Source organism: Prosopis cineraria, unplaced genomic scaffold, assembly GCF_029017545.1.
Source record: "Prosopis cineraria cultivar Desert tree isolate PC_DT_omini unplaced genomic scaffold, ASM2901754v1 PC8, whole genome shotgun sequence".
NCBI lineage: Eukaryota > Viridiplantae > Streptophyta > Magnoliopsida > Fabales > Fabaceae > Prosopis > Prosopis cineraria.
The window spans coordinates 26,273,897-26,345,985 of record NW_026555339.1 but is presented as its reverse complement, the minus strand read 5'-3'; the positions used below and the strand labels follow the sequence as shown (position 1 = coordinate 26,345,985).

The window sequence follows — 72,089 nt, the reverse complement described above, 5'->3', positions numbered from 1 at the left end:
AACACATGAAAACAGGGGAGAGAATGTTATTTTAGTGCATTCTGGCACATATGCCATGGCATGTGGTCCATGTGCACTGGCATGTGGTATAAAGAGGTTAATTTGGGCAACATGCCATGATGCACGTGGCACTATCATGATAGTAAAATGTTGCCATAATAGTTTTTCAAGGCAGACTTTAGACGTCCATCATTTTCACATTTGATATTGGATTGGAGTGATTTAAGTGTCCACACATAGCTTATTCAATAATCTAATTGGTATAAGTTTCATTATGATCTAACACCATATATGAGATTTGGACACATGAATGCAAAAGTCATATTTTGGTTATCAACTAGAATTCATAAGTGTGTATGTATTGTTTGATGACTTGCTTGTATATACTGTATTGCATCTCATCGAGTATATCACATTAGTGAATATGTGGATAGGCTTAAATGCTATTCAGGCAAGTATATGATATGATGTATAACTTTTTCAATTGATAATATATGTGAATGTGTTGTGTGATGTTTGGCGAGGCTTGGTTTCATTTGTATAAGTCAAGTATATTTATGATTTCTAACTATATGGTGAGTGTTGGCCCCATATGTGAAAGTTAGATGTATGAAAGAGGAACAAGTATGGATGTGTATGTGTGTATGTGTGTGGTATCTCATATAAGACCACAATCGTGTAATGTGACATTGAGAGATCAAAATGTTATGGAGATGTGTCGTATGCAATATAATGTGCCAATAAAGTGTATTTGGTCCTTTTAAACTTAGTTTAAGGTCCAAAGTGCTCTAATGAGACAAGCTATAGAAATTAAACATTTAGGGAGCCCATTTTTGAAAGAAAAATAACTTTTTACACCCGAATGTCTAATTATGATTAGACTATTGGATCATATCCAAACTTTTCTCATTAGATAGATTATATTATAAGCTTCGTGTGGGTACTTGAATTACTCTAATCAAACATTGGATGTAAAAATGGTATGCAGCGGAAGTTTATATCAAAAGTCTGTCATGACAGCAAATTCTGATACATATGCTGCGATGCATAATGGCAATGCCACGGCACATCACATAAAGTAAGAACTCGTAGCTCTGTACTACATGCTATGGTGCATATGGTACAAGCCATAACGCCTAGCACATTTTCCAAAAATGTATTTGTCTAATTTTTCTTATGGTTAGGTATGCATTTTTGCTTCTGTAAGCCTTATTTATTAAATTTTGAACTTATGATAAATGTGTTTTCAAACGAAGTCAGAATCTCACATTTTAAAAACAATTTAAGGGCTTATATCCATTTGTTGTATTGTAATTATGTTGTGATGTGTGATTAGTATAAGTAAAGTCCAGGGGTGAAAAGTAGGACTTTACAAAAAACACTCATCATATAAAGTTTAAATTTTTTTTTGTTTATTTAAATTGTAGAAGCTAAAACATTATATGACGGGTTTTTAAAAAATCATTATATATTATCTTAAAATAAATTATGGGTGTTTTATACACCTACCATTTATTGTTTAACCATCACCTACCTCTCCTATATATGACGTATTTTTTCAACCATTATTTTTATTGGCATCTTATATCTTAGATTTTTGTATTTATAAACAATTATATCTACAATTAACTTGTAAATAACTTTTACAAGCTAATAAATATTGTAAATTATCTAATTATCTCAACTTTTTTATTGCTAAAAGGGTTACCTATGGTATTAAAATTACAGCAATCATCACTTGGATTACCACAAAGTCTCAAACCTCAATCTACAACAATATTATATGTTAATTTCCTATTAACATAACTACTATTTAATACATAAATCACCCTAAATTCCTCACTTTTCACTTATATTCTTAATAAAGAGCTATTCAAGATTATAACAAGATCACACCTTCCCTTTCAAACCTCCTTCTAACTATATCACAACATATCACTTCATATCTCAACACGCAACACTTCAAAACTCTAATTTAGCTAGGGCTCCTTTTTCTCTTGCCTCTTCTACCAAAACCACTTAGCTTAATCTAAAGAACATAGATCAAGCTATTGGAATCACATACAACCCTTAGAGCATGGATTCCTAGCTTATGCAAAACAAATTACCTTTCTCTCTCTCTCTCTCTGTAAACTCTTGAAATTTTGGATGTAGAAGTGGAAATGAGAGAAAAAAGACTTATCAAAATGTGCGATATTTCAAAACAGCTTCTGGTATCTCAACTTGGATCAACCCTAGCTGACTCTTTCTTTTCCTCCTTATGTGCTCCCCAAATTCCCAAATTTCCCTTTGCATTAAAATGTTTATTCAAGACTTATATTATAACTTAATGTTTCATGCGTCATGACACAGCATGCACATGACATAGCATATGGCATAGAATGTGCCATTACCTATTTTCCTCTAAATTTGACACTAATTTGAGCCCAACTCTTTCTTAATCTGACCTCAAAGCTATCTAATCATCCAAAACATCTATTAGTATTTCAAAAACATGATTTATCAATTAAATCCATATATTAACTAATTACATCCTTAATTAACAATTAAATCCCTAATTAAAACTTAGGATGTTATAAGGACGATCTTGAGGACTGGATATAAATCCATTAGTATTCCTAATCTTTTGTGTCTTGCTTCTTTTCTCTCATTTCTCTAGATTTCAAGTGTCTCTTACATTAAGCTTGCGTCTTGTGCTTATAATCTTTTAGGTTAGCAAACAATCTTTGCAAAAAAAAAATAAATAAATAAATAAACACCTAATTCACCCCTTCTTTAGTACTGACCTTATCTAATATTTGGTATCAAAGCAAGGCCTCTTGATCAAAGACTTAATAGACTAAGTGGATCTTATGGCTAGTTATGGTGATAGTGTTTATCCTAAAGGAGCCAATATTAACAAGCCTTTAGGATTCAATAGTAAAAACAATACATTCCAAAGGAGCAAGATGAGATTGTTCTTTAAGGCATTTGACTTATATTTGTAGGGTATTATCAATAGAGGTTCCTACATTCCACTCAAAGATATTGATAGAGAGTAAGTAAGGAAGAGTATAAGTGAATTCATTAATAAAAAAGAAGCTGTTACTATTGAACTCTAAGGCCAAACTCATTATTGTAAGTGCCTTGAGCCAAAAAGAATATTTCCATATAAGTGATCTTGATACTGCTATAGAAATGTCGGATGCTCTTAGAATTGCTCATGAAGGCATAAAAGGTGTGAAGAAGAACAAGATAAGCGCATCTACGCAAGACTATAAGCTCTTTTAAGATGAGCAAGGTGAAAATGTAATGTCCACCTTGACATTACCAAAATTCACCACACAATCACAACAAACAATCATAATTAGGAGCAAGGATTTTCTCCTAATCACACATTATCCATATAAGGGTTTAAATTAATAATCTTTTAAAAATAATTGTGGAATAATTGGATCCTATGAAAACCCTTTAAATTGATAGTTTGAGCTCAAACCTAATGATTTAAATAGGTATTGGAAGTATGGAAAGGTTTTGGGAATCAAACTACTTCAAAACAGGGCCAAAAATGTCATTTTTGAGTGTTTTGGTCTGTACGCCGTGGCTCGTGGTCCGTGCGCTGTGGCTTGTGGCACAAGAATGCCAAGTTTCCTTGCTGTACTATGCATCGCGGCTTGCATAAAATGCGTTGCGGCGCACGTGTCCATGACAGCAATGCTGTCATGACAGCTTTTCTGAACGAACTTCAAACGCGCGCCATTTTCACATACGATGTCCGATTGGAGTGATTCAAGTGCCCACATGAAGCTTATTCAATAAGCTAACTAATCGTATAAGGTTTCGTTACGATCTGACACCATATAAGAATTTTAAACACTTAAATGCAAAAGTTAGTTTTTCAAAGAAGTTTTCAACCATCCAAGTATCCAAAACTCATAACTTATACCATTAATCCTTTGTAAGGCTTGAACCAAGTCCAATGGACCAAAATACACTTGAGTGACCAAACACACAAAAACATACCAAACACAAAATTTGGCCCCTAAATGGCCATTTTGCCCAATATGGCCAAAATGCAAAATTAACACTGCAAGCACTATTTGGCCTCTATTGCCACATAATATACTACAATTACATTGTCACCACATAGATAAAACATGCCTTGCACTTGTATTAGCATTTTAGCCCATCACCACAAAATTACCATATATTCACCTCATATACAATATTGGGCTAAAATACACAATAACATAATATGAAACAAGTGCAACCAATCAAAATGATATGTATTCCTAGTTGGAAACATATAATATCATATAACAAGTTTATGTACACTACTCAAACTAAAATCGGGATTTACAAAGAGTAGCAGATATACTAGCCCCTGCCCGATTCTCTCCCTGGCTTAGTCTCACTGGTAGCACCTGTAAAATGATAATCCACGGGGTGAGATAAAAATCTTAGTAACTAACATAATCTACATTATTGATTAACAAGCGAAGTTATAAACAAGTATTAAAATGAGTAACTTAATCACATCATATAATATCACCACAAATTTGCATGCATAATCCCTAACCATCCGATCCTCCAATACTCCCGACCGAACCAGTAGGCTATTTCACAGAACCAAACTACATGTATGGTCCCCAAGCTCACCATCCATGGTAGGACTACCCGGCCAAGGTGTCCTAAACCACTTCCGGACTATTGTTTCCCCCTATTACAAGTAATTGGGGTGTCGTTACTCTAACACCGCATCCTACGGATGCTAAGGAGCATAGTCTCCAACTCCACACCCTTTTGGGTACTAAGGAGAGTAAGTCTCTAACACCGTACCCATTTTCGAGCACTAAGGAGAGTAAATGCTGCACCTGGCGTCCTGAGGTACTAGCAATGCCATGTGGACTTAATCTTCACTATCTCCACTAGGGTGACCTCCCACCCACTAATATGCCACATTTCACTACATATCTCCACTTCACCATGCATAAACAACTTTTCAAGCAAGTATAACAAAATCTTTCTATTAACTTCAAAAATATAGAATTTTACAAAACCAATAATCCACTTTTTCTAAAATAGATAACCTTTAAAGAATTTATGCATATATACTCAACAAATCATAGAAAAGCACTTTAGAATAACTTATACAAGATAATAAATAATGTAAATTATCTAGTTACCTCAACCCTTTTGTTACTAAAAGAGTTACCCGTGGTACTAATTCTCTTCTTGTGTTAATATAAGTCTTCCCACACCACAATCTACATCAAGTACTATATGTTAATTTTCAATTAACACAAGCACAATTAGCTAATAATAACCTCCCAATTCTCCTACTTCTCACTTAAATTCTCAACAAATAGACTTGTCAAGATTAAAATTTGTTCACATCATCCCTTCAAGTCTCTTTCTAACTTTATCACAACATAAAACTCAATACCTCAACTTATCACACTTCAACACCCCATGATCAAGATAAAGCTTGATCCAACTTCCACTAAACAACAAAGTAGCTTCATATTACCGCATATCCAAGATAAATAAACCTAAATTAAAGCTTTAGAGTCAATAAAAACCTTTAAAACATTGACCTATGGCTTAATCCCATCAGACCAAAATCTCACTCTTCCAAATCCCATGAAAAATGAGATGAAAAGGTAGAGGAGAAGGGTAGGAATCTTACCCAAGAGTTTGAAGGCTCAAATGATCTTTAAAATCCTTTCAAATTAATGCCCTAACAGTGCCCAAAGTTTCCTCCTTCGTGCTCTAGGTTTTCCACCATAAAATCTGAGTTTTTCTATTGATTCCCGAAAATATAAGTTGCCTGCTGTGCCATGTGCCGCAGCGCATGCCACGTAAGCTGCGGCTTATGGTACAGTGAGCAACAACTTGATTTTGCTCTCCCTGATGCCTCCCGACTTGATCCGACTTTCATCCTATCTTAATTTAGAGCCAAATATGACCTAAAAATCCAATTAGCTACCCAAAAACATAATGAAATAAATTAACCATATTTTTAACTAATTTATCCCTTAATTAATCCATTTTTTCTAGATTTAAAGTTTTAGGATATTACAGAAAACATCAAGGATGAAAATTAGATACACCTACTTGATAAATGAGTCTTACTACTCTTAGCAAGACTTATCCATAGAAGGAACAATCAAAAAAATTACAAGAGCCCTTCTTACTGAGTAGCAACCAAAGATTACTGCTATTAAAAAAGCTAAGAGTGAGTCCATGAGATTAGTTGTTGTTCTATTTACAAGCTTGGCTAAACATGAAGGCAAGCTTGTCATGTTGAAGGAGGATATTGATAAGAAAAAAACCTCAAGCATTCAAAGCCTTAAGAGTGATTCTAATTCTAAAATCAGTGAGAGTGAAGACTCGGATGATGAGATGGCTATATTTATCAAGAAGTTTGGAAAGTTCTTTAGAAAGAAGAAGTTCAACAAGAAATTCCTAAAGAATGAGTATAGAAAAGAAAAAGAAGGATAAGGAGATCACCTACTTGAAATTCAAGAAGACTGGCCCCATTAAAGCTGACTATCCACCTGCTCAAGAGAGTAAAAACTACAAATAGAATGAGAAGAAATTTAAAGTCTATCTCTTTTTTATATGTGGTGATAGTGATGAGGAGTTTGATGTAGAAGAAGAAAATATTTGTCTTGTGGCTAGATGAGATGAAAATTAGATATATAACTCTTAACTTTGACTTTAAGTTTAATTTCACTTTTAAGGAATTGAAAGTTGCATTAAAGGAATTGCATAGTGAGTCTCTTCATCTTGCTAAAGCTCCTGTTTCAATTAAGAAGAGACTTGTATCTTCTAAAAAGGAAAATGCATGTTTAAAAGCTAAGAATGAGTTACTAAAAAATAAATTATCTGCTTTAGAAAATGAGATTCAAACTCATTGTATTGATTGTAAATTGCATGTATATGAAAAGGAGTACTTGAGAAATACTCTTGCTAAATTTGTTAAAGATAGAGATAACTTAAACATGATTTTAAGCCAATATAGAAGTATTGTGTATGATAAAGCCGGTTTAGGTTATAAGCCAAAGATGAAGCAAAAGTATTACAAAAATTTCTTAGTGCCTGCTACTATGGCTAATTTACCTAATTCAACTTGTTCTTACTCTAACAAGAAGGGATACATGACTAACTCATATATTCATAAGAAACATAGGTTGAGTGAAAAATATGAAGTGGACTCTAAAGGGGTCCACTAACCCTCTAAGACCTAAATAGATTTAGGTACTTAAGAAAGCTTAACATTGTTGCAAGAATTAAGGAGAGCCATGGGTGGAAAATGGTACTTGGATAGTGGCTACTTTTATAACATCTCTCCATACCAAATAGTACTCCCACCACTAATATGATATAAGGAAGGGTTAAACAAATCACCACACCATAGATCAAAGTAAAATAAAAGAAATTATTTGAAGTGCTTGGGAACCCAAGACTTCTTTGCTAAAATCGTTTGAAATAAATCTCATATTAAATAATGCATAATGAAAGAGTTACTTGCATTTATCACACTCAACACCAGATATGAAATTAAAGAAATATGACTAAAAGAAGGGCCATGTGCCGCGGCATACACCACATGTGCCAAGGCCTATGGCACAAAGCCACAAGCTCCCCTATATGTCATGTGTCACAGCATGTGGCACCATATGCCATGGTGTACAATGATAGAATTTATTGTCATTTGACAATTCACGAAAGTAAACTTTGGGTGTGCACCATTTTCACATACAATGTATGATTAAAGTCATTCAAGCATCTATATAAAGCTTATATCATAAGCTAACTATTAAAATAAGTTTGGATACAATCTAACAATTCATCTAAATTTGAACATTTAGGTTCAAAAAGTTACTTTTCTTTAAAAATTCACATACAAAAGTGTTCAAAATCATACACCTTATCTCATTAGGCCGTTTTAGACCTAGAACCAAGTCTAAAAAGACTATCTATAGTCGATTGACCAATAATCACAACATATATAGACCCATAACAAAATTTGGCCATTTGATTGCCCATTTACACAATAAAGGGATGTTTTTCCCAACTAAACAAATACATACATTTTAACCCATATAGCCACACATTCGCCACAAGATTATCACTGCACTACTACAAAATATAAATTTTACGTCTCTCAATTTACATCACTTTTTGTAAAAGTAATATAAAAAATAGAGGCGTGATAATTTTGTAAATAAGTGTTAAATATGTCAAAATATCCATGTCCCTTTTTAAAAAAAACGATGTGGTAAGTTACCCACGTTGCTTTTTTAAAATAAGGGTTTATGGTTTAAAATAATTTTTAATAATTTATTTTTTACAATCCACATCTCTTTTTGTAAAAAAGGGATGTGGATTCTCTAGAAACCACATCCCTTTTTTACAAAAAGTGACATGGTTTATCCAAAAATCACGTCCCTTATAAATGTGATATGGATAAGTTAACTTTCTATGTCACTTAAATCTATATCCCCCATAATAGAGACGTGAAATGCCCTAAAAAAGTGGTGTAAAAAGCTTTTTTTTGTAGTAGTACTACAACCTTTTTAGCTTGCACAATCCTAACGTTTCACCAAGTTTAAGCTATGATTCTCTAAATCACCACAATTTCATTATATAATTACTACTTACATATTCATAACACATTTACAATCAAATCTTAGCCAATTATCTAATATATTTTTTTCACATTCATTACATTTTTATACACATAGGGCTAAGATGATCAAAATTATCATTTTTCACAACAAAACACATGCATATATATTCTATGGCAACTTTTCATTTACAATATACAAATAAATAGATTCATTACACAAACTCCAATAGCACATAGCTGTAGCACTACTACACTAGTCTAATGTCTTTCCTTTTGCCCGGCTTACCACTCTGACTTGAAAAAATGCAACCACTGAGTGAGATCATAATCTTAGTAATAGAATAACTCGTTACTGTTTACTATCATAAGTAACTGTAGACAAGTATTGCATATATATATATATATATATATCAAATATAATAATTTCACTTCATAAAATCATTTTTACTACTAATTTTCACCACTAATATGATTAACTACCATCCGAACCTCAATACACCTTGACTGAAATCATAAGCTCTTATTAAGATATACACTTATTGAACGTAGTGCACCTTTAGTAGTAGAATCACCCAGTTAAAAGTGTACTGTCCCATATTTGGACTATGGTTTCTTCCTATCACACTGATTGGGGCATTGTTACTCCAACACCACATCACACATATGCTAAGGAGCTCTAATCTCCAACTCCACTCCCCACATGGGCACTAAGAAGATAATCTCCAATATCGTACCTCAATAGGTACTAAGGAGATGAAATTATCTAACACAACACCCTATTGAGCACTAGGGAGAAAATACCATATGGACTTCTCACTACTTCTCCCTGTAGGTGAACTCTCACCCCTTATGATCAAACTCACATACAAACTATTTGTTTGTACTCAAATCCATGTATATAGTTATATAATTGTGTATTCCTAAAAATCTAGTTATATAATTATATATCAATCCATTTGTAATATCCTCAATTTTAAATCCAAATTAATTAAGCTTAAATAGATTAGTAAAGTAAATCATTGAGGTATGTGGCCAGAGAGGCCTAAGGGGCGTGTTTGATCTTGATTTCAATATCAAACATGGGTCTGAAGGAGAATCGGGTCACTCGAGAATAGAAGAGGAAGAATTTTTAAAGGGAGTGGTTCTATGCCACGCGCCACAGGGTTGGTCTGTTGCGGCACATAGGTGACAACATGCTTGGAAAAAGCTCTCTGTGCCATGCACCATAGCGCATGGCTAGAATTTTATAGTATTAAGTCACAAATTTGAAGTGAAAAAAAAGAGGAAATAAAAGAGAACGAGAGAGTGGTGAAAAAAGCTAAGCTAGAGCTTGAAGAAACTGACTATTAGAAGTAATTTGGAGCTCATGAACACCTAAGGTAAGCTTCCTTACTTAAATCTTCCTCTCTTCCATTTTCTTGATGATAGAGGTTATTTTTGGTCCCTAAAAGTTATAGACCTGAACCCATTGACTTAAATAGAGTTAATGAGGGTAGATTGAGCTAGGTAAATTTGATATTTATGGTTTTATGATGATTGGTGGTTGGAGGACATTAAGTGTTAGAAATTTCCATAAATTTAGTGGTTGGGAATAATGTGGCTTCATTAATGCCCATTTAAGAGCTCAATGTCATAAATGAGAGTTATAGGAAGTTAAAAAACCTTATAGGTACTTCTACATGAGTTTAGAGTAAATTTTGAGAATTAAGAAATGATGAAATGCTAGTGAAAAATAGCTCAAAATAGATATTGATGTTTTGCATGGTAAATGCTTGTAGTGTAATTACCATCGACACCATTCAAGCTTCTTGAAAGCTTCGAGAGTGAATAGTTGAGGAATGAAACCTTTGACCTCTCAAAGGTTTGAGGTAACTGGGGGAATTCTATCTTATGTTTGTGTGTGACTATTAGTTTATTGACTTATGAGTTATCATTGGAATATGTAAAATAAAAGAAATGCAAGTGTGGCTTAATTTGTGAAGAAATTCACTAGATCAAATTTGTGCGTTTTATGCCTTATGATGCAAAATTTCCCTTGAGAACAATAGTAGTGGATTTTCATATTAATGTTCATTGGAAGTGCAATGATTTCTATAAATTGAGAAGCAAAATGAATCTTTATTTATAAGGAGTTCAATGATGTTTGAAAATAGGAAAGTTCAATAATTTTAAAGTGTGAGGTATAATGAAAATAGGGAAGTTCAATGATTTTGAAAGTGTGAGGTACAATGATTGTGAATTGGGAGTTCAACAACTGATTTGGTTTTAAAGTTCCATGAAATGTGCAATGATGAAGTTCAATAAAAGGTGATAATGTGAAGTTCTATAAATTATAAATGTAAAGTTCTATGAATTATATATGTGTGAATTATTGCATGAATGTCCATTACATGATCTAGAGAGGCGGGAGTTCGCCTAGGAAGTGGAGTAGATGATAAATCCACATGGTAAGGCCCCATCCGTATGTTGGATTATCTAGATTGATTCTATCCATATCATCCCACTAGTTCAATAAGGGACTCGAACCTAGCTAGCTATCTATCGATTCAATGAGGAAGTTTGTCTAGGATGTATAACACCCCATGGTGAGAGAAATGGGAGAAACTATCATCCATAAGTGAGATGGCTACACCTTGGCCAAGTAATCCCTTCACAAGTGTTTAGGCTAAGGAAGTCAAGAAACATAGACTATCCCATTGAGTTATAGCCCACGGTTTGGTGTCAGAGGAATAAGGAGGATATAAGGAAGGTGTGATCATGCATATAGTGAGAAAAGGCACTTGTTGTCTATATTGAGTCCATAATGTGGATATGTTGAGTTGAGTAATAATTTTTGCCATTAGGCTTGTTAATAAATTGTGTGAGCGATTTTATTTATATGAAAGATGCTAAAAGCATTGTTTTTCCAAGTGAATGACATTATGTGAGCTAAGTTGTGATTCTTATATCAAATGTTTCTCATGGGTTAAAGTAATAATATTTACTACCACTTGCATTTAAACTAATTGTTATGCATTAGTCTAGGCTAGTCGGACCTTAGTTACTGAGTAGTTGTACTCACCCCATTATCTTCAATATTTTAGGGAATAGCTCAAGAAGTAGAGACAGAGAAAAATAGCCCGAGGCTTAGGATCACAATCCATTTGTAATAAGCCTTTTTATTTTGGGTAATTTATGTGTATGACAATTTCGATTGCCAACTAGGATTTCCCTTTTTGTTACTTACTTGCATTAAGTGAAATGTAAATTTGTAATGGTATTTTGGGCCCTAGGGAGAGAGTTGATTATTCTGTGTTATGTTGATAGGGTCAAAATACTAATGCAAGTGAGCGTAGTGAATATTATGTGATGATTTGGGAAATCTTAATGAAAATTATGGTAAACTCTCCCTTTCTATGATTTTGAGTTAAGGGGTTAAGTAGTGGAAATTTGATCAAGAAATATTCCTTGTGTTATGATGCATTGCATGAGTTGGTTTTAATGAGATGTATGTGGTCATATGGATGTTAGTAACTTATGGTCCTTGGTATATGTTTTGAACATTCAAGTCTATGAAATTTTTTGTAATAATGTAAGTTTTGAAAAGGGTGTCCAATTTTTATTTTAAAAAGAATTTAAGCTTGAGACCAATGCCATTAGTTAGAGTCCGGAAAGAGCTTTTTGTAGACTCCTAGTTCATGTCATTCGGATATTGGATGAAGATTTTGGGTGTGTCGGAAGTTGGCCTTAAAGCTGTCAAATTGACAACAGAACTCACTATCAAAATTTTTGCATTTACACATGGCTCATGTCGCAAAGGCGAACACGCCGCGATGCATGTTCAACGAGCTGTGATGCACGCCTTAAAATTTTTCAAAATTTTTCTTTTTCAGATTTCTGCACTAATGTACTCACTTATGTCATAATCCCTTACTTCCACATATTTATGAACTTTGATTTGCCTTTTTGCAAGACTTGATTTGACTTTAGATTTATAATCTTGGGGTCCCCATTTTGTTAACCAATGAGAATTCTGTATTTGATGATTACTAGTCTCATTTTCCTAATTATTTGGGATAATTAGAGGAGGATAATACACCATTCAAAATCCTAATCACTCACTAACTTACTAATTCACCCTCGATTAGAAAAGAACCAAGAAATCAAGATGTTACAGCTTTAATCATATAATGGGTGATAGGTCAATGTTCATTTACATGGTATAAACCAATAAAGGAATTGTTACCTTTAGCAACAATGATAAAGGTAGAATTATTGGTGTAGGTAAAGTTAGTATGAAATCCTTAACCACACCTTGTATTGACAATGTTTATTTAGTTGATGGTTTGGGACATAACCTTTTAAGCATAAGTCAATTATGTGACAAATTTTATGAGGTATTATTTAATGTTGTGCATTGCATTATAAGAGATGAAAAGGTTCATCCTAAACATGGCATTGTAAATGTTCATTCCAAATAAGTTGAACAAGTATATTTTGCAAAATTAATATCCCAAATCAACTCCTATAAAAAGATTGGTTTATTGTGATGAAGACAAAAGCAAAGAATATAGTCAATGTCCCTCATTGTCATGATGATATGCCATTTCAAGATGAAGCTTGTAATCTTCCTTAATTGATTGAGGGTGATGATATGCCATTTGAAGTTAAGGCAAACCTAATATAATATTATCCATGATGAAGAAGTTAGTGGCACAAGTATGAGGGAGATTGCTAGTAAAATTGAAGCAATTTATGAAAGTTTTGATGAGGACTTAATTCATATAGACTCATTTGAAACTAAAGAGGAACCTCTAAGTGATTTTCATTTATCTAATGATTGAGGGATATTGGTAAACCATGTTATTTAACTTAGTATTATTTATATTACTTATTTTTATTGTATTCTTTATTTGTATTAATTTCCTTTAACTTGTGTCTTTCTCATGTTTTAGATGTTAGATTCACTAAAGAATAAGTGCCAAAAGGGAAAAGGTATGCACATAGAGAAACCACCTTGACCCTTAGCTACTAGGCGCCTATCATCGTCATAGGGCGCAAACTCTCCACTTATTTTCCATCATGAGCATATATCATCCCCTTCCTTCTCATCTTAGCGCATTCATATGACTCTTAGTCATTCCCCTCTTTGCAATACATCTTTTGATAGGAAGTCACCAAATGTGATTAGCCATGAGACAAACTCATCTAATAATTTTATACTTATTAATGTTAGGTCAAGAGAAAATGATGGTCATTTAGTTATTAGGCCATATGGTTCTAATGAGTAAGTATTTCTCTAAATAATTTTATTTATATTATTAGTTTTTAGCCCATTACTATTAATTTTGATAATTATTATTTTTCATAAATTGTCCTCATGCTCCAACTGTATTTGGAATTTCTAAAATAATTAAAAGTAAATATGAGCATGGATGGCCTAAGTTCAAAAAACTTCCAGCTAATGTAGTCAAGCAGTTATGGTTCAATGCATTCAAGGTGCGAATTATTGTTAAAGGTATAGTCAATCATAATTTATCAAATTTAATTGACAATCTTTAATCTTTATGAAACTAAGATTTGTTTAGGATCCTACTTTTGAATGGATAATCTATTAAATATGGAAGAAGGAAGTTGGTTTAATCTTTCATTCATCATTACGAGACATTCATAGTAGAAAATCTAAAAGTGGTTGGATGCTAAAAAAGCCAAGAAAGGATTTAGAAATATATTGGAAAAATGAGGAGTTCAAGAAAAAATTCTGCTGTGAACAAGGCGTATCGGGCAAAAGATTTAGGAAGTTGCAAATATTGAGGTGGCTAAGTGTCACTTTCAAATTATAGAAGAAAGATAGTAAACATTTGTTGCAAGCTCTTTATTTGTTATTCTTTTGATGAATTTCTAAATTTTTTTGTTGGAGTTTTGCAAAAAGGTAAATGTGGCCATGAGATCCATTTCCCTAAGGTGTTTAAAAAACTCAATATGTTGAAAATAAAGGGGGCTAGATTTTTTAGAGAGTTAAAGAAACATACATGAGTTATTTTAAGTTTACTTATATATTTTTTTGTTTAAAAATATTGCAAAATTTTGACAATTAATGATTTTATTATTCTTTATTTTAATGCAAAAATGCTTTGAGCAACTCTGTGATAGTCAAGACCCTACATCATTTGAGTCTGATTAGGAGAGTAAGTTAGTCTTCTTAACTCATATGGCTCAACTAAATCCAATTATTATGAACTTACATAGTTAAGGTGCTGCATGAAAGACATATTTCATCAAAATTTAGATGAAAAAATCAAAAATTGTAAAGAAAGTTTGGTCAAATTTGTAGCCAAAATAGAGGCCCAACGGAAGAAATGAGAGAAATGAGAGCCATACATAAAGCTCAAGAAAAACAATTTAGAGATGAGCTAATGCAAAATCAAAAGTTTTTGAAAAAAATGATGACACAATTTAAAGCCTCCACTAGTCATATTGTTCTTGCAATTGATGCCCAAGAAGATAAGGACTCTAGTAATGATGATAGGTTAGATGATGAAACTGATGCTAAGTAGAAGTTTAGGATTTTGACTATTATGTTATACATTATAACTTTTTGTTGACTTGTAAATAGTAATGAAAGTATTTATTCCAATTGGCTATCAAAAAATTGATTCTCTTGCATTGGTGCTGTTATAAATTATTGAATTGTTAATGTCACAGAGAAAGGGGTTAAAAGGGAAAAATATAGATATCAATATATAGTATCAGGTTCTCATAGACTTTTCTCAGAATATTTTGAAAGAAAAATGTTTCTCATGGAATATTCTAAAAAAAATTACCAAAGTTCACTTATGATTCTCTCTCATAAATTATTGAGAGATTGTATTTCTCTTGGAATTTTTGGAGAGAAGTTTCTCTTGAAATAAATACTAAGAGAAATTTTTGTCAAACATTCTGGGAAAAGTATCTCTTACATATATCAAAGAGAAGTTTCTCTTGAATAAAACTGCAAGAAGTTCCCTTAGATTTTTCCAAGAGAATTCTTTTCCCTTGGAAAATTTAGAGAGAACTAATTTCTCTTCAGATATTTTGAGAGAAAATAATTTTTCCTGTGAAATTTTACTCTCTCCTTTTATTTGAGAGAAATTTTGAGAGGAATGATTTTTCTCTCGAATTTCTTCTATTTTCTCTTGAGATTGGTCAAATATTACATAAAATACCCTCAACTTATTGTCACAAAAACAAACCTTACCCTAATAGGAGCTCCCATAAGCCTACAAAAGCTTTTGGAGTTGAAAATTCTAAGAGAATTCTCTTCTCTTGGAAAATTTAGAGAGAACTAATTTCTCTTGGGATATTCCAAGAAAAAATAATTCTTCTTATGAAATTTTACTCTCCCTTTTTATTTGAGAAAAATGATTTTTCTCTCGAATATCTTTTGTTTTCTCTTAGAATAGGTCAAATATTATATAAAACATACTCCACTTACTGTCACAAAAACATACCCTACCCTAAAAGGAGCTCCTATAAGCCTACAGAAGCTTTTGGAGTTGAAAATTATAACATCCTAGTTTTTAATCACTTGATTTGTTAAACCTAATTAAGGTAATTACGTAAGTTGAGGTGGTATGTGGCTAAGAGATTTAATAAGCATATTTGATTATATTTTAGCCCAAATTGTGGGTCCGATACTAAGGCAGACCACCTGGGCATCAAAAGGAGAAGAAAAGGAAAAGTTGATGTTGCTATGCCACACGCCGCAGTGTGGAGATCATCTGTTGCAGTGCACAAACATTTTAGATATGAAGGAAGACCTCTCTATGTCATATGCCATGGCACATTATGCGTCTAGCATGACGCATGGTCATTTTCTACATATATCAATTGTGAAAATGAGACAAAATAGAGAGAAAGAAAAGAGAAACCGAAAGAGATGTGCTAAGCTCTGTTAGGGTTTACTAGTAAATAATATTGGGAGTATTTTGAAGGCTACAAACACTCAAGGTAAGTACCATATTCATTAATCTCCCCACCTCTTTTACATTTATAAGTTATTATTAGGGTTTGATAGTGGAAGTAGATTTTTAGTCTATATAGGTTATGGGTCCAAATTTATTGACTCAAATGGAGTTAATAGGAGTATATTAGAGTATCTAAACCTAAGTATAATTATTTTTAGTGTCTTGGGTTGTTTGATACCATTAATATTTAAAATTTGTATTTAACATGGGTGGTTAGAAAATTTTGATGTCATTAATGGGAATTTAATGGTTTATTAATGTTATTAGGGACTAAAGGTAATTAATAAACCCAAGAGATAGGCCCAAATTCTTATAGAGTGAATGTTGGACAATTTAAAAGTAGAAGATTGAGGGTTTAATGCTTGAGTTGACAATGTTGAAGAAATTCAACTTGATTAATTGTAATTTTTGGCTTTTGGTCACCCATTTAGCTTGGAAATCTAAGCTTGGAGGCTCTTATACTAAGGGATAAACCTTTGACCTCTCAAAAGTTTGAGGTAACTAGAGAAAACTCTACTTTGGGTAGTTATATATTAATTGATTGCAAATTGATTTCTGTTGTAAATATAGAATGCAAGGGTTGATTTTTAATGTGAAAAGCACATGTTAGTTTCGATGAGTATATGAAAAATTGAATGTGCATAAAGTTATTGTGGCTTGAAATGAAAATGCCTAATTAATATGTTTTTGAATATGAATATGCATATGTCTTTAGAAAGATGAATGTGATGATGTGTTGTCAATGAGTGGTGAGTGATTGATTTGATAAAGATGAGCAATTGTGATTGAAAACTAGGTATAAGTGTTATAAGTAAAAGATAAGAAATTTATGTGCACTTAGGTAGCTCACGGTCATGAGCCCAACGTAAATGTAGGGATAATGAGTAAATGAAAATAAAAATATGAAAATGAGTGAGTATTGATTATGGCATGATCAGTGGTAGGAGTTCGCCTAGGGATTGGGAGTAGAGAAAATTCATATGGTAATTAGGCTGCCCTCCGGTGCACAGGGTATAGCCTTGTCCCAAATTTGTTGAGAGACTGTCCCATCATTTGTTAAAAGACTAGAACCTAGCTATCTCTACTGGTTCAATGAGGAGCATAGTCTAGGGTATGAGACACCCCAGAGATTCGAGAATGGGAGAAGCTGTGGTTTGAGAGTAAGTCATGTGATCTTTAACCGGGTCATACCTCATGATTGGTGAGCTTGGATAGTCTAGTCACATAAATAGAGCCCTAATCAGTGTTATAGCCCACGGTTTTAGTTTAAGGAAATAAGGAGGGTATGAGGTGGTTGATCATTGCTTAATAAGTATATGACGTGTCACACATGTAAGTTATGGCAAGTCACGTGAATAATAAGTCATGGTCACATATCCACGAATATGGTGACAATATACCTAATATATGTGAGATTAAGAAGCTATTAAATAAGAAATGATGAGTTATGATATATACGAGTATGTTTTAAGTGCTTGGTTTCATATGTATATGCTTGCCTTAGAATTGATATATAACTGTATAAGGTAGGTTTAACCTTAGTTACTAAGTGGCTAGACTCACCCCTTCTATTTAACACTTTTCAGGCTTTAACTCTGGTGTAGAGAGGGAGAAGGCTCAAGAGACTAGGAATTAGCGTATTCCTTTCTGTATGCCTCTTCCTGAGTTTATTTTGTGTAATAGTATATGTTAGCCAATTTTAGGATGCATGCCATCATACTTGCACTATTTTGTTGTTAGAAATGTTAGATTCGTATTTTGAGCCCTAAGTCTTCATATATGTTGATATATATATATATATATATATATATTAATATATTAATAAGGCAAAATACTAGTGCAATTGTAAAAATAGACATTTGAGCATGTTTTGATTGTTTTGGGTGTAAAGTAATGCCAATTTGCCTCCCCTTCTGTTTTTGGTAAAAAGGAGTTAAGAAGTTAATTTTTGTTATACTGTGGTTTCAATGTGTGTGACGTGTTGTACTGGTAGTCCTGAGTCCAATGGACATGATCCAGGTGTTAAGAAAGGTTTTTGGCACATGTTGAGGGTTTTAGACACCCATTTTGAATGCAAGTTGTGAAAAGTGGTTAAAATACATTTGGGTGTCCAACTTTTCAGTGTGATTTCCTTTAGAAGTGAAACCCATGTTTAGCTAATTCATGTAAAGAGCTTTTAGTAGATACCTAGATCACATCATTCAAACGTTGGATGAAGAATCAGGGCACATCAGAAGTTCCCCAATTCTGCTATCAAATGATAGCAGAATTAGTTGAATTTTCATGCAACATGCCATGGTGCATGGCACCTGAGCTGCGGCGCAACGTGCACGAGCCGTGGCATACTACTCTATCACACATTATAAGAGTCATTTTTCACTTGTTTTCAATTTCTTTCACTCTTCCAAGATATCCCATGCTTCCGTAATTTATTTTTACTCTGATATAAAGGATTTGATTGTTTTAAACTTATTGTTATTTAGAAAACTTGGGATCCTTTGAATTAGAACTAAAGCTTGGTAATCACCTTTTTGAGTTAAGTGTTTGATTACCATGAACTATATTGATTAATTGTGTTTAGTAGAGTAAAAACATTACAAAAATTCTTGAAAATTTGAGTAAAGGATTGAATCCCAATCTTGATGAAGGCTCTTGACATACACACGCCACCTTGACAATCTCATTTCACCACACGAGCCTTGCCATTTAACTCCTTTGGTATGTAAGAGCTAGTGGTGTGTTTACCTTAACCAATGGGTGGCCATACACTACTATAAAAAAGGAAATAAATGATGGTTATTTTAGTCCATAAATGACGGTTAATACGTGCCATTTATTCGACTGACATTTAAAGTCCACCAATAAATGACGGTTATAAAACCATCATTTAAAATAAAATTTTTACAGAAGGCTAAGTGAAATGAGAATATAAATGACGGGTAAATAAGATACCCATCATTTAAAGTTAGTAATAAATGATAGGTATCTTTGTTACCTATCATTTATATTAGTATAAATGATGATTATTTAAATAATTGTCATTTATTATATGGTTTTTTTATATGTGAGCTATTTTTACACTAGCCCCCTGCAAAAAGAAATCAAAATAGCAGCAGCCAACCATTCTAGATTTAAATATCAACGAAATTTATTATATTCAATTTCAAAATTAATCAATAAACAAATGTAATTACATAAAGTAAACTATTGTCAAAAATAAATTACCTATTAAAAAAAACTTCCTAGCTACTTCTTCAAGGTAGTTCTATTGATCTTCTTTATATGAGGTCCACACTTAAAATATGTATTGACACCATTCTTCAATTATCTTATTTATTTCTGCATCCCCGAATTCTTTAACATAAAAATTATCATAGCACTGCAATATATAAATGATCCACCATATATTAATATAATTTTAATACATTAAATATTTTTGTAATTTAAAAGTTAATATTATTGACATACTATCTTGGGAATTATGCTCTCGTTATGGATAATGATGTCCTTCATAAACCTCATGATGTAATAGCTACAATCCAAGCTATTTTTTTTTGGTCTTAGACACTAAAAATTAAAGAATCAATGAATATGTATTAATACATTAAATTTCAATTTAATAAATGATTCTGATTACCTTAATTATATTCTAAGTGTAGGTCACGTCAAAATTTATAAAGAACCTTGGAATTGATTGTTTTATGTTAGTGCAGTATAACACAATCACCCTAATGAAACAATAAAAAATATGTTAATATAGAATTTAAATAATTAAATAAATATGTAAAATACTTTATGTACTTACGTATTAATCAACTCCAATAAAATTTGTCTCTTCCCTAATTCCCCTCCAAGGGAATTGAGATAATATATCTTTGGAGTGTTGTCGAATGGTCGGCGGTAATCAACATCCAATGGTCCCTAATAGTATTAACAAGTGTTGCAAAATTATAATTAATCCATTAAATTAAAAATAAAAAATTATTAAGATAAGTGAGAATTTCATTACCCTTGACAGTATGGTATTATGAATAATGTTCCCTTTCGAGCCCTTACTTTGAAATTTTCGCTTAATGCCTTTTCTTGTTGTAATATTTTGTCGCTTTTAATTAAGGCATGTACACCCATTTCATGAGGACTAACGAAGGCAAACTTCGTTTGTAGATCGAAAGGAACAACAAATTTGTCATACAAGGACCTATTATAAATATAAGAAATGGATTAGTTTATATTTAAAATATTAACTATTCATATATAGAAAAAAATTATCGTATGCAGAAGCTGAGAACAGTGAGACTGGTCATATCATGTTAAAGCACTTCATCAACAACATCAAACGAAAGCATATCATATCGATCTTTGCCATATATACCAGCCTCAAACGAGATTTGCAGGATCGGAGGATTAGACCTATAGACCATTGCATATGCCTAGAGCAAATTTCCGTATTGGCTTGGCAATTGAGGCTCTTGTTCGGACACAGCTTTATGGGAGACTGCCTTTTTAGAGGAGAGCCTAGATCGGGGTATCATCTTTTTTTTTTACTGTGCACCTTTGCTAGTTTTTTTTGGACTTGGCATCCTAACTTGACTAGCTTGCCATCTAATAAAACTACCCATTGTCTCTCCAACAATCCCTACGTCCTCAATAGGAATAGGTAGCGGATAGTTCAAATCCTTCAGCACATCAATATCAACACATACATAGGACGTAGGGAATGGCATATTATGTAATATGTCTCCTGGCAAATTAAACACCCAACTAATAGCAACCACATGACGATTTAGGCTATTTGCCAACAACTCACATAGGTTCACACCCTATATTAATAAGTAATATACTATATTAAAGTTATGGGAAATAGAAATAGTGAAACATAAGTGAAATAACTTAATAATATTTTAATTTTTAATAGGCTGCATGACACTATAACTACCTTTCCTGCTAGGACTAATATGAAACTCTGCCTGCCACCTCTCCTTGTCCTTTAGCAAAGCTTCAATCATGTCCCGTTGCCTAGATAGCTCCTCTTTCAGGGAGGCAATCTCAGCCCTTGCACCCACATCCTCTGTTGATCTTGCTTTCTTCTATGACCCAAATATTTGTTTTCTCGAGACACTAAAGCCATATTCCCTAACTCGATCAGGGTGTTTAGGATTACCTAACGCCTTGCCTAAGACATCATCATCAGGCGTGCCACTTTTCTCGATCTCAACCTATACAATATATAGTAAGAAATTTAAATTAATTGACTGAGTATAAAAAAGTGTTAAGTTAATGTACTTACACACTTGTCAGCAAGCTCCTGAACACGATCATCAACAATGTTTCGTTCTTTATTGGTTCAACCTTCTATGAAGGGTCTGTGACATGAAACTGAGCTTGCCCCTGAACCCTCTCACTCGATCTATGAATTTAAGTAAATTTGAATGTGAGCATAGTATATATATCCATGAAATAAGCTAAAATTATATAGTATAAATATTAACTTACCATTTATTACTCAATTCCTGCATATCCTATGCGCCCTTCTTGTAAGGGTATAGATCTTTCTCATGCAACTCCTTCTTTCTGTGGCTCAATTCCTATGCAAAACACATAGAATCATATCAATAATAAAAAAATTAATTCATCTCATTATTCTTACTTGAAATTGTCCCTCGAGATGTTGACCAACAAATTCATCCCACTGTTCTTGTGAAACTAATAGCCTTATCAAGTCAAGGACCTCAGTATTAATGTTTCCCCCTAATTTTTTAATGTATTTCGCTCCTACAAAATACCAAAATTTCTGTGTTGCCTTTCCAACTTATTGGATGACAAATTTCATCTGACTAGCATTAATTGCAAACGCTGACTATAAACAAATACAATTAATTAGATTTTTGGTCAAGTAATTTCAATTAACTACAACAATATGAGTAAAGTATTTTACCTCTACTTGCTCCTAAATATAATTTTTTGTAGCTGGACTAACATCGTTCCAATGCCTAATTGTAATCAGCACATTTTCTTTTACCACAACCCCTACGCAGCTGATGATTTTATTTTTGTTGGTCTTGATAGGTTGACCTTTAAAATTCCATTTAACTTTATATTTCTGTCTAGCAACCCTTCTTCTATTCACCTCAATTATCAATGTCAATCCTCTTATTATTTAATTTGCTTCTTACTGAATTTACTAGTCATTCATCTCAATGCTAGGATCAGCACTACTAGGTCCACTAAGACCAGCACTCCTTTGAGAAGCCATTTACCTACAAAAGTAGAAAAAGAAAATAAATAATAAATAAAAAAATAAAAAAAATAAAGCACATAATAAGTCATTTACAGGTTTAATGTAAATCACACATTACAAAATAAATATAGCACATAATAAATAATAATAAATTTTTAAATCACACAAAACAAGTAACCTACAGGTTTAAATTGTTCTTTTTCTTGTATGTTCCTTATCTTTGCTCTCTTTCTTTGCTTGAATGCTTCTACCTCTTTTTTTTGAAATCCAAATACCTTCATTGTGATCATTTCTCATATAAAAGGCTTCATCCTGAATGAAGTAACTTTCAAATGATGTCCCCATAAAGGGATCATCTTCAACTGTAGAATCATTTATGTCTTCATTTATTTTACTGCTTAATAAAATGATAGACCAATTTACTTTAGCCAAATCAAGAATAAAGAACACTTGATGAGCTTGTGAAGCCAAAATAAAAGGCTCATCTTTATAACCTTCTTTATTAAGATCCACCATTAAGAACCCCAAGTCATCAATTTTAAGACCATTTTTTTGATCAACCTACTTACACTAAAAATTAAAACTTGAAATTTGATGTAATCTAACTCCCAAATGTGGTCAATTATCCCATAAGTATGACATTTTTGCATGCAAGAGATTTTTGTCTTTAGCACTAAATATATGTATTGCTTGGGCTATAAGAGTTATACTATTATTTTGCATTATGCTCCGATCATCTTGCTTTTTGATATAAAATCTGCACCCATTAATGAGATAGCTAGTGAAGGAAAGAACTTGTTTATCTGGACCTCTTGCTAACTATTTTAATTTTTTAGAAACTGAATCAGGATCAGGCAGTTAACTTCTCAAGAATGTGCTATTTCAACCAAATTGTAAAAATCTTATTATGCTTATTTGCATACTAAATCTCCAATCTATTAGGGTTATCCTGCTTAAGCTCGGCCATGTGCATCTCTATATACTCCTCAACCTCTATAGAGTTGTGTAGTACATATAAATGTGCTTGTTCCTATTGTAAGTTAGAGATTGTAACTACTTTATTGCCCATAATTCCTTCTCCATCAGTTCTACTATCATGCCGAGAAGTCAGAAGACCAATATGGTTGACATTTGATAAGTACTCAGTACAAAATTCAATTACCTCCTCACAAATGTATCATTCAACTATACAACCTCCAGGTTGACTCCGATTTTTCACATATCCTTTTAGTATCTTCATGTAAAGCTCAAATGGATACATCCATCTCAAGAAAACTGGGCCACACATTTGTATCTCTCTAACTAGATGAATGGTGAGTGCCCCATTATATCAAAGAATGCAGGCAAAAATGCATTTCAAGTTCACACAAGATTAACACAATTCAACTTTGCAATCTTAGCAATTTTGTTGGGTCAATCACTTTACTACATATAGACTTGAAGAAGAAACACAATTTTATAATCATGGCTCGAACTGTATCAGGTAAAATAGAACGTATAGCTACTGGAATAAAATTTTCTATCAACATATGGCAATCATACAATTTTAAACCCTTCAACTTCAAATCCTTCAATAACACAAGACCCTTAATATTTGAAGAGTACCCCTCTGAAACTTTAATAGTAGCAATCGACTCGCAAAAAGTCTTCTTTTCTCTTCTAGACAATGCATGAGCCATTGCATGAAGAAATTTGCAACTTCCCTTCTCTTGCAGAGCCAACTCTTCCCTTATCCCCATAGAAATCATATCAAGTCTTGCCTTGATGCCATCTTTGGTCTTTCCTGGAATATGAATTAATGTACTAATCAAACTGTCACACATATTTTTCTCAATGTACATAACATCAAGAAAATGTCTCACATATAAAGATTGCAAATATGGTAGGTTAAAAAAATAGACCTTTTCTTCCACCCACATGTCCCAAGATGCTTTGCAAAAGGTTTGCCAAACTTGATATTCAAATTCTTCACCTTGTCAAAATGTTGCTCACCTATCAGTGGCAAAGGTCTCTTACTTTCTTCTGAATTCCATTAAAAGCTTTTTTTTAAGGCATTAATAATAATGATCAAGATGCAACTATATATGATATTTGAGATAGACATCCTTCATCCTATGTTCTAATCTCACTGAATGTGTGCCCTCTTCACAAATAGGACATTTGAGTTTTCCTTTAATACTATACCCTGACAAATTACCATATACTAGAAAATCATTGATTATACCAAACAACAATGCTCTTAAATTGAACCTTTCCTCTCTATGTCCATCATATACCTCAACACCATGCTCCCATAACAATTTTAAATCTTCAATTAAAGGAGACAAATATATGTCTATGTGATTTCCCGACTGTTTTGGCCTCGAAATTAGAATGGATAGCATCATATATTTTCGCTTCATATATAACCATGGAAGTAAGTTGTAAATTACCAAAATAATTAGCCATGTACTATGACTGCTACTTTAAAGCCTGTGTGGATTCATTCCATCAATTGATAATATGAGGTGAAGGTTTCTGTCTTTTACTCCAAAGTAGGGTAATCGAGATCAATTTTTTTCCATTGAGAAGAGTCAGCTGGATGTCGAAGCTTCCTATCTTTGATCTATTCATCCGCATACCATGTCAAATTTTTTGCATCCTCTGCACCACTGTACAACCATCTAAATCTAGGTACAATGGGAAAGTACCATAACACCTTCTTTGAACTCTTCCCATTCTCTTTGTAGCGCAAGGCATTAAATTTTGGACACTCCATTAATGATGCATATTCATTTCTAAATAATATGCAATCATTAGGATAGGCATGTATCTTCTCATAACTTATGCCAATTGAACGTAGCATTTGTTTTACCTCATACATAGTCCTTGGAAGCTCATTGTTTACAGGTAGAAGTTATTTTATAAGTGTAAGATTTTCTATAAAGCTCTTATCACTCCATCCATTTCTCACTTTCAAGTTGTACAATTTCAACACCTCTAACAACTTTATGGATTCAGTGGAACCAGCGTATAAGGGCTTCTCTGAATCACTTTTTAATATTTCTAACATTTCAAGACAATCCTCAAGTTCCCTTTCAATTGCATATAAGCCATCTCTTCAAGACAATCACCCTTATAAGTATTTGTGTCATGATCATCTGATTCAAAGCTTCCTTTATACTCCCAATTACTAATAGACTCATCCTCTCTAGTCTCTCCATGCTTATGCCAACACTTGTAATTTTCATTAATTTCATAGCACACTAAATAATCTTCCATCTCATAGCAAACCTCATAAACTCTTTCACACAATTGAAATACACTTTACTTAATCGATTGAAAGATATCCATTCTTTATCCATAACTTTTTAATCTAAAAGACAATTCATTCAAGGAAATATAATCAGTGACTCACGAATATGGAGAGTAAATGAATGATAGAAAGATTATCAATAAAGAAATTGACTACTCTATATATAATATAGAGTAATTAATGAATCATGAGTCACAATGCATGAGCATTCACATACTCCTTCAATCGTTGAAAAAAATTCAACAACATAATGGCATAAAGAAAGTATTTCTCGGGCTAAAACCCTCTTTTCAATCTTGGCATCTCACTCAACAAACTAATTCCAACCATATACAATCATAAAACCAACGAAATTTTCACAAAATAGTATTTTCAAATTAACTCTAATTATTATAGAATTATATATAAAATTCATTCAAAAATCATAGAAAAAAGAAAAAAACTATAAACATCATTTTGAATCAATGTTTTCTATATCATTGATCATTCTAAGGTTATATATATCCTATATTAGCAATCTCAATCCAAGAACAAATCATTCTTTACCAAATGTAAAAATATCAATAAAATAGCAATGATTTTTAGGAAAATCGCGCATCAGTTTTGGTCACTAAAATGAACTTCAATTGTAATGAAAATTGGTATACTAGTACATTTCAATATGTAGTTTTGAACGATAAAACTACTCTGATTAAATAATGCACAAAATTTAAATTAAAAATTATTGAAATAAATTAGTCAAAATTTGTAAAAAAAATACAATCATCATAAATATCCTATTTTGATCACTAATTTTCATCTTAATAATCATCCTAAGGCTAAGCAATCTACTGTCATTTTCAAGTCAATAAAACATCAAACATTAATAATTTTTGACACCCCACAATATTAAAATGGGCAACAAATGAGGAGAAATTTAAACAACAAAAACCAAGTAATAAAACAATTTATAATATTAAATAAATCAATCCCATAATCTAGAAATCTAAGCATATTGGAAGAAAATGAAGAAAAATCATAGAAATCACAAACTCTTATACCTTGGGGAATAGAGGATGAAACACAAAGAGGAAGCAAATGAGAGAGGCAATGGACGATGTAGGAGGAGCACTTTCACGTTGGAGAGAGACAAAGGTGGTCGACAGCAACAATGGAGGCAAATTAAGAGATTTCTACTGATTTCATGTAGAAGTGGAGAAGAGAGAAAACAAAGACAATGAATGGGTGGGAATGAAAAAATAAGTTTGAAAACTGAATAAAAATGAGAATAAATGACGGGTATTCTAATACCCATCATTTACTCATGAATATATGATGGGTGTTTTAAACACCCATCATATATTGTTGGGACTTTAAATGACGGGTGTTTGAAACACCCTCATTTAAAGTTTTAAAATTTTTTATTTTTTTAATTTAAGAAATTGAAACGGCGTGCACCAATATATGACGGTTGTTTGCATAACCATCATATATTGTTTAAACTTTAAATGACAGGTAATTAAAATACTCATCATTTAAAGTTTAATTTTAATTTTTATTTTTTTCCTTCCAATAAATGAAACGTTGGGCTAAAATAAATGATGAATTTTTTAATACTTATCATTTAAAGTCTAACAATATATGACGGGTGTTTGAACACCCATCATTTATTTTCTTACCATCACCCACTTCTCTCATATATGACGTGTTTTTATTTGATCGTTACTTTTCATGGTGTCTTAGATTTACGTTTTTGTAATAGTAATATGGCCCACACATACATTGCCCCTACGTGTGAATAGAATTTCTTTTGAAATTGATTGTTGACAATAGTGGACCCAATTGACCATGTTAATGGTTGGTTTGGGTTTGATCAAGTCAGGTTGACCATATATGACCCGATTAATAAAACACAGCCAACCCCCTATCAACCCTTGGTCAAAATGACACACTGTCGAGGTCGTTTCGGACATTGCAACAGGTACTTGATTCGGACTCAAAGGTGGACCCGAAAACTTACAGCGGGTTTTCACGATTTTCCCCCTATTTGGCCTCTGTTTGACACGCTTTTGGTCTTGTTAGAATCATCTTCTCATCCTCTACATGATGTTACCCATTCTGCACACTAAATTTATCATTTTCAAAGAGCTAAATTTTTGAGCTCTCCTCGTCAGTTGTATATCACGGCCATTATTTCAGAGAGGTTTGGAATTCGTTCTTAGTCATGTTTTAGCATCTTATGAAGTCAAGAATAAAGATTATAGATTCCAACAACACAACATATGGATAGATATGAAAATCCATTGTCTCATAAGCATGAATTCGGATAGCATGCCAACACATGTACATAGATCCATAAGCATATTAAGTACAGAGGAAGCGGGTTACAGGCACAGGGGCGAACCCATGTACAAGTTGAGAGGGGCCACCATACCAACTTCATGTATATGTGGTGTGGTATGGGTGAGTTGAGTGGCTCCCTCCTTTTGCTTGAAAAAAAAAAAACAAAAACAAAATTCTCCTCTCTATCTCCACTTCTTACAAATAATTAAACTATACATATATACATATATACATATATATATATATATAATTATAATTTTGTACTTTTATATTAAACAGATATGAACTGTAATACTATATATATTGATTCATAAAAATATTTTTTTATTGATGTATGATGAAGATTACCTTCTTATCAACAAAAAAAAAAAGAGTACAGCTTAATATTTACTCCCTTGTCAAAGCATATAAAGTATTTTATTTAAGAAGAGATGCTAAAAAATATAAAGCATTTTAAGTTTTTTCAATGTGCAAGTAATGAGGTTTTCTAAAAATAATCTTAATTAAGGGTGTAATTAATAAAGTTATCTAGTAAAAAAACCTTTATTAAATAAGGTTAAGTATGGAAAGAGTGCATAATTTTAAAGACAAATAACTGACTCATTAAAAATTTTTTATAATAGTAAATGGAAGGAGTATTATGAGTAAAATACACTAATATCTCCTCTATTTTATTTTAATTATGTATATGTATATCTTCTATTTTAAAAATTTATATGAACCTAGCTCCCATAAAGTCAATAGTTAGAAAATACAAACCTTTCATCTACTTCTTTTTAAACATAGATGTTTTTTAAAAACCATTCAAATTACCTAAAAGAACTTGTAATACATATATATATATATATATATATATACTTTTTACTTTTTATAATTCTTATGTTATGATTTTTTTCATATTATAAAAATATTTTAATAACATTCTTATTCTAAATTTTAAAAAATTTAAAACTAAATTATCAGTGTACATAGTAACTTTAATTTAAATTTGGTCCCCCCCCCCCAAACAACAAAAAAAAAAAAAATTTCCTATCCTGGTTCCGCATTATGTATGTAAATGAGGCTTTGAAGAAGCATCCAAATATTCATATGGACACAGCATGCATTTAGGCAGCATATAGAGTACTCATATGAGTAATGCACATGTACAGGCATGATGAGGATTAAAACAAAAAAACTTATTTTTATCACTTGTCAATGCAAACACACTCTTAGGGTCAACTAGGCTCTTATATCAATGTAAAAAATAAAAGAACAAACAAATTACTCATATGAGTAATGCACATGTACAGGCATGGTGAGGATTAAAAAAAAACTTATTTTTATTACTTGTCAACGCAAACACACTCTTAGGGTCAACTAGGCTCTTATACCAATGTAAAAAAAATAAAAGAACAAATAAATTATTCATAAATAATTTAAGTTTGAGTTAAAATCAAATTAGATCTAGTGTCACGTTTGACATTATTGAATTGACAAGGTAGAAGTAAAATTAGAGATGGAATTTTAATTTAAATATGATTGATATGTAGAAGTTGCAATTCTTAAGAATTCAAATTCCACCAAAAATGCTAGGATTCAATTCTATCATATTAACCATGGAATTGTTTCAATTCCCTTGAATTCATTTTGTAGACTCCACTACTCTCATCTTTTTTGTTCATTTATGATAAGATAGGCCTTTTTAATTTTGAGAAAAAAGACAATTTGATCTTTTCTTATTTTAAGTACATATATTAATTAATATTATATTAAAATTCTATTTTCATACCAAAAAAATTTTAAAACTCAATTATATTTTAAATTCAATTTCAATTTTAATTTTAATTTTAATTTTAATTCTATTAAAAACTTTTCTTGGGTTGAATACTAACCCATGAAGAGAAAAAACTACTAGAGTCTTACCCACCAGACACACAGTAAGTAGATGCATCTCATAAGAGAAAGAGAGAGAGTGAGAGAAAAAAAGGGAGCAGTGAATATGAGAGTGACTATTTAACTCTAATGTGTTCTTTCCCTTCACCAAATTACCCCTGTATATAGTGCGGGTTGTTGAGTTAAATTGGAAAATTATATCATAATAAATCAAACATCATAATGAAAAATTAAACATAATAAGACAAATCCCAATAAATATAATATCTCAGCTAATAAGATATATTGGATCTAACCAAGATTAAATCATTATTTAATTCTTGATTTCTTTGACCAATTTTTTTTTATTTGATTAAACTAATTTAATCAAATATATTAAATTAAGTACTATTTAATTTAACATAATATCTGGACCCGATTAAGGACAGATATATAATCTAACACTTCCAAGATAAATATAAAGGGGGAAAAGGTTATTAATGAGTTTATTCATTATTGGGATTTATATATAAACAAGTATTCAGAAGCAACTCATTTTGGGTCCCTCGGTTTGTGACCTTGTTCCTCACCTTTTTGTCCTTGTTCCTTTCTGGTCATCTTCCTGCTCGCTTTTATACCTTATTCTCTCTCTCATGTCTTCCTCATCACCATCATCGTCTTCTTTTTCTTCTTCTTCTTCACCTTCAATCCCAGATGACACCACCAACCATGGCAATAATAATAATAATAGTGGTGGTGGCGATTCTGATCCTGGCCCTAGTACTAGTCGACGAAGAAGACGACGTCCTATGAATGAGGTTTTGCCTGAACCTTTTCTTGAAGCTTTAGCCATCCAAATAGCCATTGAAGCTTCTCACACTCATGGACGTCTGGCGGCTGCTCCTTCCATTGCCAATCTCTTTCAGGTCACTCATATTACTCTTCTTCTTCAACCTCATCACCATCTCTCTCTCTCTCTCTCTCTCTACACACACACATTTCATGCTTCGCCCATAATGTTAAGGAATGTAATAGCAAATAAAGTGGATAATGGAGAATAGAGAATTAATGTAGTGAAACCCTATATATTTTTCTCAAAAAATTGCCTAATCCATGTTTCACAAACAAAATAATGAATGTACATGCTCCAAGAAAAAAGTAGTTGTATTTTGGAAAAAAATATGTATGAATATTTTATCTCTTTGATTGATTAGTCATATGTGGTCTTTCTGTTTTGCTAAATCTGATGCTTTTAAGGAAAGTTTCATGGATCTGTTGCTCGAAAATCAACACTTATAAATTGATTCTTAAGTGTCTATGGCATTGGTAACTGATGATAAAAAAAAAAAAAAAAACCGGACAAAATGTTGGTCGAACATGTAAGCATTGTAATTTTCTGGACACTGATATGCTGAATTCATTAACATGTTTCATTTTATGTTTCCTTTTTTAAAGTTCTTAAAAGGCAAACAAACTAACCCTTAAGATTGAGATATGAAGAATCAAGTATCCTCGAAAAATATAAAATAAAATAAAACTCTCCCTGTCTTTCTAGAAACATACATACATACATACATGTGTGTCCCTTACAGAGAAGGTGGGTTAAAATATTAATGCTTGTTCCTCCTCGCAATCTTGCTGTGGTCTTGTGTTCTTTAAAAAGTCTAATTTTGGTCGTCCGGCTTCGAATTTGATGCCCCTTTTCTTGGCATGAAATGAAACCCTTTTTGACTTAGCTTTCTGGTTTGTGGTATCTACGATATCCATTAATGTATTTTACGATCTAAAAGATATGAGACCTTTAAATTTATAATTTATTTTTCATTAGGAGTAACTCTGTATCTCGAGTGAGTAACACAAGCAGGCAGGCCTACCAGCATTTATGTCTTTCACCAACATTTCCATAAATAGTTAATATTGCAAATATAGAACATATTCAATTTTATATGTAATCATGTATGCGTATTTAGGAAGTAGTGGAAATCACATCATTTTATTATAATATTAATATTAATATAGAATCAGAATCAGAATATGCCACCCTTCTTTTAAGCATCCAAAATTTGGAAACTGCTTCAAGATTATCTCTGAGTTTTTTGTGTCCAATCTTGTTCAGAAGATTTTAAAATGTCGTGTGTGTGTGTGTGTGTGTATAATATTCGTGAGTTTTTTTTGTCTAGTCTTTGTTGAGAGTAATTCCCTAGTCTGCTTTGACATGTCATCTGTCACTATGAATAAAAATAGACAATAATGGACATATTTTGCGCAGCTATAAACTGGATTCACGTACTATATATATACGGAATTCGAATCTTCATTTTTTTAAAAAAATTGATTTAGACTAATATTAAGGTCTTTTTCTGTTTCGTTGTCTTTTTTTTCCTTCACGATATGTACGATCATGAATTTGCCTTGAAAATCTGTAGTTCTTAATTAAAGGATCTAGTCTTTTTCCCCATCCCTTTCTGTAAATCAAGTTGGAACCAAATCAAAGAAAAAGTGGGATATATTCAGATTTAGAGCCATAGTTAATTGATGGGATTTTTTTTACTGCTAGGGTTAGGGTTGGAACATCATTTTTGGGGGGGGGGGACGGTTAGGGTTATTAAACTTGGAACTATTTTCGGCCCTGCCTGGTGTTCCACCTTTAGCCAAAAGAAAAAAAGAAAAAAGAAGCTTGGAACTAATTAAAATATTGCCAAAATTTATTTAAAAAAAATGCACATGCCTTGTTTGGTATTGCATATGTTTTCTGGTCTCCTTCAAAGGATCGATGTGAATTATCTTCTCGTTACAATACCCCACTCCTTTTTGTATCCATCTCTCAGGTTCACGTCATATCTAATCATGATTTATAATCTGTGTATACATATAGATATATATATATATAGTCTTCTACATAAATATTATATTGATAATGACCCGTTGCATGTGATCGTTTGTGAGCATACATTAATTCTATTTTAGTGCAAAACAAAAATATTTAAGCTTACTTACTTACTGTACTTTTCAGTTAAAATGAAAATTTACTTACCAATTATTTCTCCTGTAAATAACTCTTATTATATATAATTATTTTTAATCCATATTTACATTAACATGCACTCATTTTGATTCAATGTTGGATATAAGTGCAACAAGTTAATAAGCTTAACTACTATATTATGTGAAATCAAAATTGTTTGTCTTTATTGATTGTTACATCAGTATAAAACCAAGTTAATATTGTCTATTGTTTGTTTAAGCTGTGTGTATGATGCTGTATATGTATATGATTATAATATTGAGATAAAAATGTTTTATTAGTGAGATAATTGAAGTTTAGGGCTATAGCTAGTGACATTGTTGTGTGGATGAATAGAACTTGATATACATTCGCAGCTTTTAACAAGTTAGGCCCTTTGCCCAAACCTTTCTTGGAAATGAAATAGAAATAGTTGTGGGAAAGCACGCTTCAGACTTCAGGTTCTAAGTCTTTCTTTATTCATACACTCTATTTAAAAATATAAAATATTTTTAATTAAATTTCATCTCTTAATAAAATAATTACTTATTTTTAAATTAATATTATCTTTTCATAATTACTTCTATTAAACACCTTACAATAAAAATAAAGTTATTATTAATAAGGACACTTTTGAAAAAAAATAATGATTACACCTCAAAACACTAAAAATGTCTTACATTTTTAAACATTTAATTTTTCAAAAAATACTTTATATTTTTTAATGGAAGGAGTATTTTTTTTTCTTAATTTCTACTATTAACTTGTATGAATCTCGTACATTGATTAATTAGCATGACTGTTTTATATTGCACGAGGTTTTTTTTAAATGAGTCTTAATATTTATAACTCATGAATAATGATATAACCTGTTGGGTTTTACGTTATATATAGGTACATGGATTATTTAAGTTGGCAGAGAGATAATTAAATATGTGGAGTGATTTATATACTCACCCCTATAGAAAAAATATTATGTTTTTTTATGAAATTAGACGTTAAGAAAATAAAGCATTTTTACTTTTTTTAATATATGATTAATGAGTTTTTTTTAAATTACAATAAATAAATCACTCTAAGTTTTCCAAGAAAACATGAAAATATATTGTTAATTTAAAGATAATTAATTAACTTATTGTGAAAAGTGTGATTTAATTAAAAATGTCTTATAATTTTAAATATGTAATATTTACATTTACATTTCCAACTTCCAAGTGACTCCTATAATTAATTTCCTATTGGCGATTAAAAATATTTATATCGACAAATCTTCACCAATCTTTAAAACCCTTGTCGTCAAGCTTTTAGGTTCATGCTAAATTGTGTTGAATGGAAAGTCAATGTCATGTGACTCGTCACTTTAATTAAAACTTGTTTTCTTTCCCCCTATTACAACTTTTATTTTTGAACTTGAGCTTTTGACACACCATTGCCAGCCAAGAAACACATTTTCCCAAACCTTTTGAACCCTCTTTGTTTATTGTTTTGTTTTTTCTATATGTGAACATTATTATTAATTATTGAAGGGTTACTATTAACATAAATAACAACATGAACTTACCCTGGACATCTTTTGACCCGCTTTTTTAATTCCACCACTTGATTTCTCTATTTGGAGTGTCTGCTCTGATTCTGAATGTTCATCGTACTTTGTTGGTGTACCTCACCCAGTTTCATGGATGAAGAAATTATAAACAAAGTTTAGTAACTGTCGCAATCTCTCCCTCTCTGATACTGCCCCCCTCAGATAGGCTAAACAAAGCAAACCTATCATCACCTTGTAATATTAGCTATGTTACTAGTACAATATCACAAGTTAAAAATCATCATTACATACAAAAGTATCAAGTGAAAAAGACAACCCACATTTTATATTGCATGTGAATATGTTATTTTGAAAGTTATAGATTATATATTGCCCTGGTATTATTATAAGAAAAAAAAAGATTAATTTAAACTCATTTATGATAAAAATATTACAAATAATTCTTTATTTTTATTAGAAGTTTATTAAATTTATCAGAGGTAAAATTTTATTAAATTTTAAAATATAATTAATGAAATTCAAAATTATTCTTTACTTGATTTTAGTGAAATATGCAGAAAATGACTTAATCCCTTCCTTTAAAAATACAAAACATTTTTTAAGAAATTACATGTTAAAAAATAAAGTATTTTTAATTTTTTAAAATATAATAATTATTGTTTAAAAGGTATCCTTATTAAAAAATTACTTTATATATATATATATATATTAAGGTAAAATTTATATTAAATAAAGATAAATATAAAAAAATAAAGTTAATTTAAAAATAAATAATTATTTTATTGTTTGAGATTTGAGTATAGGTTAAAAAAGATATAACTGCATGAAATAAAGAATATATTTACTGATATATTCAAGTGAGACAGTAAAGAAGGAACTAGGGTTTAATTCTCTGCACGTAATACCCTGCATTCTTCTTTCTTCTTTAAAATTGAGATTCAAACGAGACCAGTCATGACAGAAACTGTACATATATAAATAGGCATAACTTCAAATACGAGACAGGAATACCTATAAGCATATATATATATATATATATATGTTATTACATATACATAGCTTATTTGTTCTGATGTTTCACAGTGTTCTCTAGTGTCTGCCATGCTTCTCTGTTTAGGTATTAGTATGCTTTTACTTGTAACGCTACCTGCCTCTTCTGCTCCATCTCCTACCTACGCCACCTTAGACTCCTCTTAGCCCTGCTTCTTCTGCTGCTATAATACATACCTTTATATATAATGCACAGAAACACTACACAGTATATGTGTGAGGATATTTATATTATATGTGTATGTGTGTGTGGCTCCAGGTTCGATGTGTCTCGTTTAGATAAAAATATCTGGACGCATGGGTTTGGGATTGAGACTGGGATATGTCCCGTGGGTTTTGTATTTAACCTGTCTATTCAATCGTCCTCTTTTTATAATCCGTGTTGCTGCCTCTTGTGCATTAGCCTCTGCCTTCTACTACTTTACAGATCATCTTCCTCCTCCACATCTTCCCATAAATCAATCCTCTTGATCGTCTCCAAACTATTATTAATTATTATGATAAATATTATTTTACTCTTTTGTTAATTGCTTGCTTACTTTGTTCCCTTGCTTTATGAATTATGAGTTTGGTTGTGGTGGGTGTAATAAGATTCTCTTGCTTTCCTTTGCGCCGCGCTGCATGTCATGCGCCCAAAATCATTTCGATCTCAGATTTGGATAACTTGCATTAAATAAGTCTGTAGAGATGGTACTCAAGTTGTGTTGTGTCCATATATATGTCGGAGAGTTCTAACGTTCAAATTGAAGGCAGTCGTTTTAGATATACAAATGAAGTTAGGTATTAAAACAATGTTGTTGTTGTTGATGATGATGATGATGTTGTTGATGTAATCAGCATAGTCGGGATATTGAAAAAAATTATTCTGTCATATTATTATTTAACTGAAATAAATATATTTATGATCAATACATATTTTATTCGAATTATTTTGTGTATATATATATATATATATAAACTTCCTGTGTTGGTTGATATCTGAAACAATTTATTGCAACATGTAATTATATTTTATCATGTCTTTTAATTTATAACATTTCTTATGATTGAGAAAAGAATTACTGGTTATTGGGGAAAAAAAGAATTACTATTTTTAACCTACTTATATATGTATATATATTCAGTTATTAACTGTACTTGGTTAATCTCTTGCTATTTTTTAACGTCATCGGTCTTAATGCATGCAGGTTTGTTCTACATGGCGAGCCATTTCGCGCTCGGATCACCTGTGGCAGCGGCTTACCCAAAGCATATGGCGTCGAACCCATAGAATATTCGACACGTGGCATGAGGAGTTCAATTTTTGGCATCGAACGGCAAGCAATTTCGTCACAGGCAGATACGCCCACACCTCCCTACGCTGTCCTTTTGACTTAGACCGACCCCATCTATGCCGTTGCCTCACACTCTCCGACAACCACCTTGCTTGTGGATTCGCCGACGGCACCGTCCGCCTCTACGATCTCCAAACACGCGCCCATGTCATCACCTTCCGGCCCCACCACGTGGACGTGTTAGGTCCTTTCTCAAGATCCGTGTCCGGAATCATCATCACAAACTCCACACTGGTCTTTGCCACACTGGACGGAAACATCTATGCTGCAGACATCAACGGGCCACCCGATACCCACATGGCCCGACCCGGAGACGTTCTGAACAACGGCGTCTTGGTGGAGTTTGCTGGCAGCGGGCGGTGGTGGGTGGGCCTTTTCGCAGGCGTCCCTCGCCGAGCATTCCGTGTCTGGGACGCGCGTGGCGAACAACCCGATTACATTGGTGGGTCCTTGACCGACCCGGATTCCGTCCAGGGCTGGCACATGCTGACTGATGTAACTGAACCAGTCGGTCGCTTGCGTGTCACCACTCGCGAGCTGGCCGTGGCATGCACGCGTTCGAGACTCGTAGTTTTCGACTTGAGGAACCCAGGGGTTTTATTGCGTGAGCTTGTGTCCAGAGTGGGCTTCATTGTGACCTCGCTGGACGTGAGCCACGAGGCGTTCGTTATCGTGGAGAGTAGGGGTCGTGCTAGAGTGCGCCGGGCGAGCACCTTCGAGCCTGAATGTGAAGAATTTATGGTGACGGGAACGCCGCTGAGGGGGATGATCGGATGCATGAACTTGGGTTACGTGCTAATATGCGCCGGTGGTCATGTTAGACTGTGGGACGTAGAGCCTGGAGAGGCACATCTGGGCTTGACCATAAACGAAAGAATAGGATCGGGTATGGCAATGGCTGCCAACGACAGACACGTGGTGGTGTCATGTAGAGACACGTCAATACACCTCTGGGATTTTGGTGTACAGTAGTGACTGGGTTGGCTCATTGTCCGAAGGATATAAATGTTGTTATTCTTTTGAGTTGAAGATGACATGTGATTCCTCATCCATATGCTTTTTTGAAAGGTAGTAATCCTTAATTTTATAATTTTATAAATATTATTATAATTGTCGGTCAAAGTATTAAAACTTGTTCTGATTTATAGTGAAGTATTAGGATTCAACTAGCTAGATGTGTGTTTTTGTCTTTTATATATATATATATATATATATCATTTGAAAGTGAGTTATCGTATTCAATATTGATTCAGTAGAATAATTTTTTTCAAAAATATCGAAAAAGAATTTTTGATTTGGAGAGTATTTTAGGATTAGTCATTAGATATGTTGAACAAAGAGTAAAATAGCGGATAGGTAGCTTTCTGTTGGGGTTGGCCTGTGAATTTTAATTTTAATTTTTTGTGATGGGTCCTTGTATTTATTGGTATTTAGTTCGATAGTCACTAATCAATGATAATTGGAGAGTAGAGAGTCAAAATGGGACAGCTTTTGTTTTAGTTAATTACGCGCAGTGTCACAAACTACTGAGATATGTCACGCCCTGCATTTGCATCTATTCTTTTCTTTTCAAGCACATTATTATTGGCTGAAAATAATATTATAGAACATATTTTAATATTTTTCTTAAAAATAATTAATACTTTTCCAATTTTTTTTTATAAATTATTTTTATTAACCTTATCAATATCAATATAAAAAAATATAAAAAATAAAAATACGTAGAATTCTAAATATATCCCTATATAATAAATTTAAAAGTAATATCATATTATTATTTTTCTCTTAGGGAGGATAATTTTAAAAATATTTTTTAAATATTATCTAAAAAGCCATAGCCTAACTTATAAATAAGATTAAATAAACCTTTTAGAATGTAACTTATAAATGAGATCGGTGGGAGTATATTTTTTAATTTTTTTATTAAATATTTAAAATAAATGAATTTTTATATTTATTTGTGCGCAAAGTTCTTCTATTTAATAAGGTTGGACATGCTAGTAAAAAACAATAATAATAAGATAGACATTAAAAAACAAAAAGTAGTAGAATGACAGACAAATACTCATGAGACATAGAATTCCCAGTTGAGAACGCTAAAATGACCTAATCGCTTTAAGGTCCAAGGAACTTTTATGGGATTAAGTTTTTACATGAAATTATCTTACTACTTGTATGGATTTAAAAAAAAAAGTCAAAAATAAGGGTTAGGCCTAGTATAACCTCCCAAAGGTTAAATCACAAATTAACTCCAATTCATAGTAATTCGAGGTTTTAAAGAATTTCTCCAAAAATTATTTCACAGGAATACCAATTTACCATTTCAAATCTCAAATATAATTTCAGGACTCTAAATCAGAGTTTTAAAAGTAAAGCGGAAGCTTGAAAATCAATTGGGACCCAAATAATGAGTTTTAGAACTCAAAAATCATTTCTGTGCAGAAAATGACATGTGTGCCGCGGCTTATGGCTCATGCGCTGTAACGTGTCTTCTCTGTGCCATGCGTTGTGGCGGGACGTGCCATGCACCGCGTTGCATTGCACGAAATTTGATAGATTAGTGCTATCATTTGATAGCACAGGAAGCGAACTTTCGATGTGTCCCAAGTCTCTGTCCGACGTCTAATTGAGGTGATTTCGGTGTCTACATGGAGCTTTTTCCTAGCTCTAGCTAATGGCATTAGCTTCACACTCAAATTCATTTTCTATAAAAAGTTAGACATCAAAATTCATTTTGACATATTTTCACAAAATCTCCTAAATGGGGTGTCCCAACTCAACCACACGTGCTAATAAACTACACCAACCTTTGGATCATACTCAATGGACTTTTCCGAACTCGTGCAACATACCACACACAACTAATAATGCTTATGTCACAAAATAACCACTCAACCCTGGTTTTCAAAAACATAGAGGGGGAAGAAAAGTTGGACAAAATCAACCATTTTATTCATATTTCTCAAAAATATATATGTTCTTACTTGCACAAGTATTTTGGCCTTATTCACGGGTTCACAACAAAAACTTACTAATTCAGGGCACAAAATACATTAGTTAAATATAAAATCATGTAGGTAGTGCACCAATCATGACAATTGCTACTAGTTGGTAAAGACATTAATAAATACACATGTAAAGAATAAAAGAGGCATATAGAGGATTTACTCCACCAATCTTAAGCCTCAATCTGTTTTCCCCGACTTGGATTTAATGGGCTAGGTCTTGAAAATATTAAGAATTGAGGAGTGAGTATAACCACTCAGTAATCAAGTTTCACTTAACCCTTACAGTTATATATTAATTGTAAATAGATGTAATTAGACATATAAACACATATATCACATAGCATTAGGCCACGGTTCACAAAACTAACAACCATGTGATTGAGCTTGCCACAAAACACCATATCATGTTATTTTTAAAAACATAACTCAGGGTCGCAAAAATAACAACCATGTGCCCTTAACACGTGCTGAACCATAAAACTAACAACCATGTAGCCGGACTTATGTGCATGATCATATGCCAATCTTATATCCTCCTGTTACCTTTGACACGAAACCGATAGCTATCACATGGCTACGTCCTTTACGAACTAACCTATCCTTCCACTTGTGAGGAGTTACCGGGCTAGTGTTAACTAACTCACTTATGTAATCTCCTTTCTCCCAATACTAATAACCATGGGGTGTCGTACTCCTAATCTAGCCTCCTCATGAACCGGTGGAGACTAGTTAGATTCGAGTTCCTTATAGAACAAGTGGGACAATCCCGAATCAACCATGAGACAAGAGCTACCTCTCGATTCCAATAGTCGGTGCCAAGGCTAGTTCCTGATTCCAACGGTCACTACCAATACCATGTGAATTTCAACCAATCTACTCTTCTCTCTAGGCGAACTCCTGCCAATGATCATGCTATGCACATTTCATACTTAATATGCATTTTAACAATCATTTCTCAACATATAAACTCACATAACACAAATATTCCACAATTTAACACATAATTCATCACAATTCTCTACCCATAGTAATAAATCACAAGTAATTTTACAAAACATCAAGGGTGGTAGAATCAAGGTTTTTTCTTTCCCAAAACCATTTCACAATCAAGTATTTATCAATATACATCATCAATTTAAATTCATACATCACATTTTACAAACACAATTAACATTCAACTATAAAAATTAAGTTTTCCTTGATTACCTCAAACTTTTAAGAGGTCAAAGGTTTACCCCTCACTATATCAACTTTTCAAAGCTTCAACAAGCTTGAATGGTGCCAAAACAAACCTCTATTCATCCAAACCACAAGAACATCATCATTACTTAACTCTTGAACATAAAACTCCACAAACACTATTTCAACCGACTCATAATCACTACGCATTCATACCCAATGGGCTCATTAGATTTCATTAATGCACATTATCATTAATAACATCTCAAATCATCATTAATACACATTGACCTCTCCCAACTACCTTGTAAATGCTAATTTTCGAACATTCAATGCTCTCATAGACCAACCGCTTGTAAAATCATTAATATGGTATTCCAATACATTAAATCACTCCCATTAATCTCATTTTAACCAATGGAATTGGATCCATACTCTTATGGACTGAAAATGCATCTCCCAACTCAAACCCTGCCATAAATCATTACAAATGAGGGAGAGAAAGGAAGAAGAAAGCATCATCATAATCTTACCCTAAGTGTTTGGAAGCTCCAATCTATTAATAATGAGATCAAATGCTGTGTCCTAGTAGAGCTAAAACCAAGCCTTTTGTTTTCCTCCACTTTCTCTCTTCTGTTTTCACGCATAAATGAATCAAATATATCTAATTTTTGGCCATGCACCACGGCGCACGCTACATTTCGTTGTGGCGCATGGCATAAAGGAGCTCGTTATGTTTAAATTATCTCCGTGCGTCGCAGTAGACCAACCATGCATCGCGACGTGTGGCACATAACACAATTCTTCACTTTTTCATCCTCTTTTCTTGCTTAGGTGGCCCGTCATCAATTTGAACCCACTTTTAGGATTGAAATTACATCAATTATGCCAAGTTAAGCTCCTCTGGCCACACACCTCATTAACTCACTAACTACACTAATTAAGTTAACAAATCAGGGTTAAAATTTTTTAGATGTTACACCTAAAGATCTTATTTAAATAAGAGTTTCAACTTTGAAAATAAGATTTTTGTAAAGCAATTGAGCTTAAAAGCCTGACCCTAATAAACCTTATAAAAAAGGGCTCGAATCCAAGCGGCCCTTCAAGTTTTGTTATCTTATTATTATTTTTTTTTTAATTTTTTGTAGGATGTTGCATTTGAAGAAGGAACCCTGTTGAACCTTAAGCTCACTCGACTTTCTAAAGATTGAAGAACTCAAATTAAGGGATCACCTCTTGCTTTTCCTTGCTTATCTCTCCCTAACAATCTCGGCTAGTTAATCACTCAACCTTACCCATCTCGTTCCTTGCCTCTGCCTCACGGCTTATGCCCTACATATAAGGGATCTAATACATATATCTGATTGGTAATGACACAATTTGATTAATATTTATTGTAGGTGATGAAGAAGAAGTTGTAGAAATAATTGACATTGAACCTTTACCTCCATCTTAAACAAGTGGACCTGCATTTGAATGATTTAATATTATATTTTTAAATGATGAGGAGGCAGATTTAGATTTACATTGATAAAAATTTCAATCTTCATTTTAAATTTAAAAATTTAAATCTTTATTAAATTTTATGTGAGACTTTAATTTATTTTATGTTAAATTTTAAAATATTATATTTAAATTAAAAATATTAATTTTTTTTTAAGAAGAGGGCTTACGAACCTGACCCTAAACTCTTTGAATAAGGGATAGGCTTTAGAATTAAGTCAAATTTTAAGTAATTAGGCTTTAGGGCTTGAGTTCTTAAAGGTCAGGCCCACCCAGATTCTCATCTCTATGTTTAAGTTTTTTCATGAAATTATCTAACTAATCCTCAAGCCAACTTACTCACTCTTCCACCCATGGGTCATCATCATCAATTTGTAATTTGCAATGCTGTTCTATTGGAAAGTCATTGGGTCTACAATTCTTCATACCTACTTTCTTGAGAATATCTATTTTGTACTTTCTCTGGCTTAAGAAAAAACCATGTGATGATCTTGCCACCTCAATGCAAATAAAATGGAGAGAGGCAATGAACAACAGTTCATAAGTAAATAATAACATATAATATAAAAATCAACAAGTAATTTTAAGATGATTTAAACACCTAAAATGAAAACAAGTGAAATAAGGCAATTAATAACATTTCGTAAGTAAATTAATGGGTGAAGCAGGAAAGTTCTGATATTAATTTAAATGAGAAGCAATTTTATCATTTTTCTCAAAAATTTATTATCAAATCAGTGTCCCTGGACTGAAGTATAATTTTAGAAATTTAGGAAATTTAAATTTAAATAAAAATAATCAAGAGGTCTTTATTGAAATTCTCTCAAGAAAATTTTTTAGCTAACCCAAGTCCTTCATGCTGTACTTTATATCTAAGTGCTCCTTTGTCTCTTGCATTTTGTTGGCATCATTTTTTGCTAACAATACATCATCAACATAAACAAGACAAGCTACATACGATATGGAGCCCTGATAAACATATAGAGAGTAATCAACTCTGCTATGCTTGAAATCAATCTTAGTCAGCGCTTGACTGAACTTACGATGCCAGTTTCCAGATGCTTTTTGCAGACCATACAGAGACTTCCTCAGCTTACATACTCGTATCTTCCCCTCACGAGCAAACCCTTGAGGGGTACACATGTAAATATCCTCATCGAGATTGCCATGGATGAAGGCATTGTTGACATCAAGTTGAGCAACATCCCAACCTCGTTTGGCCGCAACAGCGAGAAGAGTCTGTAAAATAACAAGCTTCACAATTGGCATAAATCCCTGTGCGACTAAATGGGCCTTATAACTAACAATCTTACCATTGGGCTTATATTGGGCTCATCTTACAAAATGCTTATAATTATGATGAGATCTAAGCCATCCAAATTTTAATTTAAATGTTTTAGATTTAAAGTGTTATTATATATTTTTATCTTATATTTGTTAAAATAAAAATGAATAAAATTTATAAAATAATAATTTTTTTATTTTTAATATGGTCTAGATTTATTTTAAAAGATTCAATTTAATATTAATATTTTTATAATTACAATATATTAACTATTTAATGTATTCTGCATAATTCTATATTTAATATTGTGTTAATTTGGACTATATAGAATATATTTGGATGGTTAATATATAGCAGTTATAAAAAATTTAATATTAAATTGGACCTTTCAAGTTAAATCTAAACCAACTTAAAAATAAAAAAATTATTAAAATTATTTTATAATTTTTATACATTTTTATTTTAATAAATATAAAATAAAATAATTCTTTAACACTACCAAAAAAAACCACTTTCAGCATCGACTTGAAAAAGTTGCTACTGAAAGTTGACAATCAGTGACGATTCAAAAATGTCGCTGCTAAAACTTGACAATTAGTGACAACTTTTATAATTGTTGTGAAAAGTTTGTCCTTCAGTTGCAACCTCAAAGTCGCTGTTGAAGTGTGACTTTTTGCAGTGACCTACAAAAATCATTGCTGATTGTCAACTTTCAGTGACAACTTTTTCGAGTCCCACTAAAAAGTGTAAGTTTTAACGACGACATAAATGTCACCATTGAAAGTCAAACCTTCAGTGCCGACATATAACAGTTATAAAAAAATTTAATATTAAATTGAACCCTTCAAATTAAATATATACCATATTAAAAATAAAAAATTATTAAATTTATTTTATAATTTTTATACATTTTTATGTTAATAAATATAAAATAAAATAATGCTAACACTACCAAAAACAAATACACTTTTAGCAATGATTCGAAAAAGTCACTACTAAAAGTTGACAATTAGTGGTAACTCAAAAATGTCACTACTGAAAGTTGATAATTAGTAGCAACTATTATAATTGCTGTGAAAAGTTTGTCCTTCAACTACAACACTCAAAGTTGCTAATGAAAGTGTAACTTTGTGCAATGACTTATAAAAGTCATTGCTGATTGTCAACTTTTTGTTGAAAAGTCTAGGTTCTAATGATAACATAAATGTCACCACTAAAAGTCAAACCTTTAGTGGAGACTTCTAAAAGTCACCATTGGAAGTTTGATATTAATAATAACTATATACATTATCATAATTTTTTATTTTTTTGTTTAACCCACATAAACTTAATGTTAGCTTCGAAGTTTCCAATTCAATTATTGATAGGGAAGAGAAAGATGAGAAGAACATGAGTGGGATATTTAAAAATCCTACATTTAATTTTTAGAATATATGAAATATATCTATGTGATGCTACATGATTTTTTATTTGATACTATTTTAAGACATAAATATAAAAAAAATTAGATAATAGTGTGTATAATTTTCTTATAAAATTATATTTTAAAAAATAAAAAATAATTAAAAAAATAAAATATAATGTAAAAACAAGTCAATAACTTTACTTAAGATTTGTTGCTAATTGAAAGTAAACTTGAAACCCATATATAAACTCATAATGTAAACACGTAACACAAATTTATAAAAATATATGGGCATGACTTATATATTTAGCTTTCTATATTTAATATACTTTTATCTATTCAAATTTAGACATGTGGACTTCAATGTGTTAAATAATTTTAATAAGAATTTGTTATGGAATAAATAATATATAAAAGATATACATGTCTTGATTTAATTAAAAAATATATCTTAATCATATAAGGTTAAGTGTATAAGTTTTTCTCTAAACGTAATTCAGATGGTAATATTATATATTATAATTATATTCATTTTTAGTTTAATTTTTTTAAAAAAGAACTCCATCTCAATAGCTTTATATTATGCTAAAAATTTGCATATGTTTATTTTAATTCAAATTGGTAAGCAAAGTTTAATTACAAAATAAGAGGTTAGAGTTAAGAGAAATTTGCAGCTATTGACTAGCATTCTTCATGAAGTTATTGGGTGTGTTTAGATTTCAATTGTTTATAATTGATTATAGAAAAATGACTAATATGAATGATTTGGATTATAATTGATTTAGTTATAGTGTGGTTATATTTGGATATTATTTTCTAAAATTGATTTTGATAAAATTAAAGATGTTTAGATATTTTTAACTAAAATTAATTTTAGATGCATAAATTACAATAAAGGACATTGTCTTTTATAATATAAATATTTACTTTTCCATTAAAAAATATAAGGCATTTTTAGCCGAATCTTATCCCTAACAAAGTAATAACTTGTCTTCAAACTAATATTATCTTTTCATATTTACCCCTATTTGATAGGGTATTTCATTCTAAAATAAATATAAAATAATTTATTTATTATGGATACTTTTAGAAAAAAAATGCAATGATTACACCTTAAAACACTAAAAATGCCTTATATTTTTAAAACATTCAACCCTTCAAAAAATACTTTACATTTTTTGAAAGGGAAAGTATGAAGTTGCATATAATATTATTAAATTTGTTAAATTCTATTTAACAAGAACATATATATAATAGTGATTCATTCATTGAATATTGGGAAAATTGATAAAAAGGACCTTGTTGAAAGCAACATTAGTCCCAAGGACCAAATGCAATATTTTATTCATCAAAAAATATGCATAAATAACCAAAATACCCTCTCTTTAAAATAATGAAATTGAAAAAAAAAACAAAAGCTACTTATTCAACAAACGCACCCCAGGCTAGAAGCCTTGCATCCTAGCCAGAAGCCTTGCACCTATTTCAAAAGCCATGCACCCTAAGCAAGAAGCCTTATACCCCAACCTAAAAGCCTTACACCCTAAGCCAGAAGCCTTATAGCTCAAGTAAGAAGCCTTACACCTTAACCTAAAAGCCTTACATCCTAAGCTAGAAGTCTTGCACCACCAACCAAAAGCCTTGTACCCTAACCCAGGAGCCTTGCACCCCAACCCAGAGGCATTGCACCCCCAGCCAAAAGCCTTACACCTAATCCAAAAGCCTTAAAACCCAACCTAAAAGCCTTGCACCCTAAGACAGTAGCCTTGTACCCTAGCTAGAAGCCTTTCACCCCTAGCCAAAAGCCTTGTACCCAGGCTAGAAGCCTTACACCCCAACTTAAAAGCCTTGCACCCTATTCCAGAGGCCTTGTACCCCTAGCTAGAAGCCATATACCTTTAGTCATAAGCCTTGCACCCATGCCATAAGCCATGCATCCTAGCCAGAAGCCTTGCACCCAACCTAAAAGCCCTGCAACCTAACCTAGAAGCCTTATACCCCAGCTAGAAGCCTTGCACCTTAGCTAGAAGCCTTATACTCTAACCTAAAAGCCTTACACCCAAACCTAAAGGCCTTGCAACCCTAGCTAGAGGCCTTACACCCATGCCAGAAGCCATGCACCTTAGCCAAAAGCCTTGCACCTAACCTAGAAGCCTTACAACCCAAGCCAAAAGCCTTCTACCCTAAGCCAAAAGCCTTCCACCCCAATCCAAAAGCCTTGCACTCAACCCAGAAGCCTTACACCCTATCCGAAAAGCCTTGCACCTAACCCAAAAGCCTTACACCCCTAGCCAGCAACCTTGAACCCTAAACCAGAAGCCTTATACCCTAACACAGAAGCCTTGTACCCTAACTTAGAAGCCTTGTACCTAACCCAAACACCTTGCACCCTTTGGCTTGGGATGTAATGCTTTTAGGTTAAGTGTAAGGCTTTTGAATTGGGGCACAAGGCTTTTGGCCTTAGGTGGAAGGTTGCTAGCCAAGGGTGTAAGGCTTTTGGGTATGGTGCAAGGCTTCTGATTTGGGGTTTAAGGCTTTTGATTAGGGTGGAAGGCTTATAGCTTGGGGTGCAAGGCTACTAGGTTAAGTGTAAGGAGTCTTACTTACGGTACAAGGCTTCTTGTTAGGTGCAAGGCCTTTAGGTTGGGGTACAAGACTTATGGCTTGGGATGCAAGGCTTCTAGGTTAGGGTGCAAGGCTTTTGCCTAGGGTGTAAGGCTTTTGGGATGAGGTGCAAGGCTTCTAGCTTAGGTGCAAGGCTTTTGGGTTAGTTATAAGGCCTCTAGCTTAGGGTGCAAGGCTTCTCGGTTAGGTGTAAGGCCTCTAGGTAGGGGTACAACTTCTGACTTAGGGTGTAAGGCTTTTGGGTTAGGGTGCAAGGCTTTTAGGTTTAGGTACAAGGCTTCTGTGATGGGGTATAAGCTTTTAACTTGGGTGCAAGGCTTCTAGTTGAGATTGCAAGGCTTCTGGCTTAGGTTTAAGATGCTATCTTAGGGTGTAAGACTTCTGGGTTAGGTACAAGGCATTTGGGGTGAGGTGTAAGGCTTCTAAGTTAGAGTCCAAGACTTCTAGGGTGGGGTGCAAGGCTTCTCACTAGGGTGTAAGGCTTTTAGCTAGGGGTGCAAGGCTTTTAGCTTATGGTGCAAGGGTTTTGGGATAGGGTATAAGGGTTCTAGGATGGGGTGTAAGGGTTCTAGCTGGGGGTGCAAAGCTTCTGGATATAGGTACAAGGTTTCTGGCTTTGGGGCAAGGCTTCTGACTTCAGGTACAAGGCTCGGGGTTAGGGTGTATAGCTTTTGGCTAGGAGTGTAAGGCTTCTGACTTGGGTATAAGGCTTCTAGGTTAGGTACAAGGCCTCTTGGTTGGGTTGCAAGGCTTATGCCTAGGGTGCAAGACTTTTGGATTAGGGTGTAAGGCTTCTGGCTATGGTGTAAGGCTTTTGGCTATGGTACAAGGCTTCTAGGTTAGGGTCCAAGGCTTTTGGGATGGGGTGTAAGGCTTCTAGCTTAAGGCATTTGGCTTGGGGTGCAAGGCGTCTGGGTTGGGTGTAAGGTTTTTAGAGTAAGGTGCAAGACTTGTGGTTTAGGGTGCAAAGGTTTTGGGATGGGGTGCAAGGCTTCTGGGTGCGGTGCAAGGCTTTTAGCTTGGGGTTCAAGGCTTTTTGCTTCAAATGCAAGGTTTCTGGCTTTGGGGCAAGGCTTTTGGCGGGGTTTAAGGCTTATAGCTTAGGGTACAAGGCTTTGGGGTTAGGGTACAATGCTTTTGGTACGGGGTGGAAGGATTTTGACTGGGTGCAAAGCTTTTGACTAGGGGTGCAAGGCTTCTGGCTTAGGGTGCAAGACTTCTGGGTACAATGCAAGGCTTTTGGCTTAGGGTGCAAGGCTTCTTGTTAGGGTGCAAGGCTTTTGGCTTAAGGTTTAAAGCTTCTGACTTGCGATGCAAGGCTTATAAGTTGGATGCAAGGCTTTTAGCTTAGGATGCAAGGTTTCTATATTGTGTGCAAGGCTTTTTGCTTAGGATGCAAGGTTTTTAGGTTGCGTGCAATGCTTTTAGCTGGGCGTGTGAGTAGGTGCAAGACTTTTGACTTGAGGTGCATATGTTGAATAGGTAGCCTTTGTTTTTTTTTTTTCATTTTCATTGTTTTAAAGAGAGGGCATTTTAGTCATTTGTGCATTTTTTTTAATGAATAAAATATTTCATTTAGTCCTTGAATTGCATTTGGTCATTTGGACTAATTTTGCTTTCAACAAGGTTCTTTTCACTAATTTTTCCTTGAATATTTTTATAGTTATTTAACCCATATACTTATCAATAATAGAAAGTTTAATTAAATTACATTGTAATATTAACAATTAACAATTTAATATATATAAGTATAACTAAATTACATAAATGAAAAAAATATATTTATGTTGCCTTAACAGTTGTATCTCCAATGTATTATTATGTGAAGCAATTGATTATTATATAGCTATATATAAAATATTGTGATTTAAGGACAAGGATCACCTTTGACTTCAATGGCAGGACACACATCTTCCTTTGCCTCATATGGTTGCATGTTCAAATCAGCTAGGGGCTATTTTCTCACCAAAATAGCATGAAATTACAACTTACTAAGACACTTAATGTGTGGAGCTAATGTGGCTTCATGCACATAAGTGATGTGGAGGCATGTGGCAGATGATATTGTACCGCATAGCAGATGATAAGACATAGTATCATTTTTAGCCATGGCTGGCGGTGGCAGTTGTTGTCATGAATTCTTAACTTCCAGTGGAGACTATTTTTAACAGTGACTATTTTCCTTTTCTATGTTGCCGCTAATTGTATACATTTAGCAATAACTTTTATTGTCGCTGTAGATAGAATCAACGATGAGAGCTCTCATAGTGAAAGTCATTGCTAAAAACTTTTAGCAGCGACTTTTCAACTTTCAACGGAAACTTTTATCACCGTTGAAAGTCACTTTTTATGTAGTGTAAATTTGGACCATCTATATCAAAATATGGATAGTCTAGATCTCATCATATTGATGAGCAGCAAAGTTAGGTTTGCTTATACTTGTCTTGTAAACCCATATGGAGTCAATCATGTGTTTCCTTAGTGGTAAAGATTCAAGAGTCTGTGTTTGATTAGCTTTAAGGGTGGCAATCTCCCTTATGGCATCATGCCAATGAGCATGTTGACAATCTTGGAATAATGTTTTTGCCTCATCATTAGCTATAATGGTTGATAGAAAAGCATTGTGTGAAGGAGAAAATCAATTATAAGAGATGCATGTAATGTGATAAAGGATATCTGATCTAGTTGCATGATGGAGGAGTGGTGCATGGAGTAGAAAATAGGGGTTTCATAGATGGAGGAAGGTTGACTTCATAATCTGTAAGTCATTTGGAGCAAAACATGGTAGTTGATTATGTCTAGTTTCCATGATAGTGGGAGGAGCTTTGAGTTGAGATTCTTGAACCTCTTCATTGCTTGCAGCATCATAACCATCACTAGATGCAATAGTGGGTTCTTTTTATTGGAAATTGTGCCTTAGGGCCAATCATTGTAAATGCACATTGTTATTTAATGAATTTCTTTTTTGTTATCATATCAATTGCATGTTCACTATGATAACTGTATCCTTGGACAAACTATAGTGATTGCCCTAAATGTCCTTGGTCGGTCATCTATGAGAGATCATAAATGAAACATGACTAGTATGACTTTGATTAATTATAGAGATACAAATTAAATTCATAGGCACTTGAAAGAGTAAAAGGTGTTGGACCGACCCACTATGAGAAAGCTGCATGGTACAAGTCATATGCTTATCTCATATGTAACCACATCACTAAGCCCTTTGACCTGAGATCATCATGGATTTCTACATGATGACCACTAAACTTTGACCAGGTGATCATAAAGGCTATGATTGAGTTTAGTGATATTCATGCAAAGGAATATGAGTAGTCAAAATGGAATTTATCCCTTACATTAAGTGAGAGATATTACTAGGTCCCTCGATGAGTAAGACTGAGAAAATGTATGGCCATACTATAATGGAAAGGGTTTTTCCATTGCTACAATCAGTCCACTCAAAGATCGAGAAAGTAATGGTCAGGTTAAAGAGAATAACAATTTCGTGTCTCATACTTGACCAAAATATTGCATGACAAAAGGGATGTGATAGGGTTGTATGATAAGTTATACCAGATCATCGATTCTCATGTAAATTGGGTAGTTGCAATGTCTTACTAGAGGTCACTTGTGACTTGTAGGCTAATAGTGTAATTAGCCTACTGTCAACTTCATATGGGCCTACAGGGTTGCACACAAGAATAGCCTAACTCAAGCTATAATGTCCAAATTCATTGAATCTGGAATATGTCTAGATTCAGTGAATGTAATATAGGGTGAATGAAAATATATAGATATATATATATATTTTGAATATTTATTTGATAAATATAAATTCAAAATATAATTATATATATATATTTAAAATATATATATAAATATATATTCATGTGTATGTGTGTGTGTATATCTGGTGTGTGTGTGTGTGTGTGATATATAAATTAAATATAATAATATGTATATATATATATATATATTCATTATATATAACATGCATATGTGATATTATTACATTATATTATATTGTGTTAGTTTTAAATTTAATTTTCATATGATAAATTAAATTTAATAACTAACATGATATGAGAGAATATCATGTTAATTTTATAATTTAAATTATAAGATAAATTCAAATTAGATATGATATCATGGATTAAATTTATGAGATAAATTTAACTAAAATTTTGTGGGCTTTTAAGTGAAAGATAAAAACCCTAATCTATAATATATATATATATATATAGGGACATTCTTCAATAAGAGAGAGAGTTAGAAAAGTTTTGATGGTAGAAAAACACTTTGAGAGCCACGAAACACCCTATAGAGAGGAAAACTAACGTTTAAAAAAGAACGGATGCTAGGAGCGCTAGCACACTATTCGAGTTAGAGAATTATTCATGTGAATATCGATAAAGGTAGTAGATCTATGTTGTCAGCTCCTGAGATCTAAACTCTTTAATAGAACACGCACCAAGTTTAAAGAATTAAAAAGTAACTCTTCTATCCACTTTAACTTAAACGAGTTCGTTCAGTCCATATCAGAATAGGGACTTTAAAATTTTAATCTTCTACTATGCCTCCTTATCCAATACTGCTATCGACATGGAAGGTACCATGTTAGGAAACAACATGGAGACTTTATCATCACCATGTATTGGATTAGATGAATGCTCACAGGGTTATGGAATATCATGAGTAGTTGTTTGGGCAAAAGGGAAAGGCTTTCCTTAAGTGTTTATAGCTTACAAAGGTTTTGTAAGAGATTTTGAGTAAGTTCAAGACTTGTAAGTTTGGGTTGTTGTACTGTGATTGCAAGAACTTAGTTAAATCTATGATTTTTGTAAAAATATTCCAGTGAAATCTTAAGGATTAGAAATAGGCCAAGTGGTTAAACAAGTATTAATCATTGTGTCAAGCTTTTATCTTTACTAAACTTCATTTAATTTAAAAGCTCTCCATTTAACTTTGTTTTGATAAAACTCAGTTACTGTTTTGTTAGGAAAAGGTTTTGAAAAAAAAAATTGAGAACGCCTAATTCACCTCTCTTTTGGGTGCCAGCTTACATGATAGAAGGAATACTCATAAAATATAAACTAGCAGAGAGAACTCTCAAGAGAAGCTATGGAAATAAAGAAGAGGAGCACCTCATACTCAAGGATGGACTACCATAGAATAGTATTCAATTACCTTGGGGAGGATAAGAGAAAGAGGATCTCTCAAGTGGCAAGTAGAAAAATCTTGAAGTCTACACTTTATGGAAGAGTATCACATGCATCTCGCTTTCCTCGTAATAAGGTTGTTATGAAATTTCATGTCCTTTGTCATTCTCTCACTAAATGCCCTCATGGAGCTTGTTTTTGGGGCATGGTATGGCTATAAATTCTTAAATTTTGGTAATATATTACTATATCATCGTAGTATTTTAACTCTAAAGTTATTAATATTTTTCCTTTATGGAATATTGAGCATGGGAAATTTTGGTAATATATTGCTATATGAAAGTGGTTTCATTTGCCCATTAATCAAGGTAATCAATTGATTTGAAAACTTCTTTCACATGACCAAATTGTCAAGAATTAGTATAATCTAATATTAGGTTATTGATCTGATGTACTTTCCCCTAGATTAATTGCCATGCTTCTTATAATATTTAATATACATTAACTAGCATACATACAAAGTATAATGGATTATATGCGTGTATAAGGCTTCTTCAAAACATGGTGCAAAGTGGAGAAGGATTGAGACAATTCTTGAAACCACAAGTTCAAACTATAATTCAAACCTCTAAATAACAACTCAAAAAAGAGAGATTTAGTTAGATCAAGTCTCAACCATGCTCATTGACACATTCAATGTATGTAATATTTGAAATGATAATTTTGACCATATGAGAGGGGGACTTTTACTCTAATAAAGATCTTTTAGAGGTGAAGGTATTTCTCACCTGGCTCTAAGCACATATTGATAGATAAGGTTATTTATTCTTTGTCATCAAATTTTATCTTTTCAAGCTTATATGCTCATAAGTCAATGCATTCTCAAACAAAATAGCATCGTTCACGTAATTTATCTTTTACTCCACATGACGTGGAAGTAAATAGAGTTATGTAATTAATTATATGAATAAAAAATAAAACATTTATTGGAGATTTCAAGTTTATAAATTTTCTTAAAAAATGATTTGTTTGACATAAATGTTATAAAACCCTATAGTTATTTTGTTTTTTGTTATATTCTTAAAAGCACTCTCCAGATCATAAAAAAATTACATAAAAAAAATAATTAGTAGCTATTTAATGTACCTTCTTAAAATTAACAGAAAGAAGAGTTCTTTTAAAGAATTTTATTTTATTAATTTTAAAAGACAAAACAGTAATCCTTAAAGTTTCTAAAAGATCCTTTCTTTTTTAAGAAAATGTATTTTTTAACATAAGATATGATGAGAAAAATGTCAACCCATGGGTTATAAAAAATATCTAGAAAAGATTTAGACATAAAAATGCTCTTGAGGTTGCTGACAAATAATTGTATGAACCTAAAAATTGAATGAACCTAAAAATTGAAACTGCCATTGTTGAATATTAATGTAAACATTTTTTGTTTGTTAAACATTAGGTGTACTTGAAGGAGTGGACAAATTTTCCTTCTTGTTCTCTTTTCTTTTAAAAATTATAAACATATGTATGAAAAATGTAAAAGTTTTTCTTCAGTCGTATTCAAAATTTTAATTAAATTTAAACAATAAAATAAAGGAAGTAAGAGAGTAAATGAAGCATTATGATATAAAAGTTAAAAAGGATATTAATTATTGTAGTGAAAGAATCAAAAAGAAAATTAAAATCCATTTAGGAATACATTCAAAATTTTACTTTTAACAATTCAAGGTGATGGACATGGTGAAAAGTTTTATTATATCTATTTCTATCTTTCATGTATAGATACTTTTGATGGGAGAAAAGTAATATATTCAATTATTTTTTCTTTTTGAGCTTTCTGGTATATTCACGTATTTGTACTATACAAGAATGAGATCGTGTGATTTTGTGTGGATCCATAGGTAGATACCAGATGCTATTATATTTGACTCATACTGGAGTTATGGAATTTCAAGCTATTGGTCACAACAACTCTTCTTAGTATCAAGTCGAGCTATATATATTAAATTAACACTTGAGGCCGCAGCATCAATTGTTGCCTCGACAATTGTTTGGGAAAATCAAGAGGACAAAAAGAATTATTTGAGAATCAAGGTAATGCATGGATGATCCATCATGCTTGAGTTAATCGAACACTAAATAGGCCATTCTCATTTGAAATCCCAAATATTTCTTTAAGTTGCGAACTTTGATGACAAGATGACAAATTTTGGTATAAATTAAAATTGATGGCTTGGACTTGAATGAGAATCTTTCTTAATCAAGTTTTACATTGCCCACATCTGCCAATGTCAAGGATGAGAATTCCTTTTATAATCGCAAAAAGGAATAACTTATGTTATTTTAAATGTTTTTTTTTTCATCGTTCATTTATAATTAAATTATAAACATTGGGAAATAAAGAAATGAAATAATCAACAAGCCATGTGATATCAACAATTCTTGAGCACCGTGGTTCTTTCCTTAATTTTTATGCAAGGCAATGGCCTCGCTGGAAAAATATTAACTCTATAACCACTACTAAAAAAAAAAAAGGCTATATATAGTTCCTTCTATATAGCAATTATTAAAAAAACCATTATATAATTGAAGTGGGATTCAAAAACAGAGGCTATATAGATATTATTTAAAAAAATCGCTAACCGTTATATAGTGGTTATTTAGAATAACCACTATATTCTCTCTCTCTCTCTCTCTAATTATTTTCCTAGAGATTATATAGCAATTCTTACTAAATAACCGCTATGTAGTCAATGATTATGTTGTGGTTATTTAAAAGAACCGTAATATAGTTTGCTAACTCTAAAAACTTTTAAAATACACACATTATATATAACACATGGATTGATGATGTCATTATTTTTAAACCATTAATTTTTTTGATCCAATGGCAAACAAACTCTTTCTCTCTCTCTCTCTCATTGTCATTTCCCAAATTTAAATTCCTCCCTTACATTTCCCCTTCACAACACTCAGCTCTCTCTCTCACCCATGTTGTATGTGTGTCAAAAGTGTGTGTGTGTCAAAGTCCCACATTAATTAAAAGAAAGACTCTCCTAGTGTATATATACTAAGGAATGAAATGGGCTAGTAAAATGGGCTTGGAAGAGAAGTGGCCTCGCGCACATGAGACAGGCCAACTCAGGGCAATCGCAGTTGAAATCAGCCAATTCGCCCCCCCTATGCGCGAGTTCAAGAGGTAGTGGGTTCCTTTTACCGGATTATTTTTACAAATAAATAATTATTTTGGCTTGCCGGAAAAACTCAAATTTTGGCTGTCTGGAGTTTAAAATCAAACCAAGAATGTTTTTTTGATCATTAAACAAATCAATTTTTCTAAACGTTTGTCTTCCCAACGTTTCCAGACAGGAGGTTGAATGTGTTTTACATACGTTTGTGTAACCGCCAACATTTCCAGACAAGCTTTTAAATAATTTTTATGAGAGTGTAACCGAGCTTTTAATCCGGTAGTAACCCCCCCAACGTTCATGTCCACCTTTGGGCTATGTATAGCCATGGGTGCAGACAGAGTGATACATAAGCCTCTTGAGTTTCCAGGGTGCTCTCTTCCTCCCTCTGTAAATTTGTCTGTGTTCATCTGTGCTTACATTTGGTCTCCATTGTTCTGTTCCCTCGTTCCAGCGAGGAGGTGCTTGTTTAATCCTGAGGAACTGCCGGACATCGAAGGGTGTGCTGGAATAGTTCTTGAGGACAATATCCTTCTGGGCACGACTCAAGCAACCAATCAGGAGTTCGCTGTACACGTCTGCCGCCGGTGTCACTAACAATCTCAAGAACTATTCAACCCAATGGCGACCAACAGTGCTGAGAATGTCACTCCTGAAGGTGTGCCAGGTGGTTCGGCCGGAGGTCAGTACGTCCCTGCTGCTGTTGCTGTCCCTTTACCGAGGCCGTTTCCAGACATATCGAAGATAGAAGTCTTTGATAGCCGGAACTTCAAACGCTAGCAAGAACGTGTCTTCACTGTCCTTAACATGCATGGTGTGGCTGCTGCTCTTGCTCAATCCGAGCCTCCTGCTGATACTGATCAAGCCCAGCGAGTTGCATGGACTCATGCAAACAAAATATGCTGACACACTATCATTAGCACTTTATCTAATGATTTGTTCGATGTCTACTTTGTCTACAAGGAAGCTTGTAAGATATGAGAGTCCCTGGTGATAAAGTACACTGCTGAGGATGCCGGCAAACAAAAGTTCGTTGTGGGCAACTACTACAAATGGGAGATGACCGAGAACAAGGATGTGAAGGAGCAAATCAACAATATCATAAGCTACTGGAGGAGCTTCATGCTGAAAACATCAACCTTCCAGATGAGTTCGTTGCTGGGATACTGATTGAGAAGCTGCCAGAATCATGGTCTGACTACAAACAGCAGCTGAAACACAAACAGAAGCAGCTATCCTTGACTAACTTGATCACTCACATTATCATCGAAGACACCAACCGCAAGGCAATACGTGCAGCTCAAACCAGAGAAATGACATCTAAAGCCAACTTAGTGGAGACAAAGCCTCACAATAAGAGGTATGATTCTAAAACTAAAGATAAGAGGAATATAAAATCTAATTACAAACCCAATGCTTCTAACCCCTCTTTCAAAAAGAAAGGAGACTATATTGTCTGTGGTAAACCAAGACACTATGCAGCACAGTGTAGGAAGAAAGCAACCCGTGATAAGCCTTGAAAGCCAAATGTAAATTTGGTACAACGAGATGGTGACAGTGATGATGACATCATTGCTGCAGTGGTATCACAAGCTCTTTTGATTTCTGATCTGAAGAAATGAATGGTAGACTCCGGGGCTACTAGGCACATATGTGCTAGCCAAGAGATGTTTAACACCTATAATCCTGTAAAGGAAGGGGAAGACCATGTTTACCTTGCTGATTCCCGAACTACTAAAGTTCAAGGAAAAGAGAAAGTGGTCTTAAAGCTCACATCAGGAAAGACTCTGGCTCTAAATGATGTTCTGCATGTGCCTGAAGTTAGAGCTAACTTAGTATCAGTTGCTCTTTTAGGGAAAGCTGGGGTTAAAGTATCATTTGAATCTGACAAGATTGTAATGACAAAAAATAATGTGTTTGTAGGCAAAGGGTATTGTAATCAGGGACTGTTTGTTCTAAATGTTGATGAAATGAATAAAACTGAATCTTCTGAGTATATGCCTGTTTATATGGTTGATTCCTTTGATCTGTGGCATGCTAGACTAGGTCACGCTAGTAAAGGTTATATAAATAGGATGCGACAACTTGGACTACTTTCTGAAATTAAAAACAGAGACTTTGGAAAATGTGAAGTATGTGCAGAAACTAAACAAAGTAAAAAACCTCATTTTTCTAGTCAAAGAGAATCTGAATTACTATATTTAATTCATACAGATTTAAGTGACTTAAAACAAACCATGACTAGAGGTAGTAAAAAATACTATATCACTTTTATTATGATTTTTCAAGATATACTAAAGTATACTTGTTAAGAAACAAAGATGAGGCTTTCGAAAAATTTCTGTTATATAAAGCAGAGGTTGAGAATCAGTTAAACAAAAGAATTAAAAGAGTTAGATTGGATAGAGGAGGAGAATATATTTTGTTAAATGATTTTTGTGAAAAAGAAGGAATTATACATGAGATAACACCTCCTTATTCTCCTGAGTCTAATGGTGTTGCAGAAAGAAAAAATAGAACATTAAAAGAAATGATGAATGCTTTACTTGTGAGTTCTTCTGCCCCTGATAACTTGTGGGGTAAAGCTATTTTGTCTGCATGTTTTTTACAAAATAGGATACCTCATAAGAAAACGAAGAAAACACCTTATGAGTTATGGAAAGGGTTTACCCCAAACTTAAAATATTTGAAAGTGTGGGGGTGTCTTACAAAAGTTTTATTGCCTGATCCTAAAAAGAGAAAAATTGGTTCTAAAACTTCTGATTGTATGTTTATTGGGTATGCTGAACAAAGTGCAGCGTATCGCTTTTTAGTTTTAAAAAGTGATATTTTAGACCAAAATACAATTATAGAAACTAAGGATGCTGAATTCTTTGAACATATTTTTCCTTTAAAAATTAAGCATGTTTCTAAACCTGTTGAGAATTCAGAGTTTGAACAAAATTTTAACGAGGATTTGGTTTTAAGGAGAAGTAAAAGGCAAAGGAAAGAAACAAGTTTTGGAGATGACTTTTACACTTATCTAGTACAAGATGAACCGTTAAATTTTTATGAAGCTATTTCTTCTCCTGATGCTAAATATTAGAAAGAAGCAATTGAAATTAAAATTGATTCTTTAAGGAAAAATAAAACTTGGGTTTTATTAGATTTGCCCCAAGGAGCTAAGGCTATTGGGTGTAAATGGATTTTTAAGAAAAATATTTTCCAGACGGTTCAATTGATAAGTATAAAGCAAGACTTGTGGCCAAGGGTTTTACTCAAAAAGAAAATATAGATTATTTTGACACTTTTTCTCTTGTACTAGAATCTCTTCTATAAGAGTTCTTATTGCTTTGGCTTCAATTTACAAACTTTTTGTTCACCAAATGGATGTTAAAACAGCTTTTTTAAATGGTGATTTAGAAGAAGAAATTTACATGGCACAGCCTGAGGGATGTGTGATTCCTGGGCAAGAAAATAAAGTTTGTAAACTTGTAAAGTCTTTGTATGGCTTAAAACAAGCGCCTAAGCAATGGCATGAGAAACTTGATCAAGTTTTGACAACCGGTGGATTTTCTACTGTTGAAGTAGAAAGATGTGTTTATACAAAGTTTGTGAATAATGAATATGTGATTATATGCTTGTATGTGGATGATATGCTAATTTTTGGCTCTAGTATGTGTATTGTTAATGAAACAAAAAATTTTCTTTCTTCAAATTTTGACATGAAAGATATGGGTGAAGCCAAGGTAATCTTGGGTGTAAAAATCATAAGGAATGAAAATGGAATCTTGCTTTCCCAAGAACATTATGTTGAGAAAATCCTCAGAAAGTTTGGACATCTTGAAGATGCTCCTTTGAGTACTCCTTATGATTCGAGTGTGCAATTAAAAAAGCACAAGGGTGACCCAATTGCTCAATCTGAGTATGCATAGATTATTGGGAGTCTGTTGCATTTGATGAACTTTACTAGGCCTGATATAGCTTATGCTGTAGGCAGATTGAGTAGATATACTCACTGTCCAAGCAGTAAACACTGGGAGGCTCTGGTGAGAGTCTTGAGATATTTGAGAGGTACCATGAATTATGGTATATTGTATAGTGGATTTCCCGCTGTATTGGAAGGATACAGTGATGCTAACTGGATTTCGGATTCAGAAGAGACAAAATCCACTAGTAGTTATATATTCACTCTTAGTGGTGGTGCAATAACCTGGAAGTCTGCAAAATAAATGATCAACACAAAATCCTCAAGGGATTCTGAGTTCATTGCAATGGAGCTGGCTGGGACTGAGGCTGAGTGGTTGAAAAACTTCTTAGCAAGTATTCCAATAGGTGAAAAGCCCATACCATCAGTGTCTTTACATTGTGATAGCCAGTCTGCAATAGCAACGGTTAAAAATAAGACCTTCAATGGCAAAAGTAGACATATTCGATTGAGACATAATATTATGAGGCAGCTGCTTAAAGACGGGATCATCTCAATCGATTATGTGAGATCAGAGTTGAATCTGGCGGATCCGTTAACTAAACCCCTAGGGAAGAAATTTATTATTGAAACGTCGAGGGGAATGGGACTTAAGCCTATTTGAAATTAACGATGATGGTAACCCAACCTTTGTGATTGGAGATCCCATGAAGAAGGTTAAATGGGTAAGAACAAGTCACTTGTTAGTTCTGCTAGCACTGAATTTTGTCCCTTCCTATGGCTTGAGAAAGTGCTAGAATGCATTGAACGGAGGCTGAGCGATAGCTCTTAATGTTTTCATAGTCCTTACGGATGGTGTATTCATTGTAGATACACTTGATGAAAACACCTATACAAATGTGGAGTGAGGCCGCTCCTATAAGATCGTGGCAAAATCTCTAGAGCATTTGTTAAAACCAGGCGTGCGTATGGCCGATAATGTGCAAAACCGTAGTTAACAGCAGAGACTGTAGGGGTATAATCCGATTAATAAGACCTCTAGCACATGCTTAAGATCTGTTGGTTCAATAACGAAGTTACACCGACTTTTCTATGTGTTAAGTTTTATTAATCTAGGTTTGGTTCAAGTCGACAGACACCAAATTCAAAGTAATTATCCTCCATGTGAATAACTCAGACGAACATAGATCCTTTTGACACATGTGGGGGATTGTTGTATGTGTGTCAAAAGTGTGTGTGTGTCAAAGTCCCACATTAATTAAAAGAAAGACTCTCCTAGTGTATATATACTAAGGAATGAAGTGGGCTAGTAAAATAGGCTTGGAAGAGAAGTAGCCTCGTGCACATGAGACAGGCTAACTCAAGGCAATCGCAGTTGAAATCAGCCGATTCGCCCCCCCTGCGCGCGAGTTCAAGAGGTAGTGGGTTCCTTTTACCGGATTATTTTTACAAATAAATAATTATTTTGGCTTGCCGGAGAAACTCAAATTTTGGCTGTCTGGAGTTTGAAATCAAACCAAGAACGTTTTTTTGATCATTAAACAAATCAATTTTTCTAAACGTTTATCTTCCCAACATTTCCAGACAGGAGGTTGAATGCATTTTACATACGTTTGTGTAATCGCCAACATTTCCAGACAAGTTTTTAAATAATTTTTATGAGAGTGTAACCGAGCTTTTAATCCGGTGGTAACCCCCCCAACGTTCATGTCCACCTTCGGGCTATATATAGCCATGGGTGCAGACAGAGTGATACATAAGCCTCTTGAGTTTCTGGGGTGCTCTCTTCCTGCCTCTGTAAATCTGTCTGTGTTCGTCTGTGCTTACGTTTGGTCTCTATTGTTCTGTTCCCTCGTTCCAGCGAGGAGGTACTTGTTTAATCCTAGGGAACTGTCGGACGTCGGAGGGTGTACCGGAATAGTTCTTGAGGACAGTGTCCTTCCGGGCACGACTCAAGCAACCAATCAGGAGTTCGCTGTACACGTCTGCCGCCGGTGTCGCCAACAACCCAATCTTACTCCTCCACTCCACACTCAACTCTCTCTATTACTCAAGCATCTCTCTCACTCCAAACTTTGAGTCTTCATCTTCAATACTCATACAATCAACTCTGGCTATGGTCTCTGACATGACGTATGTTCCTTCTCCTCCATTCTATGTGCACGCACGATGCCATGCTCTATCGTCTAGTCTATGTGGTACCCAATTTCATTAGCGTCAATCTCCCTCAACTCTATCCCATTGTAATCCCTAGTTATATATTATTAACTGGAAGGATAGTGTTCTAGATTTGCAACAATGATTTGTAATTTTTAATTTTAGATATGTGGTTTTTCATATTTGTGTGTTAAAGATTTGAGTTCATGTTTTTCTTGACAAAGCCTTTTTTATTTTCTAGATCTATAGTTTTTGCTTTTTATTTTACATTTAAATTGTTAAATGAAAAACCTTAGTGTCAATTGTTGTTAATTTCATATATGGATATTATCTCTAGTACTCTAGTCTTTGTTTTTTTTTCCCTTCTATTTTTTCAATCTACTTCACTCTTATTTTTTTTTTTAAAAAAAAGCTTACATATAGCGGTTATTTCCCAAATAACCATTGTATAGTTAGCAACTATATAATAGTTAAAAATCACTATATATCGGATTGAAGAATATATAACACCAGAATATACAGCAGTTAAAAATCGCTATACATAGCAAAAAAAATAACCACTATTTATAGCAATTTTTGTAGTAGTGAACCACTAGTAATATTTACATAATATGCATTTGAGTTATTCTTAGACTCCATAAAATAATCAAGGGTCACCTACTTGATTTGAAATGCACTACTATGAAAATCCTTGCACTACTATGACTACTGTACTTCTTTTAAATTCAGTGGCTTTATTTGAATTTCCAAAATAATCGACCAACTTGAGATGAAATTGTTCACAAATTGAACTGACCTAGAATATGAAATTACAAAAATGCAAGACAATATATGAGTTTTTTGTTCTTTATCATCACAATTTTCCTTTTCAAGCTTATACTCGTAAGTCATTGCATCCTCAAGCAAAATGGCATCATTCAACATAATTTGTCTTTTAACTGCACATGACATGGAAGTAAATAAGGTTATGTGTTTAATTATTTGAGCAAACAAAAAATATTTATAAGAGATTTCAAGTTTTATAGATTTTCTTAAAAAATGATTTGTTTTGGCATAAATGTTATAGAACCTTATAGTTACTTTTTTTTTTGGTTATATTCTTAAAAGCACTCTCCTGATCATATCAAAATTGCATCAACAAATAATTGGGAGCTATTCAAGGCGTACCGTCTTAAGATTAATGGAAAGAGATTTTTTTTAAGAAATAATTTTATCTTATTATTATCAAATGATAAAACAGTCATCCTTAAATTTTTTAAAAGATCCATTCTTTTTTAAGAGAAGGTATTTTTTTATATAATAAGATATGATGAGAAACAAGTCAACCCATATCTTATAAAAAATATCTATAATAGATGTAGATATGAAAATGCTCTTAAGATTGTTCACAAATAATTGTAAAAACCTAAACACTGAAACTGTCAATATTAAATGTAAACATTTGAAGTTCTAAAACATTAGGTGTTGAAGGGGTGGATGTAATGTTTGTCTTGACATTATGAAGACATACCATACACATAATTACAATAGTCATTAAGAACCCATTAATCCTAATGACTCATCCCAATTAACATAAGGGATTTAAATAAAATAATTTAAATTCATTAAAAACTGGGATCCCATCAAACCCTTTTTAAAAGTGTTGGTTGAGGCCAAAGTGCAGTTAAAAATCAAAGTTAAACACAAATGGAAGCATAAGGACCAAATTAGAATCACATAATTAAAATTGGGCAAATATGTAACTTGCCCAAAAAATGGGCTCAAGCACCATGGCACGTGTCATCAGCTATGATAGGAGGCATAAAGGAGGGAGTTCCCTTTCTGTGCCATGAACCGTGTCACACAGCTACTATCATAACATCACATTGCTGTCATGATGCTCACTAGATCAACTTCTAGAGTGTATCATTTCTTCATTTAATGTCTGATCGGAATAGTTCAAGCACTCATGTGAAACCTACTTAACTAATGGAAATGATTTCACACCAAAATAATATTTCATTTAAAAGTTAGACACCTGAATGCAAAATGTCACATTTTTAAAACTTAAAATGCATTCAAATGTCCCAAACCCAAATCAAGTGCCACGAGCCTCAATCAAGGCTTGAACTAAGTCTAATAGATCGATCAACACCTAATAGAATAGTTATTTACTCAACATCACCATCCAAATAAATTTTGGACCATTAATCCCTACTTTACTTCAAAAAAGGGGGCATTTTCATTGAATGTGGCACATGGCCAACCAGCAATCTTCAAATGTCATATGACATATTAGACATATCCTATCATGCACATGCAAGAGTAGTTTAGTCATACTTCATAATCTCACCCAAAGATACACAACCCAAACCAAATTATCACAACAACTATCACAATTCGTGCAAGTACAACCCAAAAGAATGAGACGTTCCTAGTTGTCAATGTAAATATATATATATATATATATATTTAATTCCAGATATTGTTAATCAAAAGTCAATGGGCAGTTTACAAGCAAGAGCCAGTCTACTCTTTCCCCTGATTGGCTTCCCTCTTGTTCTTACTAGCACCATCACCTATAAAATTGTAACCATGGGGTGAGACAAAGTTCTAGTAATCAAATAAGCTACACTGCCTATTAATAAATTAAAATATAAATGAGCATGTAAAGTGGGATATCAAACAAATAACATGATTAAGGTACAAAGTGTTATAGTTCATCACAAGTCATAATGCATGATCCATATATTCTAACCTAACCCCTAAACATCACTAACTAAATCCGTGGGCTATTAACATGATTGGGCTAAGTCTATGTGACTAAACATACTTGAGCTCATCGAACAGGGAAGGTAGCCTAACAAAGGCTCCATTCCAATTCTGGACTACTATTTTTCCCTTTTTTGAATAATCAAGGTGTTACATGCCTCACTTGTAATGTCCTTTAACATTAACTGCACTTAGCATATCACTTAACCATTTAATAAAAAATAAAGGATACTAAAGGCAAGTAGGGTCAACCTTGGCTAATTGAAAATCCCAACAATTAATAGTAAGTGCTTTAGAATAAAGTAGGATCCCAAAAATAATTTTAATTATGAAAACAATTATAAAAAGACCCTTTAAAATACTTCAATTGGAGTGAAAAAGATTATGGAAGCATGGAAAAACTGAGCATTTAAAAATAGATGAAAAAGAGGATCAAAAGAGTCATTTACTCAAAATTGGACCATCCACTGCTACCAACCTCATTTCCACCATAGCCAACTACAACAAGGCCTTTTGTTGTGGCCAAACTCACTGTTTATTGTGGTTAACACTCAATATATCATCCATTATGGCTAACAAAGGTTTTCATAATGGCTAACAAGCCATGACAGCAAAAAATAAGATAGCACTGGATTCCAATTTTTGAGGTGCCTAATTTTCAACTCAGACCTTCGAATGAGGTGATCTAAGCATCCATGCATAGAAAATTAATTAAATTAGCTAGTCTAACCTTTCCAACATCCAGCAACAAAAGGGAAATTTAGACACCAGGGGATGGTAGCAAGGAATACATGCCTCATCACCCAAAATCCTTAAGTGTCTCTAACCCAAAAATTAAGTCACTAACTATAACAATACAATCTTTTATTCAAGAATAAATAAACCTACTAACTTGCCATGCATAACTACACATGATTTATGTAACCTCTACCAATATTCACTCAATATTAGGAGGGGCTAACTAATTCAACACACTAAAAACACCAAACAGTAATCAAACACTTTCTTTGAAAAGCTTGGGCTCAAGACTCGTTTTACAAAACCATCAAAATCATATCACATTTGAACAATGTGTAATGGAAATAACCTATATGCATTCATGTAAACTATTACATGCTTTAAAAACTACAAAATCAAGTCAGGTTATGGGCCACGCAACCTGCATTGTGGCATATGGCTCACCATATGCCCTAATATCCTTTATGTCATGTGTCGCGGTGCACAAGTCTAAATTTACTACTGTCATTTGATAATAAAAATGATGAACCTCTAGTGTGCGTTGTTTTCACATACAATATTCAATCAAAGTGATTCAAGTGCCTATATGTAGTTTATCTCATAAGTTAATTAATAAGATAGGTTTAGACACAATCCAACAATCATTTAGATACCTGGGTGTAAAAATTCTCTTTTTCTAAAAATTTTAAGCACCCAAGCACTCAAATCGATCCCTTAATCTTATTAGACCATTCTAGGACTTAAATCAAGTCCAAAAGGATCTAACACCCCTAATTAGCCAAATTATATAGCAAATACACATGTATATCACAATTTGGCCACTCAATAGCCCATTTTCATAAAACATAAATTTGTACAACTTGGCACAATTTGGCCCACTTAGCCTTTCTCACCACATAATCATCACAAATTCACCACTATACATATTTACAACATATACATAACTAAATTTTAGCCCATAATACTCATTTCACCAAATATTCACACATATGGGCTAAGATTTACATAAAATTCAAGACTTTAAGCATTCAAAATATGCATGCAACCTTATGGCAACTTATATACACATTACCCATTAAAAGTTCAATTCATTACACAAACTCAAAGCTTTCCATGACAACGGCACCACTATGCCAATCCAGACTCTTTTCCCTTACCCTGATCACTGCTCTATCTTGTAAAAATGTAACTATGAGGTGAGATAAAAATCTCATTAACAGAATAACTCTCTATTATCGACTATCACATGCAACTATATAAAAGTATAACATATTATACAAGTAAACATAACATATACACATATTTCATTTCAAATCACAACAATATGAATCAATTCACCTCTTTTACCACTACAATCACCGCTTTTCACCACTTTCATATATAGCAAAATTACTATCAACTGAACATTTGAATGAAATGAATGTATAGAGTTATTTATAGGGTTAAGTTATCAACTAAGGTGCATAGATGTATGTGAATATGACAAAGTGAATTGTGTTGTGAATCTTGCTTGTATATATATCTATATATGGCATTGTATTATGCCGAGGGTGATCCAATAGAGGGTACGTGGGTAGGCCTAAATGTGAAACAAGCAAGTATATGTTGTGTTGTAACTTGTTCCACTTGTGTATATATATGTTGATTGTGCATTGATTGTGAATTGTGTAATATGTGAGAACTTGACACAAATGGTGAGGCAAAGCCTCATTTAGAAGAGTTGAGTACAATGTAATTCCCAACCATATGGTGAGGTGGAGCCTTATTTGTAAGAGTCAGAGAGTTGAAAGTAGAACAAGTCTAGTTGTATAAGTGAATATGTGTTGTATATGTGTAATCCTCATATGAGTCCATAATTGTGTAATATGGCATTGAGAGACCAAATTGGGCTATTAATGTGATATATGTGATAAGTGGTGTTAGTCAAGTGTATATAGTCCTTTTAGACTTGGTTCAAGGCCCTAAGTGGTCAAATGGGACAAGAAATAAGAATTGAGTACTTAGAGTGTAAGTTTTTGAAAAAAAAAAGTAACTTTTATAACTGGGTGTCCAATGTTAGATCAAACTGTCAGATTGAGTCCAAATTTATTCTATTAGCTAGTGTATGTTGTAGGCTTTATGTAGACACTTGAATCACTCCAATTGGATGTCGAATGTGAAAACAGCGTACTCTAAAAGTTCATCATTTTTGCTGTCAAATGACAACAGAAAATTCATACTGATGCACCGCAGTGCATGGCATCTCACACTGCAGCACATGACACAAAAAAGTTAGGCATGTGGCTTTTTGCCACATGCCGCGGCACATGGCCCATTTTCAGGGTTGAGAAGTTATGGCTTTTTGAGTCTTTTGACTGTATATGCGCTTCCACTAGCCCTCTTATTTGAATATATGTTTTAAGAAGTCAGAATCCTATAATTTGAAAACAAATAAAGGGCTATTACTTTGATATTATTGTGTTTGTGCTAATTGATTGGGTAATTGGAGATGGTAAAGCCTGGTTTGAATCGGGACTTTAGAGTTTACAATTTCGTGTTCATGCTATGATTGGATTATAGTGAAACATGTTATGATTTATTTTTAATGTACAAGAACTACGTACCAATAGTTTTAAATAAGAAAGATGGAGATAATAACAGGAATATATAAGTGAATTGATTTCAAAGAAAGTATAACAGGTTGCTCAATATAATAAAGTATATAGAGGTAAAAAAATAAGTAGTGCATGAATAATTGTTTTTACATGCCCAAGGAAAAATACGAACTCACAAACCCAAAGTCTCACAAGGTTATCAAAATTATGAGGTTCTAAGATATAATTTCCTTCCCAATGTCTTAGAGATACCAAAGAAGTTTCTCAAGATCATAGATTTAAGCTACGTAGCTATTCTAAAGTCATCCATGCTAACAGAAATCTATTTGAACTAAAAAAATTTGGTTTGAATTTGTTGTCAATGCTCAAATTAGGTCCAGGAGGCTCATTGCCTAAAATACCAAAGCTGACATGATCTTGGATATGTGTGTTGGGAATAGCTAGTGGACACATAAGATCATACCTCTTAGGCATAAATGCATGCAAACCATATCTTGGTTAACTCGTCTCTTAACAATAATAAGTCTATACTTAGTTCTAGGCCAATGTTATATAAACTTGTGAGCACAAGTCAAAAGAAATAGAAACCTTCATGTTCAATAATTCATAAAAATGACACCGTACAAAGCTTGTGCTCTTTTTCTCATGTTATTAGCCATTTCTTCTCAATGTGGTGCCCTCAACGCAATACTGCATGTAGATGTTCAATCTGGTAGGCCCATTCCTGAACATTTTTTGGTTCATTTTTTGAGGTGAATATGTAGTGCAACACTAGGGTTTGTATGTTTTCTTGTGTGTTTATGTATCATGCTGATCGTTAACCATTTGTTTTTATAGGAGATCAATCATGCTGGGTCTGGAGGGCTTTGGGTAGAACTTGTAAACAATGGAGGTGATTATAAAACTTGGATTCCTCACTAAGAATATTGTTCTCTAAATATCATATTTAGATAATTAAACATGAATTTAAATTAATGTGTCAAGTTTTTGAAGCCGAGGGTGTAATGGTTCCTTCAAGTATTTTTCCATGGATGATTATTGGGGATGAATCAAATATATGCATGACAACTAAACTTGCTTCTCGCTTTCCTCGTAATAAGGTTGTTGTGAAATTGCATATCCTCTGTCATTCTCCCGATAAATGCCCTCAAGGAGTTAGTCTCTCTAACCCTAGTTTTTGGGGCATGATATAGATATAAATTCTTAACTTCTGGTCATATATTATTATATGATTGCAGTATTTTAACTCCAATGTGAATAATCATTTTCCTTTATAGAATATTGAGCAAGGGAAGAAATACAGAGTGGCCTTCTTTTCCCATTCATCAAGGTCAATTGATCTAAAAGTTTCATTCATGGGAGAAAATGGTCAAGAATTAGCATAATCTAACATCAGGTTATTCATCAGAGATACTTTCCCCTAGATTAATTAGCGTGTCTCTTATTATATTTAATACACTTTGAGTATCATACATACCAAGTATAATGGATATATTGCATGTGTATGCAGCGCTTTTGCAAAACATGTTGCGAAATGGAGAAGAATTGAGACGGTTCTCGAAGCCACAAGTTCTAACTATAATTCAAGACTCCAAATTACAACTCCTCAAAAAGGAGAGATTTGGAGTCTCAACGATGCCTATGGACACATACAATGTATCTAATATTTGAAATGATAACTCTAACCACATGAAAGGGAGACTTTTACTCTAGTAATTAGATCTTCTAGAGGTGAAGGGATGCCCCACCTCTATGGAACACATATCGATAGAAGTGGGGCCACCTTTTTTCCCTCGTCCTCTTAACCTAAAATACACTTGAAGAGCTTTTGTTTTCATTTAGCATTTTCTCTCACCTAGTCTGACTATGATTACTTTCCATTTTTTCCATCAGGGACATGGATTTTGAAAGGACCTTTATCAAATGGTTGCGTACTTAAAATCGAAATTTCTTTGATTCCCGGGGAGGCATATGTAGTATGGTGTAAATTAAGAGGCTTCTTTACAATGATTGTCCAATGTGACCTCCTTAAAATTCATTAGTCCGCCATTCAATTGTTTTAGGTGGCACTTATGTTGAAGGGGATCATTTGAGAAATGCATATAGGTGGAAGGATACAATCGGACCGTGGGAGAAGAGGCCAGGTCACTTTAATGATATATAGGGCTATTGGATTGATGGTGGCTTTGGATTTTTGGAGTTTCTTCAACTACGTGCTTTTCGATTATTCTTCCCTTTATTGACTTAGCCTTGTTCACACACACACACATATCAATCTATTGTTATAATTTTTATATTCGAGCAGTTCACAGAAGACCTCAATGCCTTACCAGTATGGGTATTTAACGCTGGCATTAACCGCCATGAAGAAATCAATACAACTAACATATGGCCTTTCGTACAAGTATAATTTAGCCTTCACAGCTTCATATGATGTTCTTAAATTAATCCTTAGTCCTTTTCTTGTTGGTTGATTTTGTTTTGCATTAATGTTTACGGGAAGCTCTAGATGGGATTGAGTTTGCAAGAGGTCCTCTCATATCAAAGTGGGGGAAGATAAGGGCATCTTTGGGACACCTTGAATCCTTCGATCTACGATACATTGCCATTGGAAATGAGGACTGTGGGATTTATAACTACCAAGGAAACTATCTTATGTTCTATAATGCCATAAAGCATTACTACCTGGATGTTCAAATAATCTCGAACTATGATGCAATCACTGCTCCATTAGATCATCTGGTGGATTTGTTTGATTTCCAGGTTTACACAAGCATTAGGGGTATCTTCTCAATGTATAACAAACTTGATTCTTTGAATCGTGCCGGTCCAAAAGCATTTGTAAGTGAGTATGCTGTTTGGCAAGAAGATGCTAGATTTGGAACCCTCTTGTCTGCCTTGGGTGAAGCCGCGTTCCTTATGGGAATGGAAAAGAACAGGTTCATTGCTCTCTTGATTGTCAAATTTTCTTAATGATATTATTTAGCCGGTTTATAGCTTACATAATCCTCACATGCTGACGAATGTCCTTTCTCGCCACGATGCAGCAATGTTGTGGGAATGGTCTGCTATGCACCATTTTTTGTAAATATAAATGACAAGAAGTAATGTGTTCAGTTATTTTTCTTTTTGAGCTTTCTTGTATATTCATGTATTTGTATAATACAAGATTGAGATCACGTGATTTTGTGCGGATATATAGGTGGATACCAGGCGCTATTATATTTGACTCATACCGGAGTTATGGAATTCCGAGCTACTGGTTACAACGACTCTTCTCACGATTAAGTGGTGCTATATATATTAACTCAAGACTTGAGGCCCTAGCATCGATTGTCGCAT

General features: G+C 33.1%; 1 protein-coding gene and 1 pseudogene across 1 annotated transcript; both read left to right on the top strand.

Moving 5' to 3' along the window:
* Nucleotides 1-30,964: 30,964 nt before the first annotated feature.
* On the top strand, nt 30,965-38,257 carry LOC129317641 (transcriptional regulator STERILE APETALA-like). Its single transcript, XM_054961974.1, has 2 exons — nt 30,965-31,237; nt 37,099-38,257. The coding sequence occupies exons 1-2, from the start codon at nt 30,965-30,967 to the stop codon at nt 38,215-38,217; spliced, it is 1,392 nt and encodes a 463-aa protein (XP_054817949.1). The 3' UTR covers nt 38,218-38,257.
* A 31,102-nt stretch (nt 38,258-69,359) lies between these two features.
* Nucleotides 69,360-72,089, top strand: part of LOC129317513 (alpha-L-arabinofuranosidase 1-like) — a 3,612-nt pseudogene continuing 882 nt past the window's right edge.

Coding starts and splice junctions, on each gene's coding strand:
- LOC129317641 (XM_054961974.1), top strand. CDS start 30,965: ATGTCTTCCTCATCACCATCATCGTCTTCTTTTTCTTCTTCTTCTTCA. Junction 31,238..37,098: donor CCATTGCCAATCTCTTTCAG/GTCACTCATATT, acceptor TAATGCATGCAG/GTTTGTTCTACATGGCGAGC.